The sequence below is a fragment of the Mesocricetus auratus genome, unplaced genomic scaffold (assembly GCF_017639785.1).
Source record: "Mesocricetus auratus isolate SY011 unplaced genomic scaffold, BCM_Maur_2.0 Super-Scaffold_6730, whole genome shotgun sequence".
In the NCBI taxonomy this organism is placed as follows: Eukaryota; Metazoa; Chordata; class Mammalia; order Rodentia; family Cricetidae; genus Mesocricetus; species Mesocricetus auratus.
The window spans coordinates 19,582,844-19,654,932 of NW_024429184.1; positions in this window are offsets into that span (position 1 = coordinate 19,582,844).

Consider the following 72,089-nt stretch of genomic DNA (forward strand, 5'->3'; position numbering starts at 1 on the left):
TAGACTCCAGACTGATGACTGAGAGACCAGCATGAGATTGATCCAGACATAGCCCCCTCCGAACCTGGGTGTCAGAGAAGAGACCTTGGCAATCTATGGGAGATTGGAGGGTAGATCAGTATTTATTCCTGGCATACAAATAGACTTTGGGAGCCCATTCCACATGGAGGGATGCTCACTCAGCCTGGATACATGGCAGAGGACCTAGGCCCTGCCAGGGATGATATGACAAACTCTGAAAATCCCTCATGGAAGCACTTACCCTCCCTGGGGAGAGGAGGGGGGATGGAATGGGGTGGGGATTGGGAGGATTCGGGGGGAGGAGTGGAGAGAAAAAGTTAAATTAAGAAAATTCACAATAGCTTTCAAGAATAAATTCAAAACAATACAATAATGATGTTTAATTATTCATAAATATTTTTCTGACTAAATAGTTTTAATGTTTTTAGTTAGAAGCATTCTGGCAAACAGTTCAACACTAAGTAAATAGTTTTATAACTAAAAATTCATTGACAAATTCAGAAATAAAGATTCCTATCTTATTGTTTTATTCATTTATATGCTCATAATCACAATTTCAGATAAGTTAAGTCAAATGAGTTCTTCTTTTTCTAGCATTCCATTTTTGTGTCAATGTATAAAAAATGTATATGATGTCATCAAATTCTTCTTGCATTCAGATTTTTAAAGCTTTCATAATATTCTTTTTACATTAGCAGATGAAGTTACTTAAAAATTTACAGTGTAAATGATTTAAATTTTTTTTTCAAAAAGCTGGGGCTGAAAGATTAGCAAATATATGAAGCAGATTCTTTTTTTCTTTTTTGGTTTTTCAAGACAAGGTTTTTCTATGGCTTTGGAAGCTTTCCTGGAACTAGCTCTTGTAGACCAGCAGGTCTCAAATTCACAGAGATCCACCTGTCTCTGCCTCCCGAGTGCTGGGGTTAAAGGCATGCCCCACCTCGTCTGGCTTTAAGCAGCTTCTTAAATGAGTATCTGCAAATGAAGATGCTGGGCATCAAGCTCTACATATTCATCTGTCTTTGCTTCCAATGCTGTGCTACTCTCAATGATGGGTAGCTCCTAGTGCTGGGTAACTTTCAGTGCCATGCAACTCTCTGTGTAGGATTACACCCAGGGCTGGGGTTGGGAGTTCACACAACTAGACATGACTTTTTCTGTGGTTGCTGGAAATTTGAACTGAAGCTGTCATGCCAGTAAGTGCAAGTATTCTTACCTATTACTCTCTCCCTATCCATCAAGAATTCTCTAGCACATAGAAGCATGTACATATTTTCATTTTATTTTGTCTTAAATACAATATAACAATTTCATCACATACATAAAGTACATTTAATCAATTTAAAGCTCAGTTTCCATTTTTGATAGACATGGTATTGAAATAATTTAAGAAAATGCTATTATTTATACAGAATTCATTTTTTGCCATGATCAAAACAGTCACTATTCTGTTATCTGTAAGTAAAATGCACAGTACCTATGATATGTGAAAGCACTGCTCAGTTTAATTAAATGACAGACAAGCAACTTTTGCTACTACTGTGAGATATTCTTCCACACAATGATCTAAGTGACCAACAATAGGACAATAGGAAGGATACTATAGAACCAAACACAAAGAACCATTATAAAACCTCAATATTAGTATAAAATAATAGTTTTTTGCAAACAATAATAAACTTTATATTAGAATTTTGTTAAAATACATAATGAAAATATAAAGTATACTTCAGAGTCATAAAAGTTACATAAATATGGAACACAATATCTAGAGTTTAAGTGGAAAGCCTCATATGTGGAAAACGGAAGGGGTCTTACAGGGAAAAACAGCGGCAGCAAGAGTGGCTATGGGGGAGGGGCTAAAGACAAATGGTGTAATGCCACACAGCGTCTGTTACATGTGAAACAAATTTATATTGTGTTTACAAATATACATATACATGCATAAATACATATACACACACACCTACCTTAGAACAGAAGCCGGGATCCTTTGTGAGGAGACAAGGGCTGTCAGGAGGTGAAGGAGCAAGCTAGCATGGCAGTGAGCAATATGAGTGAAGCAGTGATCTGCATGGAAATGTCATAATATCCAACTACATTTGAATTGTCTTTCAACAATTTTTCTAGAACGCTATAGAGCTACATCATATTTTAATTTTTCTAATGAGCCTATGTGATTAGTTGCTTCCTTGAATGGGGATTTTTTTATAAGTAGATTTTTCATAAACATTCTCAATATTATAAAAATATTAGCTCCTAATTGTGATCTCATCCTTCTGGAAGACTAGTGATCCTGAACTGGCTGTGGGAGGAGAAAGAAACATCTAAGTTTTCCCTCAAAAGAGCATATACAACTCTTGTTGAAGGCACTGTTGCTTTGCACTCTTCTGTCTTTAGGGTCTTGCCTTTAACGGTATTCTATGAACAAATCACAATGATGTAGTTATCACAAGAGGATTCCCACAACAAACATTCACACAGACTTGGTTCTGAAGCCCTATAGTCTCCAGGTGCTTGGTAAGATCTAGTGTCTTTCTATATTTCTCTTGAGGGGTAGGTCTAATAAACATTTGCTTATCCATGAGGGTATGCAATTATATCTGAGCTGTGTACTGATGCTGACCTTGGCAAGCTACTTTTCAGGAAATGGTGGCTCAACTGAACATGAATAGCTTCTGGAAATCCCCAGTTTGCTTGGTGACTGAGAGCTGGCATAACTAACCTTGAGGCCTGTCAGGATCTAGGTACAACTATTGACTGGGTTGGACATAACCCAAGGGGTGGCCCTGATAACTCATCTCTGTCATGGCATGGGATGAACTGGAGTGTATGCACCATAAACACAGGGAGAAATTCTTTTCCAAGTCAGTTTAACCTATGGGAATACAAGATCAACATTGCCCAATAATTTTTGCTTATCAAAAGAGGTTGAAATTTGAATGAATGGAATAAAGAAATTAAAAGACTTTCTACTTCCTATAGAAAAACTGTGTAACATTATGTCAGTAAGTTTGCTTTTGTGAGATAGATTACAAGACAAATAAAACTACCATATGTATACATCAACTGTGAAATATTAGTGAATCACAACAATAACATGTTTTAAATAATGATAAGCATACAACTAGCAAGATGTTATGTAGAGCAAGGCCAGTGTTTGATATGAAGCTGCCAAACAAGTGAAGCCATTTCTTCAGGACCCTTAAAACAAAGCAAAAGAGGGACTATTTTCCAATTAATTTTACCTGTCAACTTTATCCTAACTAAGAGAAGATGTAAGCAGTAAAAACATTTCTACAGTCCCAGTACTTGGGAGGAGTAGCCAGATAGATCATGAGTTTGAGATTTCTATGAAGTTCTCTGGCTCAAAGACCAATCAATCATTCAATCCAATAGGCAAAAATATGCGAAAAATAACAAGACCAGACAAACTATTATAAGAACAAATTACAAATGTATCAGTGCAGATATCCTCAACAACAATTTAAAAAGTTTAATTCATCAAGGTGTTAGGAAGTATGTACTATGACTAGTGAGATTATATGAAGGACAAAAAGGTTTTGAGGGGCAGAGACATGGCTCATCAGTTACAAGTACTTGCCATGTTTTCAAAAGATATAAGTTCAGTTCTGAGCACCTCCATTAGGGAGGTTGCAACTGCCAACAACTTCAGCTCCAGGGGATTGAAAGGCATGTTCTTGCTTCTACAACAGTGGAAAACCAGAAAATGGCTGCTATCTTTCTTTTAAATAATAACAATTCTTGAGAATTAGGAGAACATAGTGTAAATTAGAATTTGTGACATGTTACATATATCTCATGAATGAGATAAGAATCAATTTAAAGAAAAAGCCCTTGTACAACATTGAGATTTTGACAAGATATATAATTACAATTGAAGCTTTTATAAACATTTCATAGCTATCATGGTGCACTTACCTCCTGGGCTTCATAGACCCATAGATAAATAATTTTTAATGAAAACTAAATTACAAGCAGATGGCTAGTGTAGAAATGAATATCAATAAGTTTTGTAATGGTCTGAAATAAATTATAACTCCAAAATATCCCTGGTTAGAGAAGCAGAAGTAGAAGATAATAAGCATAGCTTCAAACAAATAGCTATCTACTTTCTTAGTTTCTTAATTAAATGTAAATTTTAATGCAAGTTTTCTTGCAGGACTGGAGATTTTAAAGGGCTTTGTACCTAAAAAGCAAGCGTATCTTTATTGTGATATCTTCTATACCTATTATTGTGTCTGTAACTATAGAACTACATCTCAGTTGTCTAGTTACCTTTTTGAGTCATGATCTCTCTAAGATACCTGCACTGGCTTTGAACACTGTGTAGTCCAATTAGGCCTTGAATTTGTAATTCTGTATCAGTCGCTCATATATTAAAGTTGCTGAACTGAGCCTATGTATATGATACAACATATATGTATGTGAATATTATGTATATGCTTTTATGTGTAATTCATGATACATGATATATGGTATAAGAATATGTATGTGTATATGTATACATATATGTATGTGTATGTGCATATGATGTATATGTACTTTTTTCCAGAAAAGGCTGTATACTACAGTCTAGATAAGTCTGGAACTCATATAGCCTAGGCTGAACTTAAAATTATAGTAATTCCCTGCTTCAGTATACCAAGTGCTAAGAATACAGCTGTAAGGAGAAGTTACAGCATTTTTTTCTTTTTATGCATAGTAATTTTTGTTTATTCCTTGAGAATTTCATATATATATATATGTATGTGTGTGTGTGTTTATCATATTAAACTCTTCACTTTATTTTTAACTGCTGCATGGTTCTTTCCCATACTCTGCCACAAACCACATGAACTCTTAGTTTTTTATAATACATTAAGTCCAGCTAGTGTTATCATGTTATCCATATACACATGACTATCAAGAAACCCCCCTGAGTTTGCTCAACTTATTAGGTATCATTCCAAAACAAAACTCATTTGCCAGCAGTAATCAACAGTAAATAGAACTGCAACTAAGATAAGGCCTCCTAGCTTCCTCTGTTATCTAGACTAGAATGGTGACTTGTTTGCTTTTGGGCAAGCCTCATTAGGCAACCACTGCTTTTATTAGTTCATAACGGCAATGCTCCTGTCATGTCCAAAGAAATGTGCTCAAGTATTCCCTGACCCTTGGATTTTATTGTATTTCTGCCCCAAATTTCACAATGTTCTCTGAGACTTCAAAGAAGGAAAATAAAATGGATATACACACTTTTTGGTTGAGCATGCTAGAAATTTATTTATTCCATGCCATTTGACTGCTTATTATAGTATAATGTCTACTCTATAAAGACTTTTTTCTTCTGAAGACTGACAGTTACACTAATCTGTGGGTGTAAAGTAAATATTTAGAAGAAAATTTGATATTGTTACCATTTAGCAAAATATAGTAGTTGTTCTTCCTGGGGACTATGAGTGCCTCAATTATGGCTATTTGGGCAGAGCTGAAGCACCAAGAATACATGTCTTCTTCAGGAGTGGTTACCCATAAAATACTTGTTAAACCTTTTCACCCATGAACATTTCTGCTGGGCCTGTCATTTTATTCTACAGGGTTCACATCCAGGTATGGCAAGACTGCATCCCAAGCTGGCTGTCAATTTTTGCAAAATATGAGTTACTCACACAGTACTGCTTTTGAAACCATGAACTACGTAACAATGAATGGTGATGGAGATGTCTACAGCTTGGTGCTGTGGATCAGGTTCAAAGATCCTGAAGTGAGGCCAGGAGAGAACAATTGTGAAGATGTGGCCTCAGGTACAGTGGAGTCTGCAAAGTATTTGAAATTACAGTACTGTGAGGTGTCCACAAATACAATGGCAGATATGAGGTAGAAGTACCCTGACCCTAGGAAGACATCTCTCTGTGTTACAGATGGCAGAGCTTGAAGACTGGGCTTCCTGGGCACCAAAAGATCATAAAAGGGATCTGGCAAATACTGGGCATTGAGCTCATTGGGCTATGGGATTTGACTTACACCACTGGATTTCTGGTTTCTCTTTGATCATTTTTTAATGTAGGAAATGAAAGGGCTAGGATCCCTTCCTGTATGGAATAAGAAATATTTATTTTCATTTGTTCTTTACAGGAACCCTCAAGTAAAGATTGTATTTTTAAATAGAATTAGTACTTTAAAGTGTTGAATTTTTTAAGATAATGAAATAATTAGAAGTTTGCTTTATTTTACATTATAAGATTCATAAAGTCCTTATAGGTTATGTCAAGGTGTAATGGAATGTCTTGGTTTATATTTATTGTCAACCTGGCAGAATCTTGAATCACTGGTTGAAGGAACTTAGTCGAAGAATTGCTTTTGTCAGATTGGTTCTTGGGCCTCTCTTGTTGTTAAATAATGAGAGAGAGCACAGTCCAGTATTGGTGGCACCATCCTTAAGTATGTAAGTATGCTATGTATGAAAGCTATCCTGTCTCTGTGGTTCCTCCTTGAGTTCCTTCCCTGACTTTTTTCCCTCTTGTATTATGACCTGGAAGTGTAAGTCAAGTAAATTCTTCTTCAAAGTTATTTTTGGTCAAAGTTTTAATCACAGCATTAGAAAACAAAATGAGACTTCAAGTAAACTATGAAACACATTAACACTCATCTTTGAATTTTAGAAAGATGCTCATATTAGGGAAATTCTTTATTACTGTATTTACAATTTTTTCTAACATTAGAAGCTGTACATCTGACTTTCTAAAATCATGTTTTAGGAACCATCTTATATGAACATTTCCTAGACGTGGTGGTACAACCATGAGGTGAAGGTACAGAGTCAGACATTCAAGATAGTATCCAGCTATACAGCAAGTTTGAGACTGGTTTGAACTTCATGAGACCTCTTAAAACATGAAAACAAAATAAAAGCCCTCTTAAAAGATGAGCAAGGCTGGCAACTTGAGTTGTAAATTTGTAGAACCCTCTTTATGGAAGATGTGTTATGTGCTGTACAAAGAATTCTGATGTAGTCATGTCATAAGCTCTATTGTGCACAAAAGATTGAGTTAATTATCACCATGAAAGTTTTCACAAAATTGTATTGTGCTTAAATATATCTAAAAACAAACTGTAATGATATATTGTTTATGATTTATTAAAGCTTGCCAGAGGATCCAGAAAGCTAAATCGGCCACAAGCCTTAGAAATGAGACACACAGCTTTAATCCCAGCAGTCAGAAACTAGGAGGTGGAGGTACAGACTGTTAATGCCAGAACTCAGGATTAAGAGGTAGAGATAACTCTCTGAGTTCTAGGCCATCTGGGGATGCACAAAATTGAATCAATCTAAATGGGTAACAGATCACACGCCTTTAATCCCAGCACTAGAGGGGTATAAAAGATACGAACCTTGTCTTCAGTATTTAGTAGGAGGCATTGATTCATCAGTCACACTGAAGACAGGAAGGCTCAGTAGAAAGCAAGATAGTAAGAGAGTGAAGTCTCAGGATTCTCCAGCCATGCTGAAGAGAGGCAGAAGAATCTGCTCATTCAACCTGAGGTAGTGGTAAGAGCTAGTGGCCTGCTACTTTGCTTTATTGACCTTCAGGAAAGCATTAAAATCATAAATAATATATCATCATACAAACTACTTTTTGTCAAACTGCCAAAGTTTGAACCAGCACAGGCTACTTAGGTTTGAACCAAACTACCTTCTTGCTTCCCATGAATTGCTACTCTGCTGGTCATGGTGGTAGCAGGGACCACCACATTGTAAAAAATAACAAGCATAGAAATCATGACAGGATGGAAACATTGTAGTGTTTCTCTAGAAATAAGTCAAGGCTATGAAGATTAAAATAGACGCAGGAATATATATTTGTTGAAAACACAAATTTGAAAATATATACTGAGTGCCAAAATCACAGTTTTGTTTTCTATAAGTAAATAGTGAGATGTAATATATTGAGAGGGATGTGGAGCTGATCTGATCATTAACTAAACCAGTTTTGAGATATTCATTGAAAGTTTTATAAAAGCCAGGTCGTAGACTAAATTCTGAAACACCATTTTGTAAGAACAGTTTTAACTTCACTGGATGGTAGAAAATTCTCAGTAGTAATATGTGTTTTAGCAAACACTATCAATGATTGCTTGATAAGGGACACAAAAGAGATGTAATACATAAAGAGGAATCAATGCACCTTTGATATTCATGGGCATTATATTTGTGTTGTGCCTCAAAGACGTGAAGCAAATGGATGTGTGAGAGATTTAAAAGTCATGGGAGATGGCTTAAAGAATTGAAAGAAGATGGAGAGTTTGCAGGATTATAACAATTTCGTACATCCTGAATGTGACAGTGATCGATGCCGTGAGAACAAGGCTTTCTTTTTGAAACTTAAATCGTTGGCTATATACTTTGAACCTATTACAAAACGATAACATATAAATTTGTTGTACATTGTCATTTATAAGCTAAGTATAACATATTATTTAATGCTATCAATTTATCAATTTTGTGAAGTAAATGTTCTTATATGGTTATTTTCCTAATGTTGAAAATCAATGAGCCACTAACTCTTAATTCCTTATATTACTTATGAAAGTAAAATAAATTAAATACAAAATACTTTAATGTGATATACTTCTTTCAATTACCACTCAGTTATACATTGTCATTTTTTGTCCATAGATAATTTGGAAGGAGTTCAGCTGCATTTTATTATTCAGGTAATCATTTTCTCATTGCTTTTTCAGTGACATCCCTTGTGTTTGACTAAGCCTTTATCCACCTTAAAGTTTACAATATACAGAGTCTAATTATTAAAAGTTAAGTTTTATTGTGCCTTTTCTTGTTATAAAATGTGGGAGATACTGTGATGGGGGGTACCTTGACTAATTAAAATTTTATTATTAACTTATATTGTAGCTTTCTTTGAAAACCTCTGCATTGCAATGAACCAGATGCAGTTGTCTGATTAGATACTAAGACATCTTAATCATCAACTATAGCAGCATTAACCTGCTTTCAAATAAAGTTTTCCATCTGCTTTCAGCATCTGTGCAGTTCTTCTTGTTTTGCCTTTTATTTGATTTCTCATTGATATTCTACATATATCAGGAGTTAAAGGAAATTTCAGCAGTGTACTTTATAGCCACACTGGATTGATCAGTAATTTTATTTTTCAAAATGATTTGTTTTTATTACTATTTTGAATTATGCATTTGTGGGGTTATGTACATGTGCACGCCCATGACTGCAGATGGCAGTAGTGTCAGCTTCTCTTGGAGCTGGAGTTAAAGCTCCAGGTTTGATTGCTGAGATCAGAATTTAGATCCTCCTCAAGAGCAGTGTGTACTCCTAAACACAGAGCTATTTCTCCAGCCCAGTATCTCTTCCCTTTAATGGATATATTTTTGATATTAAAACATTAGCAATACTTATGTTTCAATGTATCTTTTTATTTTTAATGCATTTATGTAGCGAAACAGTTGGGTTACAGTGTGGGGATACAACACTTTTCAATGATTGGGCCAAGGGCTAAGGATTTAAATGAAGACAAAGATAGCAGCCCATTCTTACAAGGAGAATGTCATTTATTGTAACAAGAGCAGAGCATTAAATACCAGTAGCAGGCACGGTGGAAAACTACCAAGGTCAGGAACTCATATCCCCAGGGCACTCCACCAAAGGATGGGCAGACAACAGGAATTAGCATTTAGGTGATAAAAATGGACAGAAAACTGGAACTTGCATACAGGCTTTACTGGGAGGAGGGGACAAGAGGTATTTTGTAGAAGCTCCTAGTCACAAGTTGGTCAGCAAATCCCATGGGGGAAGTGTGCAACAAATCCTCATTTTTTATATAAATAAAAATTAGCACCTGGCTTAGGTTGCCCAGGACATTAACATCTGTCTTACCCCTCATTGAGAAGCCTGCCCAGGCGTCACAGACCCTCTGTCTTAGGTTAATAGAAATCCCCTTAGTCTTACCTGCCTTTGATTGCTCATTTGTCTTGCTGGATCAACCAGGCCTGCACTGAGCGGTTATCTGCTGCCAAGGAATGCATGATCTGTTTCATATGAAATGGTGCTGTCTTGTGGCATTCCCATGTGGCAAAGGCAGACTAGGACTAAGATTGTGCTGCCCAGGGCCATAACCCTGAAGGCTATCGACCTACTCCATTTCTTAAGCAATAGACCTATCTGCTGCAGTCCTGTTAAGAGGGGTTCTCCCAAAAGGGGAGGCACCCTGGTCTCAGAATAACCAATTAAGTCATGTAATTTATGAAATTGCAATTTGTTAATTAAGATTTAAAGTGCCCAATTGTACTAGAGAATTAATATTATTTTGGGAACTTAAGGTAGAGGCAACCTCCACTGAGAGTTTATCAAACATGCCTGCCATGCAACTGGCCAAGAGATAGGGAAGACAGAAATTGCAGCCACTATGATGTCAATGACTCTCCTGTGTCATGTGAGGATGAGTTGTTTCTTTCCTGAGCATTCCACTGGAAAAGGCCTGACACCAGGAACATGGAACACCAAGGCTGATATAGCACCATTTCAACAGCTTCTCAAGCAGCATTGCTGGAGGAAATAATTAAATATTTCTCCCAAGAGGGTGTTATTGACTATAGTAAATGTCTAAGCAGGCAAAAGGTCTGAGAAGGGACACACCTGAGAAGACTGGCATGACCCAGATTCAAAGAGGATCAATTAAGCCGGTCCTGCCATCACCTAGGGTCAGGCAAAAGGCGGTGATCTAATGGCCAATAACAGAAGCAGTAGGAACAAAAAGCTAATAGACTTTCAGAATGTGATGACCATGTTCCACATAAGCCTCCCTTTGGGGATTGTAATGAATTCCAGTTTGGGGGGAAATATCAAAATCTAGACAAAAGTGATTGAAACCTCTGCTGACATAGGCAGGGCCCTTATTGGTCTTAATTTGTTTCAGGTCCCCCATGTAAGCAAAGACCTGTAAACAGTGGCCCTTAATATCTTTCCCTTTTTCACCAGAGTGGGCAGAGGCAAATATCAGGTGGGAAAAAGTATCTACAGAAACATGGACAAACTATAATTTACCAAAGGATGGCACATGCATTACATCCATTTGCCAAACGTGATTGGGCCAAAGTCTTCAGGCAGTAACTCCCAAGTGAGGCACAGGAAGAAATTCTACAAAAATAGGGCAATCCTTAACTATTTGAACAACCTGTTCTTTGGTAATCCCAGTATGAAAGCATAAGGACCCTGTGCTGAGATGAAAGCACTTATCCAAGAGTTGTGCTTTATTGAGCCCTTGTAAAACCACACCGGTTTGAGCATCCCTGTCAGTAATGCGATTTCCTTCACTAAACAGCCCAGGCACAAGGAGGTGGGTCCTAAGATGTCCCACAAATACAGGTTTGCTCCATTGCCATAGCAGACCTTGTACCTGTAATAAACTCTCTTGTATCCTAGAGATGGGAGCTACATAGGCAGCAGTGTCCAAGGATTGGATAATATGAGTAACATATTGACTACTGGTATACATGTTTAATACTTCTGTGGGGAAGATTTGTAGAGCCAAGATCAGAGCTGAATGTTTGGCCATTTGGGCAGAAGTTGTAGGAATTCTGGTTGTCTTAATGGTGAGATAAGATACAACTGTAGCTGTACCTTTAGAGGAACCATCTGTGAAAACCACATGCCCCTTTGAAATAGACTGAGAGACTACAATTTTTGGGAAAATCAAAGGATGCACTTTTAAAAAGAAAGCCAAAAATTATTGGATCAGTAATCCTAAGGTGGTATTAAGATCCCCAAATGTATGGCCAGCAGCCATTGAAGTCTGCGTACAAACAGTCGGGTCATAAAGAACCTGCTGGCCCGGAAGCTGCATTGGCCAACAAGCACCTTCAGATTCCAACAGCAGAAATCGGGAGCCATACTTCACCCTGCCATCTGGTCACACAGTTCCTGGCACTCATCCCTCCAAACAATATCATCCCCTGAAGAGGGATAGTACTAAGAAGAAGAAGCATTGGAAGCTTGAATTGATCTAACACTCTTAGTCTTGAGCCTCTGTGAAGGCATCTTTAGCTTTTTTGACCTGCTCTATTACTACTGTATTATCACTAATGAGCATGTCATTAATGAGACACCACAGAGAAAAGGTAACAATTGGTGTGGTGTTTGACCCTTCTTTATGTAAAGTTCTTTGCAGGTCCACTCTAACCCAGTTCCAATCGAAGAAATTAAGATCACCAGAGACCAAAAACCAAGGGCTGACTTTATGTATAGTTTTTAAGAAGTCTTTATCTGTCTTATGTCTGCTATTGGTGCCTTGACTTTTTAGTAATTGAATCAAATGGCTCTCCAAAAGAGGATAGCAACTAATAATGAGAATGCTGGCTGGCATTCTGTGGGGGCTGACTCTCAAGGAAAAATCCCTGACAATATTGACCTCAGCAGGTCAAGCAATGATTGGAGCCTTATTCAAAATCAGCCTTCTGTGGGTGCTGACCCTCCATTTGGGATCTGACTCAGTATCCCTACCTTGGTACACCTATCCAAATACACCCTCCTACCTTACTTGCTGGCCAGCATTCAAGTGTAACTCTTCAGCAGTTTCCCTTCTTTCCCGATCTCGGTGGGACCTCTATTTGTAGTGAAAGGTTTGGTTATGGGGCTACAACACTTCTCAATGATCCAGGCAAAGGGCAGAGGATACATATGAAGACAAAGACAGTGGCTCATTCTTGCAAGGAGAATGATATTTATTGTAACAAGAACGGAGCATTAAATACCAGTAGCAGCATGGTGGAAAACTACCAAGGTCAGGAGTTCAAGTTCCCAGGGCCCTCCGGCAGACAACAGGAATTAGCATTTAGATGATAAGGATAGACAGAAAACAGGAACTTGCACACAGGCTTCACTGGGAGGAGGGGACAATAGATACTTTGCTAGAAGCTTCTAGTCACAAGCTGGTCACCAGACCCCCATGAGGGAAGGGTGCAACACCTTTATAGTACATAACATTGCTTGAATTCTTATGAAGAATATAAAATTATTCATAAAAATTACAATTAACCTGAGGAAGCAGGGAATTAATCTTTCAAAGGAATGTCTTAAGCAAATGGCATTACCAAAATTTATTGAATTATAATTCAGTTGGCTTAAGAATGAAGTTAATAGAGTACATCCTTTATATACAATGTCCTTGACAACAGAGAACAGGTATCACCTCTACGATGCCTTTCACACATACTATCCATTCTCCATTTTGAAGCTTAACTCAGAATCACCTGCTCAATCAAAATTATTGTATTGATACCAACTCACAGGAACACCTCTGATAATTCCACTTCACTTTAATAAACTACTGACTTGAAAGTTAGCTTTAATAATTAAGATAGAATTTAGGTTATAGGATTACTGGTAGATCAAATTCAGTATTGCAGGCTTTGATATCAAAACCATTGCAAAGACCAATTTGTAACATATTATAAATCAAAGGATGGGTGCGCAGCATGGGAGGAAAAGAGGATGGGAGGAAGAGGGAACTGGGATTAATATATAAAATAAGATTATTTCTAATTTAAAGAAAAAACCTCAAGATATTTTTATTCATGTTATTTTTAACAAAGTTAAAACACATAATTAGCATGATGTACACAGGAACAAAGACACAAAAAAGTTTTTTTAATCAAACAAAAATGATATGTCAGTTATTACTTGTATGAGATTATGCTTTAACATGGGTTTTCTCAATGATCCATCCTTTCTTCTTATTGTGAGTATAAGACAAATAACCAAAAATTAATGGGCTTTAATCATGAAAGAATTTGTTTAAGATCTGTGCATTACCAAACTTAATTTGAGAACCTGAGTTTTGGACTTATGATTTTATCCTTCTGGCATTGCAAAATTATGATACATAGAATAAGGATAATAGTTACAGTTTCTCAGTTCTTTTCCTGTTGCTATGGCAAAGTACTATGATAAAAGAAAATAAAATTTTATTTTGTAGATCCATGTGCAGTCTATCATAGAGGGGAAGTCAAGGCATTGGATATTGAAACAACTGGTCACATCACATCTGCAGCAAGAAGAAAACAGCGGGTTTTCGAGGCTATATATGGAAAACAATATATTTATTTATCAGAGATAGAGTCGCACATACCAGGAGTTAGAAGCATGGCTGGCCCCGCCCTGTTGGGCGGATAGCTTTGTGGGGTTCACTCCTACAGTGGGTTCTTATTTTGATTCTTTTCCATTCTTATATAGTCCATGATTCCCTTGTAGGGAATAGTTCTATTACCATTAAGATTGGCTTTCCCACATTAATTAATGCAACCAAGGCAGTCCCTCACAGGTATTTACAAAGGCCTGTTTCTTCAGTGTTTAAGTTGACAGTCATCACTAACCACCACATGCTGTGTTTGGTCTATTGTGGAAAAACAGACAAGCAAAACACATAAATATATGTTCATACTTACACACATACACCTCACAAATAAATATACTAAGGTAACTATAATTAAAATTTAAAGTTGTTTACCAAACACTCCCACTAGATTTCTTTTTATTTTCAAATAAATAAAACTACGTCCTGAATATCTTCCTTTTACAGCAACCCATTTTGCACAAAGTATTATTCAGTGTGTTCTTGCCATTATCTTTCTTCTTCAAAAATTTGTGTTTATTTCTGAAAGTCCAGTAATAAAAAGCATTAAGCAACATTCCATTAAAATAATTAATTCAATAGAAGTAGTGGATGGGTGATTTCACAGTAAAATCTGAATATTTTACTGTCTCATCAACTTGTTCTATGAATGGAAATTCTGAGTCTCTATTGATGGCCTTTTCATCAATATTTTATGAAATGAAAGTTTTGTGATCATTTGAAAAAGCTAGATAGACTAGAGTATGAAACACTGCAATTCCTGATAATGAGTTCTTTAATCTGAAATAACTCTTGTTATTCTTAGGACTAAAACTACTATCTCTTTTTATTACATTTCAAGCAACAAAATGCAATTTGTAAACACAATTTCAAAAGGAGGCAATCTTAATACCAAAAGGTTACAAAGGAAACAAAATAAGAAATGTGTGATGTGCAAATACTGTAAGGAAAGATAACATACACATCCAGGCACACAGCAAATTAAATATCTTAATCATTTTAATTTTAAATTGTTATATTAAAATTTACTACAATGGAGTATTTCATACTATTGTTAATATATGTGAATAAACTACTCTTGATAGTTGCATAGTATCTTACAGATCCTACACTCTCACTAAAGAAGAGTTCATCAACCCTTTTGTACCATCATGGACCCAAAGTATGTGTCACATCCTTTACTAATTAATTTTTAGGAGACCTGGCAGGGGTTGGAAGCTTGCTATATTGTGCTGTAGCCTTGTTAGGCCAGGTATCCTCTACGAATTGGGTTACAGGAGGTTTATTTCCATTATATAGCATGCAATATGTGATTATGCAGCTTAAACACTTGAACATTTTGATTTCAATATTCAGGAAAACCATGTAAGACATTAAGAAAGACTGAAGCTGAGTCACCAAGTCTACCCTTTAAAATATTTATATAGCCTGACATTGTATCTTTCTCTAGGGAATCTTTCATGATGCCACTTTAAACACAAACTCACATTTATGTGTCAATATGTCAGTAGTTACATAATAAAGTATATCTCCTCTTCATTTACAACATACAAAGGAAGGTGTTCTACAAACTCTGTCACCAAGTGGTGATCTTGATCTGTGATATTCAAAAATCTTCTATTAGAAAATAAATGCATGTTTGTCATTGCTGTGTTATTAGCATTAAACTATATCCTAGCACTTTTATCATAATAGCTAAAATGTTATTTTTACTTTATAATTATTTTACCTGCATAACATTTTTAAAAAAGCTTACCAATAAATATTGTTGCCACACATTAATTTTTTTTGTCAGTTGACTAGAAGAATATTATTTTTAAATGTGAAGCGGAGTTTTTGAGTGGAAGAGAATGAGTATGTACTTTCCCTTGACTAAATACTAAGAATTTGAGGACATTCCAAGGAAGACATATAGATAATCTATGATTAGTGGTGAAGCCTGGTCTTTATGAGAGTGGACATAAAAATATACATGAAAGTTTGTAAGATAAATATCCAAATGTTGCAAATGTGAAAACGTATTTGACCATTAGAGATAATCGTAACTCAGAATAGATTTGTTGTTTGATAATGTGCTTAGATTTCTTTCCTGGGTAGTCATAGAAAACTCTCCAGGGGAGAATGAGTTACCAAAGCATGATCGTTGACCAGCATAATGAGTTGTGCCACAATAGATGCCAGACACTGGTTTACAAAGAACAAGAGAATGGAACCACATCTCTATGGACCCTTGAGTATTAGGGAACAATAAGTAATTCTTAAAGTATGTATAATTTCCTTGTCATATTCTACTTGCTCTTGATTGAGATAGTTGTACCTCTGACATGAGTTTCTCTACAACAGGAACAGAAAGTCCTAGCTGCATCTAGCCAATGAAGAGCTTCACCATGGTTAATACTCTGCTCTGATCCTTGGTGCAGTTATTGCATCAATTTCAAAACCGAGAGCTAAATAGAAAGTTGGCAACCTTAAAATCTTGTCAGGTTTTCTCTATCTGGTAAATAGTTTTCACATTATGTATTAGGACAAAGTGAACACACACACACACACACACACACACACACACACAAAGATGCCTACTTGATGGCTTGTTGGCAGGTCCGGTTTCCCTTGGGCACTGTGTGAACATCATGAAGTACTTCTCCAAGCCTGACTGAAGCAGGCAGAACAGATGTTGTACTCTCTCCCCACACATGTTTTTATAACTGTTTCTGGTTTTATATTGTCTTACTGAAAAACGGCAAACAAAATAACATTAATTATCCATATAAGAGAAGAAACTAAAAATTCAGGATTCCATAGAATACACTGCCTCACAAATGCCTGCATTTGCCCACCAACCTTTGTCACACATAGCCTTTAATAAAGGGACTTTGTAGGGATAAACCCAAGCCTTGTTAACCTGTTTTTTGAAAACAGAAGTTCTTTGTATTCTACGAACACAGATGTTTGTCAGAATAAAGAAGTATCTTTGTGGTTTTTTACATGTTTTAATTCCTAGACATTTTTTTGACATTTTCACATGCCATGAAGGCCCATTTTATACTTTTTCATTTTGATGCTGGTGTGACATCTCTCAGTATTTACCAAACTGGTAGATTTTGTAGAGAAAAGAACATATGTCCAAGCAACATTTTGCAAAACAAGCTACCCATTTGTTTGTATCTACTGTTTGCAATGCTTTTATAGCCAAGATCCTCTTGTGAAATTACAAATTCATAGCCAGATGACAGATAGATAGATGGACTAATGATTGAGAGTGGGCTTATTTTGTAATTTTATCTCAAGAAATTAACATGAATGACTGAGAATGCTGAAAGATATAAGGATAAAATATCAATATCAGAATACTTCAATATCAAGGGTTATCTCTACAGGCAACTTCAAACAACCATGTAAGGATCTTCTACGTACCTATAGAGGAGTTTACTCAAATCATGATGGGATCATAAAACGTGCAAATGGTTGCAAGGGTTGTACAAAGTAAAAGGTAGGCTTAAAAATATGAGATGCTGCACAAGACAGATCCAATACAATAGCTGAAATATTTTAATTAAAAGCTCTATAACATTTAATTAAATGACAACACAAATCCATTCCTCCCAACTCACACTCTACAACCTCTTATCTCCTCCAGATCTGCCTCTACTCCTTCCCCGCCCCCTGCAAAAACAGAGCAGGCCTCCCAGGAATATCAATCAAACATTGCATATAAAATTCCCATGAGACTAGGCACAAACCATCAAATCAAGGCCTGACAAGTTAACCCAGTAGGAGGAAGAAAAGGGTCCAAGAACAGACAAAAGTGTCACACCCACTGCACTCTCAATGTTAGGAGTCCCACAAGAACAACATGCTACACCACAACAATGTATATGCAGGGGGTTTAGCTCAGACCCCCACAGGAAACATGATCATTGCTTGAGTATTCCTGAGAGCCCTATGAGTCCTATTTATTTGATTCTGTGGGCCATATTCTCATGGTATCCTCATCCCTTTTGATTCCTATAACCAGCACCCCCTTTCTGTAGGATTCCACAGACTCCACCTACTGTTTGCCTCTGGGTCTCCCTATAGACTTTAATCAATTACTGGATGAACTCTGTGATGACAAATGAATTAAGCACTGATTTATAGTTATAGCAGAATATTATTAGGAATCATGTCATTGACCATTTCCTGGTAGTGTTTGATTTTATCCTGGGACTCTGGGCTGTCCAGACTCTGGTCCTGGTCATCCAGGAAGTGTCAGGCAAGGGCTCCCTCTTATGCCTTGAGCCTCAAGTTGGACCAGTGATTGATTGGCCACTATCACAAGATCTGTGTTACCATTATCCCAAGACATTGATTGTTGAAGGTTTTGTAGCTGGGTCGATGTCCCAGTTCCTCTGCAGAGAATCCTGCTTGGTTATACATGATGTCTAGTTCATATCTCATATCTCCCATTATTAGGTATCTTTGTTAGGATCACTCTCATAGATCTGAGGGAATTTCTACTGCAATATATTTCCACATTGCCCCCCAAAAGCTCCCTGCATTCTAGTTGTCTCTCTCAGTACTCTCTCTCTCCCCACTCCCCTTATGATCCGCACCTATACCCCACAATTCCGGCTGCAAAATCTGTTCTATTTCTCCTTCCTAAAGAGCTATATTCATGCCTCCTTCCCTGCCTTGAACCCTTCTTGTTACTTAGCTTCTCTTGGTCTGTGAATTGTAGCACAATTATCCTTTACTTAAATATATACAATGTAAAATTCCCAATAAACTCTAATACTTGTCTATGTGGTTCTTCTCTTCTATTTAATAATTTAACACAAGGTTAATAAAAGTAATATTCCAAATAACTAATGCAAATACTGTTAATTGGAGTGAAGCAATCAAAAATGAAGTCATACTGAGCCTTCCAATTACCTTTTAATGTTCTTCAGTGCTAATGAAAGGGACAAGACCCTTCTAATTGTGAGGGACTATTAGTACTGTAGTGTACTGGCTTCATTAAGTATATATGAAGCAGAAAGGGCATTTCTTAAACTAATATTAAGTTCTTAAAAATCACTTTTACAAGAAGAAGAAAGGATTTCATTGCTTTGGATCTGAGTATGTTTACTTTAGAAATTCAACAAAAAATACAGAGTGTATTTCACAATTCTCAGCAAGTTGACTCTCCATGATCATGTTATTCTTTCCTCATTTCTTGAAAAGAGAATTTAATCTATAGGTAATACTACTTCACATACTAATTATTTTGTCAATACCCCTTGGAATCTTTGTGCCTCTCTCAGCTCATACCACACATTTGCATTGAAAATACCATCTTTATCATGAAAAAAATAGACACTTACTTCAAATTTCAAAGTACGAACTAAATCTGGGCGTTGGTGGCACATGCCTTTAAGCCCAGCACTCAGGAGGCAGAAGCAGGCAGATCTACAGGAGCCAATTCCAGGACAGCCTCCAAAGCCACAGAGAAACCTTGCCTCGAAAAACCAAAACCAAACAAACAAACAAACAAAAAAATAATGGGAACTGTTAATTTTTAATTTTTATCATTCTAAATTTTCTTATAGTAATCTAGTATTAGAAATGCTACATAAAATTATGTATTTTGCCAATTGAATATTGTTTAGCACATAAGCACTTCAACAGTTTCTTCAATATTAATTAATTATAAACACAAATATTTAATACAAATATAAAAACAATTAGATGTTTCCAAATTCATCTGAGGCTTTTCTATCAATATAATATAGACATACATTTAAGACAGGCTAGCATCAATACCCAATTCCTTTGTCTGATGTGATGATCAAAATCTCATTCAAGTATATTGTAGAGATAATTTTCTACAATGGTTTCTGGTGTTCTCTGATAATCCATGGTGATATTGAAGATTACTAGTTTTTCTGTAAGATACAATATTTTTAACTAAATAAATCAATTTTGCATGAAGTCTGTCAAACAAAAATTGTTATCATAGTGTTGAAATGAAAGTATTTCGTTAATGTGTTTATTCTATTTTTACCTCTAATGTCATACAAAATTTAGGTAAAAAAAATATATAAAGTGTTTTCAGGAGTGAAGGGCTGTTAAAAGACTTTTCAAATATTTTTTCTGTGATGTAATAGCTAAGATAAAGGTATAATTTTATGGCCATGCATTATCTAAAAGCTTCCTCTAAATATTGTTTTATATATTAAATGTATTATTAAAATACTAATATAAATCATCAAATATAAATATAGTTTTAATGTCTAGATGTGGAGAAAATCATGATATTATTTTCTAAAAGAATTATTTCATGTTTGAGAAGTTTAAATAAACCTCAAAATATTTATATCAAAGTAATTAATTGAGTGAAGTAATGTTAAATAATATTCAATTTGTAACATTGAACTTTGTAAAATAACTAAAAATTTTTAACTTGTTTTACTGTCTCTTTCTTAAGAAATAGGCATGAATCTGTCACTTCAGAAAAAGAAATCTTCTGTAGGTACATGGAATTATTTCATTTCCTTGCATTTCACATTTGCTTTTACAATTCGAAGTCTTTAGTATTGAAATTAAAATTATCTTTCTGACTCATAATTTAAAAGGAGTTTATGTAATGCACATTTAAAACATCTGGATCTTGATACAGGCAATGATAGTGCACGCCTTTATCCCAGCACTCGGGAGGCAGAGATAGGTGGATCTCTGTGAGTTTGAGGCTAGCCTGGTCTACAGAGCGAGTTCCATGACAGTCAGAGCTATCTAGTGTGACCCTGTCTGGGAAAAAAACAAAACCAACCAAACAAACAAAAACCAAACAAAGAAACAAGAAAAACAATCTGAACCTCTTGAGGTGGGTAGATGACTCAGCAGTAAAGAGCACTGTCTCCTCTACTAAAAGTCCTAACTTGGAGTCCCAGCTCCTACATGGTGGATATAATCATCCATATCTTCAGTTATTAGGGATCCAAGTTACTCTTCTGGCCCCTGTAGCAAAAAGAGAAATATGTGGTACACACACATACTTGAAAACAAAATGTTGTTTGTATTAAAAATAAAATGAATAAATCTTAAAATTATATACTCAATAATGCATGTGACTGAACTAACAGTTTATAGAACAGGTGATTTATACACAACAGAATTCAGTTTTCATAGCTCTGGTGGCTGGGAGTTTGGGGCAAGGTATCAGTACCCTTGAGCTCACGAGAGACAAACAGGGTTACAGATTTCTGTAGTTTTCATGTATCTGAAGGGAAGACAGAGAGCAAGGCAGCTCTCTAATGTACCAGTTTGTGGCCCTAGTCTAATTCCTGGAGGCACCAGCCTTGAAACAAAATAACCTTATCAAATCTACACTGACTAATGTTATCAAACACTAAGTATCAAGGTATCATCATATACACCTGGGGAGAAACAAATATGTCTAAAGCAATACATTTAGCATTCTGATATATAATACTTTAATTAAGCCATGTTATTTAACATCAGGCTGCTGCAGGAAAACCATGGTGTGTATCTAAAAGTGGAAGACTAAAACTAAATCTCTATAAATCATCCTGTACAAAAATTAACCTAAAATGATTGAAAGAGCTGAATTAGAGACCTGAAATTTTGAAATAGAGGGAGGAAAACATCACGCAGGGGAGGGAGGAAGGGGGGCATTTCAAATTATAGGCATAAACAATGGTTTTCTGAATAATTGCAAAAAATTGTAAATAAATTTAAAAATGTAATAAAATGTAAAAATGGAGCAGTTGTAATCAAAGTGTATCAGATAGATGAATGAAAATGTTACAGTGAAGCCAATTACTATGCCCAATTATTGAACTATAAAATCTGGAGAAATGACAACTAAACATCTAAGTGTCTCATCCTGAGGAACCCTGCTGAGTAATAGTCTAAGGGTCTTTCCTGCATGATATAGTGTGAATCACTTAGCTGTCACAAATGTGTGTTTTGTTTTGTTATTTTTTCCTGAGAAATTATCTGTAGCACATTATTTTGAATTTTATTTGTAGGAGTTACCTGGAGGCTCTGAGCATTACTTTGGGAGTGAGCGCACACCAGTATTTATTTATTATAATTGTAGAAACTTTTTGTTAAATCTCCCCGATCCTACAGAAGTTTTCACAACTATTTGATTGAGAAAATAATATATATATATACATTTTATAGACATTTAAAAGACCATATAATAAAATTTGGGGGATTCTACATGCAAGAATGAACTTTGGCAGGGTAAAACACCACAAAGCCTCAAAGTTTTGCTAGCGCCTGCACAGTACTGTAGTCCTTCACCAAGAATCTATCTTTTTAAAAAGTGTGTTTAGAAGAGCTGCATATGCATATGGCTTATGTGTGTGTGTGCACATGTAGAGGTCACTGGTTGTATTTCTCAATCTGTTTCCACTATTTCTCTTAAAAAGAGAGCTCCTCACTAAAGCAGCAGTTCACTGTCTAGTGATATAACTCCTGGGATCTTACTGTTTCTGATCCCGTAAATATTAGTGTTACAGATATGTGTCACTGCGACATCTTGTGTGTTACACGAGGTCTACGGATCTGAGCCCAGCTCACATGCTTGAGTAGAGAGAGCTTTACAAACTGAGTCATTGCCCTGACCACATTAAACATCTCTAAGTTGAATGTATTTCTGCCAACACTTTGAACTCTACAAATAACTTCCCATTTTCCTCCTGTCTCCTCTCATCTGGCTCCATTTTCTTCTATCTGATTTTATTGTTTACCACACACTTTCCAATGTGTGTTCTCTAAAGTCAACTTTGTCCAAAAACACACAGAATTTGCCTTTTCCACATCAATGAATCTGAAGATGTTCCAGATCTTGGTCATTCATTTCCATTGCCCACAGGCAACAGAGTTTCTTTGAATAAAGATCTATCTTTTCATTTCATGTGCTTTCATGAGGTCTGGCTTCAGGAAATTGTGTATCTTTTTGCATCTTACTGCTGTATCGCGTAAAACCCTGCTTATACCATCTATTTAACTGAACTCTAATATTACAGACTCAGTAGACAGAAGACTGAGCAATGTCTTTAATCTGGTCACAGTTTCATAGCTATTTCACTAATATATCATATAGGCTATCAGCTTCCCTTTTGCAGCAAGCCCCTTGTAGATAGAGTTGAAAAGTAAGGAAGAATCCTTGAAACCCTTTGTAAGACTTGTCAGATAATTCCCTTTTGATCCATTGAAAGCAATCATTCCCTGAGTGTCCCAAAGTCTTCCCTGATTCAGGTAGCCTTTAACTCTGGATTTGGGGTGCCAGAAGTTCACAGCACAAAACATGCCAGAAGTGCACAGCCACACAACATTCCACTGAATCAGTGGTCCCAATTTCCTGTTTCAGGAGTGGATGTTAGAGACAAAGAGAAGATGAGTTTTGGAAATTACTGTGTTGTGTTACTGGTGGAAGTTCAAGGAAAAAAAGAGAAAACAGAACTGTTGTACAGCAGGACCAGGTGACCCAAAAGGGATCCTGTAATATTGTTGTTATATGGACATTTTATAGAAAACTGAGTAAGATGAAAGGATATGAGTTGGTCAAGTCTTTTAGTCCTTTAGGGTTCTGAAGGTGCCACTCAGTTGCAATCATATCCTCATTTGAAGTTTCTTTGCAGTGGTGCTCTTCCTGATGGTGCAAAAGAGAAGACAGATAAGGAGGAAGCAGGATTCCCATCTGGTATTCTTAATCTCTGGCCAAGACAAAATCAAACACATTTTTGGCCAAAGAAAATATACTTTCAAAATCTTTCCCTAAACTGTCCAGTCCATCACTTTTTCTCATTATGCATCCACCACTCTGAAGGGGAAACCATAAATGAGATGAGGGATGGGCTGTGATCTGCATGGTTTCTTTGAGCTCAGTGGAGTCATTCAGTGTGAAAATTGATGTATCCCCAAAGTGGTCCTATCTAAGGGATCATAAAAGTGCATTGGTGGTTCTATTTGAATAACATAAAAGTAAAGTGAAAAAAAATGACTTTGATTGCCACCTGCATAGAGACATGAGGGGAAAGGAGAAAAGGCAACGTAACAGTTAGGGAGGAGTGAAATTGGAGACTTTTGATCAAAGGAAATGATTTCACCACATCAGCTGCATACATGTATTCATACAAAAGCTTAGCATTAAACAAGCTAGGAAGAGGACCAGAAGAAAAAAGAACAAAGAATCACAGCCCAGTAGAATCCATTGATAGGGTCACAAAAGCATACATACATGTCTGGTTGGTCAGGTTTCCCTTTTACCCCCACTCTTTGTGCCTTTCAGGCTTCATCTGAATGGTGAACCAAAGGTTCATGTTAGGTATTTTGATAACTCTGAAGTTGGTAGAATCACTTTGTGAGGTCTCTTCAAGATGCATCTTAAAGAGGAAAAGAATTTATACTCCATGTAAGAAAAATGGTGGATTAGAAATAAAATGGACCTTGACTGCAGGTCCATGTGGGCAATGATATGTTGAAATTGAACCAAATCTGAGACATCTTGAATCAAGAAGATCCCTAGTGAGAAATAGTTGGCTATATAAAATCTCCTATGGATGCAATATGTGGGTAGGACAACTCTTTCCAGACTTCTCACCCTCCTGGCTGGTGGTTTAATCTCCAGCCCCAGAATCGGGGAGACACAGCAGGGGGGGACAGGAAGAAGCATCTAGCCATAGGGGGTGTCAAAGTCATGGTATTTCAGTGAGCAAGCCCTTATCTGAGCCCTATCAAGAGCTTTATAGCACTGAATTGTTTTCAGTAAACATTACACAGCTGCCTGCTCCCAGGCCGAAGGGGAAGTGGATTTCTGCTCATGGTCTGGTGTCCCCACAATGCATTCTGGTGTATTCTTTTATTTTTATTGAAAATAGGTATTTTTAGATTATATTCTGATTACAATTATTCTTTCTCCAAGTCTTCCTAGATCTTCACCACATCTCCATCTACCCAAGTCCCACAATTTCTTCCTATCTCTCATTAGAATACAAAAAGATCTAGAATAATTTTAATTAAAACAATAATATAAAATTAAATTAAAACAGAAGAAAAAGAGCCAAGGAAAAGCATAAGTGTAACACATGTAGATGTAGAGACACAAAGTTTAAAAAAATAGTAAAACTTAGACAACTATTATGAGAATGCGAATCTCCAAAACTGCCATTAACTTTATTTTGTGTTAGTCTTCTCCTGCTGGGCATGGAATCTGCCTTTATGTCTGGTTTGTATCCCCACTGAGATTCCACCCAAGAAAAGTAATTTGCATTTGTTGTGGTTATCTGGGTGAGGGATGGGAACTTGTATCCACTTCTCCCCTCAGTGCTGAGGCCCCATCTGCTATATAAACCCACATAGGCCTTGTTCATACTGTCACGGTCTATGTGAGTTCACAGGTGTGCCAGACCTGCTCTGCTTTGACAGCCTTGATTCCTTGGTGTCCTCCAGACTCTCTGACTCTTACAGCTTTTTTTCTTTTTCTCTTTAGGAGACTTCCTCAACTCTGAGGGGAGGAATTTGATGGAGACATACTGTTTAGGATTGAGTGTTCCAAAGTCTCTCACTCTCTGCACATTGTCCAGCTGTGACTCACTGGATTTGTTCTCATTTAATGTAGGAGTAAGTTTCTTCATCATGACATAGCAACATTAAAAAGTAAATTTATCAATGCAATTGGAGACTGTACCAAGAAAAAAATTTTTCCTTAAATTCTCTATAGTTTTGTTCAGACTAGTGGAATCATATATTGGGGAGAGTTATTGGAATGAGGGGAGAACAGTATTTTGTCTCCTTATAATGTTCAGAGATGGAATGCATGATTTTGAAGAGTCATCTACTAATTATCTTTTTATATGGTACATAAAAATCAGTATCTATGGTGTAATAAGATCAACCTGATGTGCATATCTGCAATAACCCATATTCAATTTGAAATCCTTTTGGAGTAGAGTAGGAGGCATCAGATATTTGAAGGACTGTGCCACAACCTATTAGCCTTCAACTGTAAGTGGAAACAGACAACCTTAAAAAGTTAGCAAGTCTACATCTTTCATCCTGCATAAAGATAATACTATAGTTGATATTTCCCTTCAGTGGCCATTTTTCTTTTTCATCTTCTAGTATAAATTTAAGCCAGACTAGAATACAGAAAATGTCAGGCGTTTCATTTTCAAGGTTTGTGGGCCAATTGAATGATGGAAGGTTATCTATCTGTAAGAGTAAGAGGAAATGTTATGTTTTCTAGTTTCTCTCTTTCCTCCTCATCAGGACGTCCTTGATGATTTTCTTGTCTCTTGTAACAAGTCTTTCTCAGTACTGCCAGTTCGCGGTAACAATGCGGAGACTTCTTTTTTTTTTTTTTTTTTTCACATCAGGAGGGCAGGATCAGTTAATACTGAATTCTACCACAGTTTAATGATACACCATCTTAAGTAATCAACTAAAGGTGAGGACAATGACAGAAGACATCTGTTATCATGTATCAAGGGCAAATAGCAATTACTTCCCTTAATCCTAAAGATACTCTATAGCTGCACTGGAGTGTAAACTTGCCCTGGCCCAAGTCTATTGTTACTTAGATAGGAGCCATTCACCACCGAGGCCAGGACATCCTGCAGCCATTAGCTGATATCTTAAAGACAATAGGAGTCGAGACTCTGGTGAACTTGTGGCAGGATGGAATAGATTTCCAATATACAGGGCCCCAACAGTGGACCACAGACACCAACATGGGTTCCTGTGCCAACATGGACCATGGTGGTCCTTCCAGGAGATTCAATCCTTTCCTCATCTCAGGCCTCGGTTGTTGCCCACAGTCAGTGAAATCCCACGAAGGAGCAGCTTTTCCTGGGGCTGAGTCTGCATCTGTATGAGCTCCAGGCTGTTGCACACCACCCTGTGGACCCTACTGGGCAATGGCAGCATGTCAATTTCAGCCCTCTCTCTCACCTGTCCCTGCCAGCACATCGCGGAGACTTCTTATTGATTATGAAAGTTTAGCTTATTGCATAGGTGTGTTCCCCACTGGCTCTTATAACTTAAATAGCCCGTTTATTGCAATCTATATTCTGTTGTATGGCTCACTGCTTCATCTTTCCATACTGCTCATGATACTTTATCCATGCCTAGCTACTCCTCCATTTTCTTCCCAGAGTTCTCTCTCTCCCCTGAAGTCCAGAATACGCCTCCTGCCTAGCTATCGCCCCTTTCAGCTTCTTATTACACCGATCACACCAATACATTTTCACACAGTGTACAGATGTTCCACAACATTTCAATGTACTGATATCATGACATATCTACTGCATGACCAATGAGTAATGTAGCTGTATACATTCCACTCTGCAATAGCAATTATGAGGAAAGGAAGGATTTGTTTTGTTTTGTTTTTGTTTTCAGTTGGGCTTGCAGCATGACCCAGACATCTGTGTTACCCTCTACATTATAATAATTTGCTCTTACCAAGTTGGTCTTGCCACACTACAGCCTTAATTAACTCTCTCTACAGTTTGCCTGGTTAATATTTTTTCTTTCTATAATGTAACCACTGTGGCAGTTTACATGATAATGGTCTCATAAGCTCATATATTTCAATGCTTCGGCTCCAGTTGGTAGAATTGTTTGGGAAGGATTAAGAGGTGTAGTGTTATTGGAAAAGATGTGACACTGCAGGTAAACTTCAAGGTTTCTGAAGCCCCTGCCATTCCCAATGATCACTCTCTGTTTCATTTCTATGGATCAGGATGTGAACTCTCAGCTACTACTCTAGTAGCCTGCCTGCCTGCTTGCTTTCATGAGCCCCAACCATGATAGTCATTAACTCCTACTCTCTGAAACTGTGAGTCTTAAATTAAATGTTTCCTTTTATTAGTTGCTTTGCATTTGAATTGTGGACTCACTACTGGTACCAACTTCTATCTTAGTTACTTTTCTATTGTCATGAAAAATACCACGGGGTCAGGCAGCCATGGGGAACAATCCTATTCAAACCATCACAGCCATTGTCAACTAACATCAATTGGAGTAAATATTGAGATTCATATGTCAAGGAATCCAGCCACTTCCTACTGATTGTATCAGTCATGGAGTCTCAGTATCCATGTGGGTTAAGCTTCTAATACTTTTTAGAAGTTTCCTCTGACTCACCACCATTTTTTAAAATTTTTGGGTTTTCAGGATACGTTTTTTTCTGTATAACAGCCATGGTTGTCCTGGAACTTGCTTTGTAGATCAGTCTGGCCTTGAACTTACAGAGATCTGCCTGAGTCTGCCTCCTAAGTGCTGTGATTAAAAATGTGCACCACCACTTGCCCTGTGTTTCCTTTTGAATTTATAATCTTCAAGCCCATATCACATTTCTCAACATGGATAAGGACAAGAATGTTAGTGCGCAAGATGAATGACAGTCAGCTGGATGGAGAGCAATGCTTTAATATTGCACATGCATCTTGGATTTAGCCTTATATTTGCAATTTAAAGAACACTAGAAAATAATTTAGTAGCTCAACATTGTGGAACCATTCTAAAAAAAAAGGGAAAGAGGTATTTATTTTGGCTAAGTGAGGCACATGACTTCAGTAGAGTTTCTAAATTTGTAAATAATAGAGTTTCTAAAAAGACCCCATGAAAGAGTACTAGTATTGACTCATTAGTCTGATATAAGAAATGAAATGACACTGGAGACCAAGGAACCCAGACAGTATTTTATGAGTGATAGACATTCCTGAAAAAAAACATTAAAACCTCTCAAGTTAGGATAGCATGGCTATAGGAGCTGGCAGAAGTACACTTAGAACAAAAGTGAGTAACATGAGGCATGCAGCTACACAAGCAGTTACTAGCACAGGAGCCCCTGAAAGAAGCAGGAGGAATAGAGAAACCTGTCCAGTGTCTACAGGAGCCATCTTTGCTTTGGAAATGCATGAGAAAAATGCAAGGACAATACATTTCATAGCGTGCCTTGAGAACAGATGACCTCCTGTGCTTTTCATGAAGTATGTTCAGGTATGTTCCTGTTAGCCCTGGTCTCTCCAGGACATTTATCTTAAAGGGGTGTTGTATTTTATCAAAGGCTTTTTCAGCATCAAGTGAGATGATATGTGATTTTCCCTTTGCAGTCTGTTTATATGGTGAATTACACTGATAGATTTTTGTATGCTGAACCATCCCTGCATCTCTGTGATGAAGCCTACTTGATCATAGTGGATGAGTTTGTGATGTGTTCTTGGATTCCATTTGCTAGTATTTTATTGAGTATTTTTGCTGTAGTTGTCTTTCTTAGTTGTGTCTTTGTGTGGCTTGGGTACGAAGGTAATTGTAGCCTCATAAAAAGAGTTTGGCAATGAACTTCCTGCTTGTATTGTATGGAACACTTTGAGGAGTATTGGAATTAGATCTTCTTTGAAGGAGGGGAAGGAGAGGGAGCTGGGATTGACAGAAGTTTGTTGCTTATTTAAATAAAAAATTATATATATATATATATATATACATATATACATACACATTTTGGCATAAAAATTTTTCGTGAACTCACCAAGTTACAAAAACAAACAACCCCCTAAATAAAAACATAAAACAAATGTTAAACCCATTTTAGAATGTCAGCAGCCGCGTGTGGAGCTTCCATCCATTGAGAAAAATACTTGATGTTGGACTTTTTGATCCTAGCCAGTACCAGGGCCTTCAGCTTGACTGGTTTCCTAAACTCTTAAACATGTAAAGCTTTTCTTTGCTTTTCTTCATTCTGCCAAATTTGAACACAAGTCTGTCTGGTTCTAATAGGATAGCAGTGTTAATGAAAAAAAAGTTCCAGTGCCTAGCAAGAAAAGTATGGAGTAGCTGGGCAGTGGTGGCACAGCCCTTTAATCCCAGCACTCGGGAGGCACAGGCAGGCAGATCTCTGTGAGTTCAAGGCCAGGCTGGACCGACAGCCTCCAAAACAATACAGAGAAACCCTGTCTCGTAAAAACCAAAAAAATTATAAAAAAAGAAAAAAAAAGAAAAGTATGGAGTTAAATGTATTTCTACAAATATCCCATCAAAGTCAGGCCATAGTGACGCAAGGCTTTAATCCCAGCAATTGGGATACAATGGCAGATGGATCTCTGTGAGTTCAAGGTCAGTCTGGTCTACAAAGCTACACAGAAAGACCCAGTCTCGAAAAACAACACACACACACACACACACACACACACACACACACACACACACACACACACGTGCGTGCACACACAGATCACGCATGCACACACACACACTCACACACATACACACACACACAATTTTCCCACTACGTAGGCATTGATCAACGACACATGGCAAAGGATTTATAAGAAAGAAAGACATTGAATGTACACTTCACATATTATCATCTCTTTGTGATGAAACAATTGGCTTATAGACATAATGCAAAGCAGAGGGATGAAAAACTGGAGACACCTGGAGACGTCTCGTCACCGAGACCCTGAGGAGTCCGCATTCCTGATGTGGATATGAGTACTTAGGCTATTTCAGAAACATAAATACACCAACATGGCCAAGCTGCTACTGTTGCTTTGGCTTTCCTGCCAACTGTGGTGTCAGTACAGGCTTACCAGGGAAATTTATGTGTCTCTCATATTCTGTTCTGGTCCGCATGAGCAAGAAATGGGGTCACAGAACATTTTTTTGGCTCCCAGACCTACAAAAATGAGCCATGGTTAAGAAAGGAATGAAGATGAAAGGCAGATTGAATCTGGTTGATGTATTGTCTCTGATGGAAATTTGCCCATCATGTCTAAATGCTAGAAGAAGTGAATGTTGCCTGATGGCAGGAAAAGTTAAAGGTGTGGGCATCAAGTAGCTTTTTCTTTCACATAAGCTGGGCTAACTTCCATTAAGCACCTGAGATTGGACTCCATGTGGTAAAGGTAATAGTAGTATAAGGACTTAGGGATAGAAGGGGTATGGAAAATAAGGAAGAAGAATGGGGGGATAGGAAATAGTACAGACCATACTTTTGCATAAGTCAGATCTTGGTGCACATGCTCATCTTCCTTCAGTTCTTGGTCATCATAATGTCATGGGACATAGGTGGACTGGATATGCCCCGTGTTACCTGGGCTTTAACTCATGATACTGGCTGCTAAAAGCTCATGGCCAAATAAAACTTCCACTGAGTAGGTGGCACTAGGTTCTGTCTCAGAAATTTGGTAAGGATTTCAGGGACACCTGGAGGGTGTGTTTAGGAAGGAGCTTAATTACAGGATCCTAGATGGGGCTGTAAGAAGGAAGGAGGGGCTAGGTATAGCATGTTGAATCCACTCTTTTGCTTCTGGGTATAGATCATGGATGGCTCAGATAAACAATTCTGATGGTAATGCTGAAATTGTATTTAAAGTCTGAACCACTACTGTGTCCAGGAAAGTAGAATATGCTTAGAAACTTTGCTCAGTTCACACAGACTATGGTGTTTGACTAGTCATTTTTATTGTTCAAATAGTAACAATATTGCTAACAAGAATCTCAATTTGAGATCAACACAGACACAAAGCAAATCAACAGATATATACTAGTATCTTTATAAATAACTGAACCCTATAGGTTTTTAAAATTCAAGGTCTTATTTTTCCATTGAAATTTAACTCCCAGTGGAAACTAAAAATACAACTACCTCTAGTAAGGATATGTTGTGAATATAGTATGTAACTTCTAAGAAAATAGATGTAAGTAAGGGGACTTCATGAATACCATGAATAGGGCATAAGAAAATAGATGTTTTGAAAGCCAAAATTACCTTGAATAATGGAAATTAAAATGACAGTTTTTCTTGGTACCAGATCTTTGAAATGTAAAATAAATGCATTTATAGCATAACAAGAAAAAGAGAAAAGGACTAAATGAGATTACAAAGTTTTCTAATGGCATTTGGGAAGTTATGGTTATTCTTAAAGAGGTCAGTACATGTTCAATTGTATAACTGCACTTGAGCACTTGGAAGAAAACACCACAAGGAAATCTGGGTCCTAAGATCTCAATCATCATGTTCAGAACTAGAAACATGAGCTAAAATGTATTCAAGTATGCTATTGTAGATATTAATATTTAGTGGTTATGTGAAAATTCAATGACAAAATGGAAATGAATTAATTTACCAAACAACCTCATACATAAATGGGTCCTCAAAAGCTAAGAGCAAGTTATTTAAATTTGCTGAATGCTATTTGTGTAAAAAGTGGAATTTTAAAAGGTTCAAGGAATTGCATGAGTGCACTATCTATCTTACTGCTTCTTTGTTTTCTGCCTTTAAAAAACAACTTATAAAGCTTCTTACATACTCCTGTAATTTCTATGGTATTACACAAGCCCCTGACATTCTAATACAGTGACATAAACATCTCACATGGTAGAGAGTCTCAGCTATCACAGGTCTTGACAGCAGAGCTAAATACTGGAGTCAGCACAGATTGTATTTTCAGATGATAACACACCCTGGCTTATCTGCCATAATGAAACCTTAGGGCTTATTTTTCATCTCAGAACATGTAGGGTTGTTTCAAGGGCTAAAAGGCTTCTGACAGTTTTATACTTCTACTCTTTTCACCAGGGGGAGAAAAAGATAGTCAGTGGCTATCCAGAATACTTGTCATCTCTCCGTGTCCCCGAATGTCACTGGAAGAATGCATGTGGTTGTCATAGAAGTCATACTTGTTTTTAAGATCAAGAAAGTGCCCTTTGGCTTATGTCTCCATAAGCCTTGAGTGCAATCTCTAAGGCCAGTTTTTCTCCCTGACATTTGAATTAACTGTCTACAGTCTGGTGTTTGTTTCTCTATTCACTCAATGGATTTTACCAAATGTTTACTATTTATCATAAGTAGTTTAATAACAGCTTAAGGAATGGCTGAGGAAAGCCCCAGTGCTAGCATTACTGGGTTTTCATATGCTTATGGCATCCTCCGTTTTCACCATTCTTTGTGTCATGTGTTAATAGCCTTAGAAATCTTATGGGCTTCCCTTGTAGTACATTTTCCATGAGATTATAACAAAGTTCTAAAGCAATCTTTCTATTTGTTTGAAAGTAATTAATGAACCTCATCCTTGCACAACTGTGTGAAGATGAGGGAGCTTATTTCTTACCCAAATCAAACTTGCTTTCTGTCTTGCTTTCTATTTTGTAATTGAAGTGACTCAGGGAATAAAGGATAATCTCTTTCTTTGCCCATACGATCAAGAAGAAGAATTAAAATAAGTAAAGAAAAAGGAAGCAAAAATGCAGAGTGGGAAACAGGCACAAAGCAAGACTTTATTATAAATGGGGTTGTAACTCACGTACAAGCAGATGCATGCCTGCCATGGGGTTTGAACTCATGTAGGTGTCTTCCTCCCTGAACTTAGCTGCTGAGACTCTAAGATACTCCTTTACTTGGTCTGTGATTTCTCTTATTCTAAATTTGTCTTCATATTGGTTAATTTAAGATACTGTATGTAGTTAGGATAATACTTTTCTTGTGGAATGTCTTAGGAATCAGGTTGGTAGTTTTTGAGAGGTTTGTTTTGGGGACAGAAATCACTGTGTATTCTAGGTGGGCTTCAAGCTCTCCATCCTTCCTAAGCCTTTGACAAGCTGAGTTAGAGGTTTGCAATACTATGTTCACCTATTATTTGGATTGCTTGTGGTTTTTGTTTTTGTTTGTTTACATGCTTGCCTGTTTTGCAGGTCTAAGGATTGAACTCAATGTCCTGTACATACAAGCCAAGAACTCTGTACTAAGATAAATCTCCAGTTCAGAACTGCTGAATTTTTAATAGTATTCTCTAAATCCTATACATAACCAGCTCACCAGAAAATTTTCATATGGTGGTACTTGTAACCATAATTTAAGCACATTTAAAATATATATATATATATATATATTGGCTTTTATTTATAGGTAGTTTCATCTTTAAACTTTGATGTAAGAAAAATATGATATTTCAGTTTAAGATATCTAATGTAAATCCTCTGAAGTCTTAAATAAAATATAGAATATGGAAGCCTTATTGACAGTCTCAATCCCACTAAGAAAAACAGAGTTTGGTTTTAACCTTCTACAAACACTCTTTAACCATTTTGGTACATGACTGTTTACCAAATCTTACAGTAAACATTCTGTGAGCAATTCAATCCTCCAATGATTTCAAAATAACACTATGCAATTCCCAGGTGTATGTGTTGTGGCAAAAGCAATTCTCACTGAGATCCCTCTTCCGTCACTCAGGGCTCTAAAACATTTAGAGTAAAGGCAATGGATATTTCATTTTCTGAGGGTCAACTTTGGAAGGTCATTGTTGCAAAACCTGTGGGAGGCTCATTTGGCAATATTTTCTTCTCTTTTCTTTTTATGTTAGAAAGCGCACATCAGAGCCACCTACACAATAGACTTGCTCAGAGTTCTGTGATGGTGATTCCTGATGTGAAAAAATGCACCAACTAACTATCTGTTGGAACAGATAAATCGTTCAGAAAGCTGTGGCCCAACCTGGCTCAGGAAACTGTCAGATAACATAAAGGAGAAAATCATTGTAAAAAGAAGAAATAAAGAATGAATAACTTACAAAATTCGTATGGAATGAATATCAATAGGAAGATCAGAATAACAAGATCTAAAGGCTGAAATCTAAGGTTGAGTTTGTTATGCTGTTCTGATGCTTATTTTCAATTTTGGTATAAGTCGTTGCTCTGTGCTCATATTAGTCAACAGATTAGAATGGCTCTTGTAGAATAATACTAATGTGCCTCAGACATGGAGAAACAGCACTTTGGGAGAAACTATGTGAGTACAAGGGGGTAGGAATTCATAGCTCGGTCCAACTATATAACTGAAGTACAATTTTGCATTATTAGCCTCTTTAACACTAAGTTAACAAAAAAAAACTTTAGAATGAATCCATACCATAATTGTTTCCAATTCCTGTGTGCATATACCCTCTATGCTCTGGCTAGTTGCAATTGTAAAATTTTGTTATATACACAAATACACATGTCTTAATCCTGTGTAATGAAAGGAGAGGAAAGTGGTGTACATGTGATTTTCATCTGTATCACTACTTACAGGAGAGATTAGATAGCATTGTTTTACTCATGATCCTCAGATCTCCATTTGAGAAGAATCCATATGTGTATTATGGAGACACACTTAAACTTGTTAATGGTCAAATCACGTTGGGATCAGCCGCTTCTTACTTCCAGTTAGTATGTGCATAAGTGTCTCACAATGCTTCACAAAGAAAGATCACACCAGGATACAGTGTTTCTTCCAAGATGCACAGTAACTTCCATTCTACTACCTTTTCTATTGCGTTCTTTTCTAATTATTGACATAACTCTTCTTAAATGGTAAGAACAACTTGTTCAATATCTTTAGCCATCAGAAAATTGCAAATCAAAACTACTTTGAGATTCTATCATACATTAGAATGGCTAAAATCAAAATCATAAATACTAGATCATGATGGCAATGACATGGAGCAAGGGGACGCTCGTCCGTTGCTGGTGGGAGGCTAACTAGTACAGCCAATATAGAAGTCAATATGGTAGTTGCTTACAAAATTGGGAATCACTATAACACTCCTGGGCATATACCCAAAGGATGCTCTATCTTACCAAAATGATACTTACTCAACTATGTTCACAGAAGCATTGTTCCTAATAGCGAGAAACAGTAAGCAAACTAGATGCCCCTCAGCGTAAGAAAGCATAAAGAAGATGTAGTACATTTATACAATGGACTATTACTTAGCTGTTAAAAAATTACATCATGAAATTTGCATGCAAATTGATGGAACTTGAAAAATATCATCCTGAGCAAGGTGACCCAGAGACAGACAGACAAATATGGTATGCTCTCACTTGTAAGTGAATACTTGTAAAATGAAGGGTAACCATTGAGAGACTCAGAGGTGACACCTAATTTGTGGGAGTAGTCAACCAGTGACTGATCCAACTTGCAGTCCATGCTAGGAGAGGAAGCCCATGTCTGACTCTGTCTTGTAGGTCAGGAAACAGATACTGCATAGTCTAGAGGCCTAAGACATGACTAACAAACAAAAGAATGAATAAAAAAGGCAATAAAATAATTTCTGAAGATTCTGCTATACTCGTAGATTGGTTATTACAATCAAGTTAGACTTTCTCCAGCAGCTTATTAAAGCAGATGCAGAAGTCCACAGGCAAACATTAGGGGACCCCATGGAAGATGGAAGATGGTGAGGAATGACTGTAGGAGCCAGAGGTGTTAAGGACACCAAGAGAACATAGCCCACAGGATCAGCAAAGCAAGACTCATAGGGGCTCTTGGAAACTGAAGCAATCAAGATTCCTACATGGGTCTGCACTGGACCATCTGTTTATGTAGTGTAATTGTTTAGCTTAGAGATTTTGTGGAACTCCTAACAGTGGGATTCAAGGTGTCTCTGATACTTTTGATTGCTCTTCTGATCCCTTTTCTCATACTGAGTCCAGCCAGCCTCATATAAAGTCTGGCTTTGATATGAAGGATTGTGCGATGTTATACTGTAATTTGTTATGCTGTGTTTGATTAATATCTCTTGGAGGCCTGCTCTTTTCTGAGGGAAAATTGAGGAGGAGCAGATCTGGGGGAAAGTGAAAGTGGGTGAGAGCTGGGAGGAGTGGAGGAGTGGGAAACTGTGGTTGGGGTGCAATATATGAAGGAATAATTCCAAAGCCACAGAGAAACCCTGTCTCTAAAAACCAAAACCAAAACCTAAAACAACACCCCCCAAAAAATGAAAACAGAACAAAACATTGGAAAAACAAAAAACACAAACAACAACAACAAAAAAAACCAACAAGGAACTATATGACCTTGCTTGAGATAGTTGACCTCTGAGTCAGGTTAATAGAGGCATGGCAAACCCTTAGGCTTCTTTCACCAAATAATGATTCTTCTCTTTATTTAGTTAGAGTCTGCTTATGATGGTTTTACCAGCACTCCTGTTATGAGGTCAACTTTGGACTTAACATTTTCAAATTTGTTGTATATGTATGTTCCTGTTGATGCATATGTGTATGTAGAGGACAGAAGTCACAATCCAGTGCTATTCCACAAGATCCAGTCACCATGTGTTATTGGAAGATTATCTTGCCCTACACTGGGCTTTGTGAATTATGTTAGCCTGGCTGGCAAGATATCCCAAAGGTTGCCTGTATCTACCTCCCTTGTACTAGAGAAATATGCCCCTGCGACCTCCAGTTTTTGTTGTTGTTCTGGGGATAAAATTTAGTTCACAACGCTTGTACAGCGAGATCTTTACAAAGTGAGCTCTTCACTCAGTCAGAACATTTTCATTTTTCAAGTTATGCATTTGCTATTGTTATGCACAATGAATAAGTACTGAAATTAGGTGAGTAGAGAAATACATTTTTTGTTGCTATACAGAAAACCTGTAAGCTTTCATCACAGGCAAACATAAATTCAGTGGTAACCAGTGAATCAGTTAATCTCTTGGTCATGTTCACTTGTGTGTGTGCGAAAATACCAGGCAATCTGATAGCCAGAAGAAAAATGTCAGGTGTGCTTTTTGGGTAGTAGTATGTTCACAAGGAAGCTACCAGTCCTTATGATCTCAAAATTCTAGATAAGCCCTGATATTCCCAGTAACCCAATATCTCCAATCTGCTCTGTAAAGACATCGAACTTAAAATATAGTTCTATATTCTCAGCAAAAGAAGTCAGAGAATCTTAGTTTCACTCTAACAATTAATCTTTGCTCTGCAGGTTCAGAAATGCCAAGTTTTAGCTTTGCTGTACCGGGTGTAAGACTTCTTCACCATGATCAAAAAGTTAGGATCATCAGGTGAAGGGACTTATTTATGTAGGACCATAAAATAAATATTTACTAACCTAATTTGACTCAAGATGTCTGGATCAAGATACAAATTCTTTATAAGCACTAGATGTTACATGCCCACATTCTCAAATAAAATATTTTGTTACTAAATGTGACTCCGAAGATATAACATAATTCTCTGTTTGTTGATAAGCTGTTAAATGGTACATCTTTGCTTTAACAGTTTTTTTCTAACGTTTATTTTTCACATACACAGTGTTCTGTCTACGTGCCAGAAGAGGGCACCAGATTGAGTTGTAGATGATTGTGAGCCACCATGTGGTTGCTGGGAATTGAACTTAGGACCCCTGGAAGAGCAGTCAGTGTTCTTAACCTCTGAGCCATCTCCCCAGCCCCTGCTTTAACAGATTTATATGATTCCCAAAACAAGATCAAATGAATATTTATTGCTCATTTGGCTACCTGATGAGACGCTTTGGGTTTTTCTGTTTTGTGTCTTTAGTTGCTATCTATAATCATATTATATTTTTCTCATCTTCTTTCTCTTTCTGAGACAATCATTGAATGGGCAAGTGAAATGTATAGAGAAAAACACAGATAAGTCATGTAACAAATGATCATAGTGCTAATTATGTTAGTTAATGTGGGTTTTTTTGAGATTATAGTATGATTACACCTTTTCCCCCTTCTCTTTCCTCTCTCCAACATCTTCCAGTTACCACTCCTTGCTCTCATTTAGATTCATGGCATTCATTTTCACTAATTGTTGTTAAATATTACATATCCACTCAATATCTCATAATAACAGTACTGACATTATGGAATCCACTCAGTCTATTAAGTCACATGAGTGGATATTTTACAAGAAAGACTATGTCTAAAAGCTTCCTAAATTCATGCATAAGTAAGCAGACAGAAAACAAATTGAACAATATTTTCATCTCTCAGACAGGCATAGATTTATATGTATCCTAAAGGTGAGAGTTGGGTGAAACAAGCAGACATTTTTAACTAGTATTGACCAGAATGTGAATGATTAAATCTGAAAAACATAATTAGAAGACATATTCTCACACTAACAAGTTCGTGTTGAAAGACCCCAGGCGGGGGACTTTCATGGGAGGGAGACCCGAACCCAAGGAACAACGAGACCACGATCTTGGATGCAACAGCAAGAGGCTTTATTGATAATACACGGGTACCCGGGGCATCTCAGTCTCGGGAACTGAGAGCCCCGAGCTGGGGACTCAGGGGTTCTTTTATAGCAAAAAGCGCAGTACAGAAGCGAGAAGCCTAGTTACAGGTCCCTGATTGGGCAATTTAAATGAGGCTGGGGCTCAGAACGAGGGCAATTAAGGTTTCTCTCGGAACTCAAGTCTCGGCCTTGGCCCTATCTGAGGAACAATAGGTCTCTGTGCTTGCCCAATCTTGCTGGGCTGGCCATCTGGTCACAGCAGACACCCAAAGCCCGTGTCCTTGGGCAGAGCTCCCTTCTGATAGCAAGGACTATTCAGCTGTGGGGGAAACGGAATTTTTCATAAGCCTCAGCTGCCTGCCTGTGTAGACTGGGCCGGGGTCTTTCAGTGTATGCTTTTGTAATGATCACACACACACACACAAACACACACACTTTACCAGGAGGTTGAATAGGCATCAACAATCTTACCTACCTATGAAGCCTATGAACATTAATGTCAAGCTACCAAGGAACAGGTGTTCACTGTAAGAACAGTGAAAAACATATGATGGTAACTAATCACTCTTTGGGTTTGAGTCCAACTCCATAGGAAGTAATTCATGCCTCATATTATGAACCCAATCAAAAGCCAGTGGCTGAGGACATGTTAGGCTACAATGAAAAAGCTATACCTGGATTGCTATAATTTGATAAATATTACATATAGTTATATGACATAAAAATATATATACGTACTTGTAATGAGCATTCTTCCTGCCAGTCTGGTCCCAGAACTGCTTTAGTCCCAAATAACACACAGAGACTCTATTAGTTACAATGCTGTCAGCCAATATCTGGGGCTTCTCATTGGCTAGTTCTGTCTTAAGTATTAACCCATGATACACAGACACAGACACAGACAAACACACACACACACACAAACACACACACACACACACACACACACACACACACACACACACACACACTTCTATAAGGACTTATCTTTCCAAGGACGTCAACCTGACATGTGCTCTCTTCTCGCGAACACAGACTCTCCATCCTTGACTACATTTCCCAGAATCCTCCTCAACTCACAGTCACAACTGTCTTGCTTCCCTATTGACCAACAGTGTTTTATTTATCAACCAATAATACAAACACATACACAGAAGGACATCCCCCATCACATACTGCTATCACTGTATGCGTAAACTTGTTTTTTGTTTGTTTGTTTGTTTCTTTTTTGTTTTTCAAGACAGTGTTTCTGTGTGGCATTGGAGGCTGGCCTTGAACTCACAGAGATCTGCCTGCCTCTGCCTCCCAAGTGCTGGAGTTAAAGGTGTGCACCACCACCACCCAGCTTGCCTAAACTTATTTGAACAATCTTCTAAAGGTCCAGTCTGCCCTGTTTCCCCCAAATGACTGCATGATAATTTTAACCTAACCTTTTAATAATTTTAACTGTATTTTAATGTACTTAGGACATTTTTCTTGCCAGCACTAGACACTGAATTTATCATGTAGATGACAATTTCAACTTCTGAAAACTGCAAGTTTTAGATTTTTTCTTTCCATTTTTTCTTTTTTCTCTGCTAATTAACCAGGTAGTTAGAAATATGTGATTTTTAAAAATATTTATAGATTAAAAATCTCAGGAAGAGAGAGAAATAGAGAGGAACAATAAGGATTTTAAGTAACTTAAGTGACTAAATGTATAAAAGAAACTAAGTAACCTCTCTCTCCCTCTCCTCCTCTTCCCACCCTCTGTGTGTGTGGGGGGGTGTGAATTTTAGTACAGGGTCAGTAAATAGTGAACAACAGCCTCCCTGCTATGGGAAAGAAGTACAGACACACACCAGAGATTCTGAATGCTGTATCTGGACCTGTGATCCTGAAATCTGATTCTGTTTCTTACCACTATTTAATTAATTAGTCTGTACATTCCTCTTCCAGTGATATTCCAATTTGGGTGAAGGGATATGAATGAATTAGTCTTTCCATATCCATGAAGATTTTGTTAGCCTACACAATTTTATTTTATTACTTCTGGCTATTAGTTTATTTATTAGTTTGCCTTTCCTATGTCTCCAGATCCACAACAATACAGTGTGATGAAGTTTTCAGATTTGAAGAATAGAAAACAGACAAGTAATTTAAAAAATGCTTTTCACTGTGTGTTAAATTTATAAAGTATTCATGGCATTATAATTTTTTAACATTCAAAATAAAATGCAACATTGAACCTAAATGATGAAAATATTTTTAAAAATTATGATTATACTCCATTGTTAATAGTCTGTGAATATTAAAAGTGACAGAAAGGTTTATTGATCATATAAAAAGGAGCATTGCCTTTACACACCTCAGAGTACTTACAATAATGATGTTTCATGGGCTACCTGAAAGCTGCAAGAGATATGCAGTAAAGTTAATCTATCATAATATTATTTATAGCGATAATGCATTAAATTGATTTAATGGTTTTGTAGATAATATTGAGATGCGTGCATATACAGATATCGTTATAATATTGAATCATTCAAATTAGATGATGATTGTCAAAGTAATTTAGTCAGTGTCATTATTCAATTTATATCGTATTATGTATATTCCATTATAGATATGTTATTGATATCAATTGAAGAAAATATCAGAAATTGTTGATAAAAATAAATACTTGATTAGAGATATTACAAAATTTTCTTACAGATTTGTTTTGAATGGACATCATGATTGAATCTACATCGATGTGACATATCAATAATATATATGATTATGATCAATTTATGTTTATCATAGTAGTACATCAAATGATGAGTTGTACATTCATATTTATTTAAAGATAACAAATATCACATCTTGTAAATAAAAGTAGTACATCATTGAATCAATACGATGATAATTGAAAGCGCCTCAAGTTGATTTATGAAACTATTTGTCATATTTAAGATAATATAGTGTGATTGCTATTTTCTTACAGAACATCTTCATTATCAGCACTCAAATATTAATTTGATGATTTTCATTAAAACCTTAAAGCCTTCACGAGTACTTTGTACTTTGAATGATATTAACGATACAAATAAATAATACAGATAGATATATTATAATAATAAGTATAATAATAGCCATATTGATTGTGTGTTGTACCATATTAAAACATCTTGAAAGCCAGTAGAACATAAATCAATCATTGTGTTAGATCTGATATCTGGAAATCAGTAGTAAATATTATTACAGTAGATCATTGTCAAATAACACATAAATCATCGTAGATTCACTTTCAGATCAATGATCGATGTAATAGGATACCATTTAGATGTAGAGTAGTATTGTATTCCTGTATTGGAGCATTACTTTGAAGAGCGTATAGTGACAATCTGGCGGATACTTAATTGCAAACTATCTGATGACATTGTCTGATACCATGTCTTGCAAGAATTTGGAAGCCAGGATAAGACAGATTGATCCTCCGAACATCATCAGATTCAGAAACCTCTTGGCCTCATGCATTACTCATCAAGAACTATTGGGACCATAATCATGTGATGAACTAAATAAGATTCAGTGCAAAGTAGGGATCACAGTGAATAGATTTGTTTCAAAACCTAATATTGTTTTACATGTCAATCCCAGTTCCCTCTCCCTCCTCTCCTCCCGCACCGCCCCCACCATCCCCCCATCCTCCCACCCTATTGCCAATTCCTTCCTCATAGCGGATATCTAGAGTCTATCATTTCATTCAGGGTAGGGTCCAGGTACTTCCCTAAGAGTCCAGGCAGAGAGAGCAACCCTCTTTCTGTTATGGACACACAATGTCTGTTAGTATTCGAGGGATAAACACTGATCCACTGCTCAAGACCCCATAGGTAGCCCAGGCTTCCTCATTGACTCATTGACTCTCACATTCAGGGGGTCTGGATCGGTCCCATGCTCTCCTCCCAGCTGTCGATCTGTGGTCCAAGAGCTCTCCCCTGTTCAGATCAGCTGTCTCTGCTGGTTTTGACAGCCCATTCTTTGCCAATTTGCTCTTCGCTCCTCTCTCTCTCTGTCACTGGGTTCCTTGGGTCCTGTTCAGTATTTAACTGTAGGTGTTTGCCTCTGCTTCCATCAGTCACTGGATGAAGGCTCCAGGACGGTTATAAACATCAAGTTCACTATCAGGAATGGGCATTCGAGGTGGTCTCTCCACTATTGCTTAGCTTGCCAATTGGTGTCATCCATTTAGATCACTCGAGGTCACAATGGTGCCTGATCTGTCTTCTAAGCTATGATTCCCTCTTCCCCCTATCCTACCCCCCCAGTCGACCTTCCTGTTCCTCCATGTCCTACTCTCTCTCTTCCACTTCTTCCCCCCTCTCTATTTCCCTGGTCCCCTCCCCCCACCCCTCGCCGTGTTCCCCATCTGTTCAGAGGCTCTTGCCTCATTTCTCTTCTCTTGGGTACCATGCATATCTTTTATGTTCTTTCCTGTTTCCCAGACTCTCTGTTAGTGGAAGTGCAGACTGGCACTCTCCTGATCCATGTTTAAAATCCATATATGAGTGAGTACATACCATGTTTGTCTTTTTGTGACTGGGTTACCTCACTCAGGATGGTTTCTTCCAGTGCTATCCATTTACCTGCAAATTTCAAGATTCCATTGTTTTTTTTTTTCTGCTGAGTAATACTCCATTGTGTAAATGTACCACATTTTCTCTATCCACTGTTCAGTTGAGGGGCATCTAGGTTGCTTCCAGGTTCTGGCTATTACAAATAATGCTGCTATGAACATAGTGGAACAGATGCCCTTGTTGTATGAATTTGCCTCCTTTGGATATATGCCTAAGAGTGGAATTGCTGGGTCTTGTGGTAGATTGATTCCCATTTTCCTGAGGAATCTCCATACTGCTTTCCAAAGTGGCTGTACGAGTTGGCACTCCCACCAGCAGTGGAGGAGTGTTCCCCTCTCTCCACATCCTCTCCAGCATAAATTGTCTTCTTCAGTGTTTTTGATTTTAGCCATTCTAACAGGATGGTATCTCAGAGTTGTTTTGATTTGCATTTTCCTGATGGCTAAGGATGTTGAGCACTTTCTTAAGTGTCTCCTGGCCATTTTAGCCTCCTCTATTGAGAATTCTCTGTTTAGTTCTTTACCCCACCTTTTGACTGGATCCTTTGGTGTTTTGGAGACTTGTTTCTTAAGTTATTAGAACTTAAGCATGGGTAATGCACTTAAGCGCTGAGGCTCATGCTTGCCTCACACAGCTTGGGGCTGATGGACCCCTTGGCACAAAAAATCTGGCAGGACATCACCAAACTTGCCCCGTGGTTTGAGGCCTCCAACCACTTTCCTCCCACACATGGGAGCGAGTGGACAAACTAGTGAGAGAAATGGAAAAATAACATTTTGGTATAGTCCCTCCCTTGGGTTTCTATCTGGTAATATCTGCCCTTAAGTCCACCTTTCACCTAGACTCACTTCCCACACCCCCTGGTGCATAAAAGACCCTGAGCACTCCCTAATCTTAAAGCAGATTCAGGCCTTGATAGATATAGCCTCCCTGCCCAGGAACTCAGATAAGCTTCCCCTAGAGCTCTGGGTGTTAAGGGCTCCTTCCTTCTTTACCACAGTCTTTATACAAAAAGGAAAACCTCTACAATGGCTCCATCCCTCTATAGGGGGAGCCCTGAAGGTCTATTCCATGGCTGATTGCATTGTCCTTGGGAGGCAGACCACCTATAGACATTGTGGCATAGACCCCATGTCCATCATCACAGCCCTCAGGCTAGAGTATATGGACTGGCTCCTCTGGAGCAACAGCCAGATGGCCATAGGCCTAGATGTGTTTATGGGAATCCTCTCTTGCCATTATGGACCTTCAAAATAGCACAAGCTGTGTTCTAGCCTGCCACAACAAATACCTGCCCTGATATCCTCTACCCTTCTTCCCCAAGCTGCCTTTGTATTTACTGATGGGGTAGACAAGGTGCAGCCTTTGTAGGCTTCTGAGAAGATCAGGAGTAGCCAATCTCAATGGGGTGTATGCCAGTTAAGGGCTAAGCACAGTTCAAAGAGCTTTTTGCTGTACATATGGCACTACAGCACCACCTTCACAACTGTAATTTGTTCACAGATAGTCAATATGTGACTGAGTTGATCCCTTACCTATATCAGGAATGGATAAGGATGGGTAGCAACCCCATTACTGCCCCAATGTTGTCCACATGGAACCTCCTGGAGGCCCGTGATAAGCCTCTCTTTGTATAATATATAAGAAGTCACACCTCTTTCCCTGGCTTCATAGTCAAGGGAAATGCCTGGGCCAACGAACTTGTCTCGAGCACCAGGGTACTTACCCTTCAGGAGGTCTCTAAACTTCATGGACTACCCCATATCACCTGGAGAGGCCTACAACATAAGTTTCCCACTATATCTATCTCAGACCTATAGAAAATAGTACATTTTTAGTAGCTAAGTGACAATTAATTACAAAAGAGTAAGAGGAAGGTCATGCTTGCTCAGTAGTGTTAGCTAGCTCTGTTAAGGTCATCCTGGCATCTGAGGATGGATGTGAGTGTTTACAGCTTTGTATCTCACAGATTGTTGTTGGCAGTCAGCAGAAAGTGACATAATGATGACACTTTATAAGATGGCAACGAACCTGATACTGGCAGGCAGAGAAGCATGCAAAGCCCGAGGATAAAATTCCTAGTCATTAAGGAGACAAGGCTGTCACCTCTCCCCCTACCTCTTCAATATTGTACTCAAAGTTCTAGCTAGAGCAATAAGACAACAACAGGAGATCAAGGGGATACAAATTGGAAAGGAAGAGGTAAAACTTCCACTATTTGCAGATGATATGATAGTTTAAATAAGTGACCCAAAGAACTCTACCAGGGAACTCTTACAGCTGATTAATACCTTCAACAAAGTGGCAGGATACAAGATCAACTCATCAAAATCAGTAGCCCTACTATATACAGATGATAAGAGGGCTGAGAAAGAAATCAGAGAAACATAACCCATTACAATTGCCACACGCAACATAAAATACCTTGGGGTAATGCTAACTAAACAATTGAAAGACCTGTATCTCAAGAACTTTGAGTCTTTAAAGAAAGAAATTAAAAAAGACACCAGAAAATGGAAAGATCTCCCATGCTTTTGGATAGCTTGGATAAATATAGTAAAAATGGCAATCTTGCCAAAAGCAATCTACAGACTCAATGCAATCCCCATCAAAATTCCAGCACAATTCTTCATAGACCTCGAAAGAACAATTCTTAACTTTATATGGAAAAACAAAAAACCCAGGATAGCCAAGACAAACCTGCTCAACAAAGCAGTATCTGGAGGCATCATCATTCCTGACTTCAAGCTCTGTTATAGAGGTACAGTCCTGAAAACATCTTGGGATTATCACAAAAATAGACAGGTAGACTAATGGAATTGAATTGAACACCTTGAGATTAATCCAACAACCTATGACCAGCTGATTTTCGACAAAGAAGCTAAAATTATACAATGGAAAATTGATAGTATCTTCAACAAATGGTGCTGGCATTACTGGATATTTGCATGTAGAAGACTGCAGATAGATGCATGTCTATCACCATGCACAAAACTTAAGGCCAAATGGATCAAAGACATCAACATAAATCCAGCCACACTGATCCTGTTAGAAGAGAAAGTGGGAGATACCTTTGAATGAATTGGCACAGGAAACCACTTCATGAGCATAACACCAGTAGCACAAACACCAAGATCTATAATTAATAAATGGGACCTCTGAAACTGAGGAGCTTCTGCAAGGCAAAGGACACAGTCCACAAGACAAAAAGGCAACCCACAGATTGGGAAAGATATTCACTAACCCCACATCTGACAGAGGACTGATCTCCAAAATTTACAAAGAACTCAAGAAGCTACTCTCCAAAACACTTAAGACCCATTTAAAAAGTGGGAGACTGAACTAAATAGAGAATTCTCAATAGAGGCATCTAAAATGACTGAGAGACACTTGAGAAAGAGCTCAAAATCCTTAGCCATTAGGGAAATGCAAATCAAAACAACCCTGAAATATCATCTTACTCCTGTCAGAATGGCTAAAATAAAAAACACCAATGACTGCTTATGCTCTAGAGGATGTGGAGAAAGGAGAACACTTGGCCATTGCTGGTGGGAGTGCAAACTTGTACAGTTACTTTGGAAATCAGTATGGAGATGCCTCAGGAAAATGGGACTCAATCTACCACAAGACCCAACAACTCCACTCTTAGGCATATACCCAAAAGATGCCCATTCATATAACGAGGATGTCTGCTCCACTATGTTCATAGCAGCATTATTTGTAATAGCTAGATCCTGGAAGGAACCTAGATGCCCCACAACTGAAGAGTGGATAGAGAAAATGTGGTACATTTACAAAATGGAGTACTACTCAGGGGAAAAAAAACAATGGAATCTTGAAATTTGCAGGCAAATGGATGGCACTAGAAGAAACCATCCTGAGTGAGGTAACCCAGGAACAAAAAGACAAATATGGTATTTACTCACACATACATGGTTTTAGACATGGATTGGGTGAGTGACAGCCTACAATCCCAGGGCCAGTGAGTCTGGGCAACAGGGAGGTTCCCAAGAGATATGCATGATACCACAGAGAAGTGGAATGAGGCAAGATCTCCCTAGCAGATTGGGAATTTGTGGGGAGGGAAGAGGGAACCAGAAAAAAGAGAGGGGGATAAGAGGAGGTGAGAGAAAGACATGGGGAGCAGGAAGGCTGTGTTTGGGTAACAATAGAGGAGAGCAGAATGAGAGATAGCATAATAGATGTAGTAATTGTAGCTTTGAGGAGACAGCTGACGCCAGTGAGATCTCCAGAGATCTACAAGGATAACACCAACTGGCAAACTAAGCAATAGCAGAGAGACTACATTAATAGCTCCTCCCTGATGATAAGGTTGATGGCTACCTTGTATGCCATCCTAGAACCTTCATCCAGTGACTGATAGAAGCAGAAAGAGATACCCACAACTAAACACTGAACTGCACCCCTGGAACCTAGTGACAGAGATAGAGGAGTGATGAGCAAAGGGGTCAAGGCTGTGCTGGTGAAACCCACAAAGTCAGCTGACCGGACAAGGGGGAGCTCTTGAACCCCAGACTGTTGGGGACTGATCCAGACTCCATGAATGTAGTGTCAGTGAGGAGGCCTCAGAAATCTCTGGTGCCTTGGGTAGTAGATTAGTGTTCACCATGGTGTATAAATAAACTTTGGGAGCCCATTCCACATGGAAGGATGCTCTCTCATCCTGGACACATGGGGAAGGGCCTAGGTCCTGCCCTGGATGAAATGACAGACTCTGGCTATCCCCCCAAGGAGGGCCTCACCCTCCCTAGGGAATGATGTGGGGATTGGGTTGGGGGTGGGGGCCTGGAGAAGGGACAAGGGAGGAGGGGTGGAAGAGGGAGCTAGGATTGAATTTGAAGAATGCATGTTTCTAATTTAAATAAAATCATAAAAAATTCTTAGCCATATCTGAAATTGACCTTTCATCAGAAATTTGAAGTTAAATTTAAAAAACCTTCAAAATAAGATGGTAAAGCTTGATTTAGACACTTTTCAATAACAATTAAACAAAGGTTTTTGCTGTCAATGATAATACTTTAAATCATATATTTTTTTTCATCTTTATGACAATTCTCTCCCAAACACATAAATTCATCATAGGACAAGGTTATTAATGTAAATAGTAGTATGTTAACATTTGTGATAATCTAGAATGCAATATAAAGCAACCACTTTAAAAATCATAGATTACAGTGATTAATGGAAAACAGGTGTCTAGAAGGGGTGAAATAAGAATTTTTATTCCAGATGTATTTTTTGGTGTCTTTTTCTCCAAGCTAAATGTTTTGCAGTTGAATTGAAAAAGACTAAGGAAATCATGCAAATTGGTTGTCAGGAAGGCAAAGACATTCCTCTTGAGCTGCAGTGAATCACTTCACAGGTGCCTGAGAAGATGATCTCATTGACAGCATATATCACCAGGACTAGTACACTCAGTTTTCTCAGCCAGGGGACCCAGAGGCAAACACGGCTCAGCAGAGCTATTGTGAGAGCCCTGATGTTTGTATTTTTGGTTTTTAAAATGAAGGCAACATGATATTAATAGGGGTAACATAGTTTCACATGAACCATTTAGACAGGGAAAAAAGATACTAGGCCAAAATAGAAGGTGGGACCAGATGAAGATGGAGAAAGGAGGGCTTTTCTTGAATCTCTAATGAAAGTAATTTACACTCAGATGATTCAGTTCTACAGACCTAATAGAATAGCAGTTCCAGATAGGAGGGCACAGAGGAACTGAAGGAGAAAGGGACAGAAGGACTGATGCATTAATGACAGAGAAGAGCCCCAGCAGGTTTTATGAGTCAGGTTGTAGAACTTGTGAACATGCCTGAAAGTGTATTTGTTTTCTTTAAATATATAAATCATAAAAATACTTTAAATGTAAAATATCAGTCCCTCGGTCCAATAAAGCTCTTCTAGAACTATGCTTCTTTGAGAAAAAGTATTATTTCTAGTGTCTCTGAAAATATTTCTTGTTTCTAAACAGTTCCCGTTGCTGTCTTCTGTTATGACTGTGTTTATGGATAGCCCTGTTAAATGCACATATTTTAATTTAACTTAGAATAATCTCCCCTGAATGTTCTATGCTTTTTCTGGGCCCCTGACCTGTGCATACCTCTACCAGGGTAAGCAAAGTGTTAGTCACCTGAGGATCAAGAAACAAGAAATGACAATTCCACTATAGGAAATAAAGGTTGGAATGTTATTTTTGTCTCTATTTACAACTATCCTAATACTTTATATAACAATATTCTCCACTTTCCAAAAGTTATGTATTTGGTTATTTGCAAGATGCTAGTCCTAGAAAATTCACAGAAAGCTTTATCATCAGGCTTTGGAATTCCTCCCCTAGGAGCTTGATCTCAAAACAAGCATCAGTTTGAAGGCAGAACGAACTCAAATTTCCTAAAGGATTTTTTTATAGTACTGAATTTAACAGATAGAGAATTTCATATTTCTTAAGAGTTATCATGAAGATTGACTTTATTTGGTCACCTGGCTGCCATATAAGTGAAATTATTTATTCATTCTACTTTTGTGTTATCAAGTGTTTGCCAAGGAATATCTTATGATAACATAATTAGTCTAATTTTATATGCCACTCCATACTGAAATGTAAACCCTGAGACAATCCACTGTAGAGTCAATCTGAACATTTATAAAGTTTGAGGAGTTGAATATTTTGATATATATATATAGTGCATATATATGTGTGTGTATGTGTACATACATATATCATCTTTATATTCTCTCTATTCAGGAAAATGGTTTCCTAAATATTTAATAGTAGCAGTCTGTGTTCATAATAGCTTATAGATAATATTTACATTAAACCAGACTAATAGAGTGAAATTGATATTGAATAATGGAGCCAAAAAATTCCTGGGAGCCTGGAAAGTTCAAATTTAACCAATCCCATAAAAGGAAGAAGAACTGACATGTTGGGAATGGATGAGAAGTTAGCATCTAACAGTAAGCTTTTATGCTCAGGAGACTGAGATCATGAAGCTATGGAACAAATGCAGATTTTTTTCAGTATTAATTCTGACTATTTAAATCAGATTATTGGAATGCCATTTTGGAATGTTCTTTATTGAAATGTCAATTGCTTTTCATGCATTTATGATCAAACAAGTGTTATAACCTCCTAATTTAACTTTTATTTAATAAATAAATGTAATACATGTCATTTGATCACCCGCTGTATTCAGAGGCAATAGCTACTATACAATATTGAGTGTATTAATATTCACTGAATTATAATTTCATAATATTTGATAAATTAAGACATAAGTTTAGCATTTTTTACCTTTCCATCTGTTATAATAGCAGACTTTGAAGAGTTGAGTCTGCCTGATGATATTAGAAAAGAACTGTGCTTTTCAAACATTCCTTCACGCATTTGCTATTTGAAAACCTGCTCCCTTGGCTAAATTATTAAAAACACATAGTTGCCAGGTGGTGGTGGCTCACACCTTTAATAACAGTACTTGGGAGGCAGAGGCAGGCAGATCTCTGTGAGTTCGAGATTAGCCTGTTCTACAACAGGTAGCTCCAGGAAAGCCTCCAAAGCCAAAGAGAAACCCTGTATCACCCCACCACCCTGCCCCAAACCCAGAAAACACCTAGCTTTCACTTACCTCAATAATATAAAACATGATTTTCTATAGTAACCTTTAATACAGAATTGTCAGAGCCCCGAGGTTTGTTTGTGAAAACAATAGGTGAATGTAAAAAAATAGTGGTATTATGGAGGTATACTGCAGTATTTGTAGGTAATCTGAATAAACTAATTAGATGGCATTAACAAGATGTTATGCAACTACATCTGGGAAAGAAATGGATTGTTACCTTCAAATGAAGTCCTGACATCTTATTAGAGCTTCAGAGTGCAAATCCAGCTGCTACTAACTCGCAATATCATGACACTGAACATTACCTGGATGTTTCCTGGGCCCTCTGTGACACTATTGCTATCATTTCCATCTTCATGTCACACATACAGACATTCTTGAAAAATGTGTTTCCTATTGGTGCTCTTCAGGTCTGTATGTCTCTCTCATGTTCTTAGAGATTATGAATCTCTCTCCTTTTCCATGTTTGTGATTCTTTTTTACATTTTCAGGATTATTTTGTTTTTATTATGTATTTCCAGTTTTTCTTTTTTTCCCTGTATGCATGTGTGTGCATCATATGGTGATACCTGTGGAAGGCATAAGAGAACATTGTATATCCTAGAGTGAAATCTGCCAATATGCTGGGAATGGAATTTAGTTTCTCTGTAAGAATAAATGCTCTTAACTAATGATCATTCTCTGGCCCCTCAATTCTTGTGCTTTTGATTCTAGGTATACCATCATTTGGATGTCTTCACAGACTAATTTCTGTGAAGAGACAAGCTTAGAAAAGTGGTACATTTATATACATTGGAGTACTATTCAGCGGGAAAAGATCAATGGAATCTTGAAATTCACAGGCAAGTAGATGGAACTAGTAGAACCATCCTGAGTTTGGTAACCCAGTCACAAAAACACAAACAGGATATGTACTCACTCATATATGGATTTTAGACATAGAGCAAAGGATTTCTAGTCTACAATCCACACTGCCAGAGAAGCTAGGAAATAAGGAGGACCCTAAAAGAGGCATACATGGTTCCCTGGAGAAGAGCAAAGGGAGAAGATCTCCCGTGTAAATTGGGAGAAGTGGGGGTTAGAAGAAAGAGAAAGGGAGAAGAGGAGGGAAGAGGAAAACATGAGAAAGTAAGAAGACCGAGTCAGTGGAAGAATAGAGGAGAGCAAGAAAGGAGATACCACAATAGAGGGAGCCATTATAGTTTTAAAGAAAAAAATCTGTCACTAGATAATGACTAGTGATATACAAGGATAATCCCAACTAACAATCTAAGCAATAATGGAGGGGCTACCTTAAATGATAATGAGATTGATGACTACCCTATAGACCATCCTAGAGCCTTCATACAGTAGCAGAAGCAGACATTCACAGCTAAACATTGCTGAACTCATGCTATCCAGTTGCTGAGAGGGAGGAGTGATGAGCAAGGGGTCAAGACAAGGCTGGAGAAACCCACAGAAACAATTGACCTAAACAAGGGGGAGCTCAAGGACCCCACACTGATGGCTGGGAAACCAGCATAAAACTGATTCAGACCCCCTGAATATGGGTGTCAGTTTGGAGGTCTGGTTAATCTGTGGGGACTCTGATAGTTGATCAGTATTTATCCCTGGTACACGAATGGACTTTGGGGCCCACTCCACATAGAGGGATACTCTCTCAGCCTAGACACAAGGGGGAGGGTGTAGGCTCTGCCTCAAGTTATATGACAGTTTCTGAAGATGCCCATGGAAGGACTCACCTTCCCTGGGGAGCAGAAATGGGATGGAATAGAGGATTGGTAGGGTTCAGGGTATGAGGGGAGGGAGAGGGAACTGGGATTGAATGTAAAACAAGCTTGTTCCTAATTTAAATTAGGAAAGAAATGTGATCAGATGTATGTCGTTCCAGAGAAAATAAGAGTAAGAGCAAATAGTCTCACATCAATATGAAAATTAGAGAAAAAGAGAACCAACTATATTTAATCAAATAAAGGCAAGACAAATGAAAAGGAAATTTTATGGCATAACTGTGAAAGGGTTAATTTTATTGGTAAATAAATGCTATCATCACGTCAGATCATTAATTCAACTTATTGACATCCTTAATACATGGTTTTAAATGTATGTTGTTTTACCATCTCACTTCTTACAAATTCTAGTAAAACCTCACTACGAACAATAAATATTTATACATGCTAATCAACTCTCCATTTAAGATTTGAGTCTGTTCTATCTCCATATATTATGCCACAACTTGAAAGAACTCTTATTACCAATATGTGCTTTGTCTATTTTCTTTGCCCTTTTATGGAACGCTTTTTAGGTCTATAGGCACTGCTATTCTCAGAACTGTCTAGGTAGCTTCACCATCTTATCTCTTAGTCAACACACAAAGATAGCTCGAATGAATCTAGAGAATGATAAACATTCTCCAGTTGATTAATTATTCTTCTAAACCTATCAGAGAGACTAAGATTAAATGTCTGTACAAAGAGGCTGAAGAATAAAAGCTTTCTCCACTCTTATGTAGTAGTTACTTCATCCTCGTTTTTGTAAATGAATTTATTTTTCATGCAATGGACATTTATGTGTGCTTATTAGAAGAAAAAATGCAATCTATCATGTACTGAGAAAATCTCAAATGCAAATTATGTATCTCTAAATAAAGTTACAGATATAATAAAAATGCAAACTGGTTAAAATTCAATTTTTCATCATATATGTTAACTTTTCTGTTTCACATTGATGTTCTATATTAATGAAAGAAGAATTTAAAAAATATTAAAAATGTATACTCATTTCTATTTAGCATTTTGTAGTTGAGAAGAGTATTTGGAGAGATGCCAGTTTATTTTTTTCCATTTAAAGTCAGTTTTAATTTGCAAAGTGTCCCTAATATCCATATAGCTTTCTTGGTTTTCTTCTTTGAGAATAAAACGATGGAGTTTTGTTACTAGAGCACCCTTCTCTTTCTCTAAGCGTTGCCCATAGCTCATTCTTATAACTGGTCCAGAGATGTCACTTTCAAACGAAGTCTATCATACAGTTGTGTCCTTGCTTGCATGTACAAAGCCATCGGTTCTATCCCTGTCATCTCATAAACCAGGCACTGTAGCAGACACTTGTAACCTGAGCACTCAGAATTGGAGACAAGATAATAAGTCCATGGTCTGTTAATGTTTAGGAGTCTCTGTGACCTCACTGCACAGCAGCTCCAAAGGAAAGAACCCATGACTGGTACAAGGGTTTTCTCTCTTAGTTTGTGGTGTGCAGCAAGGGGCATTTTTGCTCCATTGTACTGTTGTTCCATTTCTGCTATTAGCTTTTACACTTTTTAAATAATTCTTTTTATATATGTGCACATAAACATACAGTAGTGACATAAAGGTATACATTAGATGACTTTTTCAAGCATCTTTAGTACTAGTGTTGCTTCAGATATTCCTTCCTCTACATTGTCCTTTCATCCTATCCTCCATCCTAACTTAATATTCTGTCATTATTCTCCTTTAGGTCTTTATACAATTGTGGGTTTTTTCCCTTCCTGTGAAAGTGATCTACTGCAAATGTCGTGATGTCATTTTTCTTCACACCTGAATAGTCTTGTAGGACGTGCATCTTTAGTGCAGGGAACATCACAAAAGAGGGAGCAGAATAATTCCAAGAGTGAAAAGACCAGGAAGTCTGCTGGGAAAGTTTTTCTTAGAAAAAGCTGCATACATGTCAATTAGGAAGGCTGGGAATTTTACAGGTTCCCACATGTAGACAAAGAACTAAAGAAACTAATGTGTACGGAGAGAACAACAGTTAGCCTTTCTCAGGGTTAAGCCCTCTTATTGATTGTTTAATGCAGGGTAGTCAACTTTATACACAGAAACAAAAAAAAAGACAGTGTGTGTGTGTGTGTGTGTGTGTGTGTGTGCATGTGTGTGTGTGTTATAATTAAGAAAAAATCGCTGTCAACTCGAAAGTGGCGGAAGGATTTGGGAGGATTTCAAGTGAGGGTAGCTTGGAAGGGCTCCGTGTAGACAAACAAGGAAAGAGGTATTATAATTCTTTTTCAATTAAAACATATTAAAAAGAAACATAGACTTCCATGTTCCCTTACTAATTTCTTAACTTCTATGGGTATCCCAAATGAAATAGACACATTTGAAGATTCAGTGCTAACATTCACATACCAATATTCCTGATCCATTAATCAGTTGGTGGATATCTGGACTGTTCATTTTCTACATATTTGGAATAAAAAACAATGGCTCTGGATAATCAGTATTTCTTTAATAGAATTGGTTAACCTTGAAAGCTTCATGATGAGACTCTATTGCTAAAGATACCATGTATGTGAGTCTTAGAACATGGAAATGTCACACTAGTGCTGACTTTGGAGCTTCACCCCTGTTGTTTAGTGCTCATAGTGTTGGAAAATGCTGAGCATGCTACCAGAGGGGAAAAGTAATCATCAGTAGTACACAGCTGTGAACCCCATGAGTTGTAGAAATGACCTACCAGTAAGACATGGTCACTCATACAAGAGTGGTACAAATATCATGGGAATATAAAAAATACTTTCTGATTGCATTTCAGTCTTGTTCCATACCTGACACTATTTTTGAGTCAATTACCTGTGACAAAATGGGATATAGGTCCTTGGGGTGTTTACTAATATTGCTCCTGCTCCTTCTCCTTGCCAACTTCTTTCATAACCTCTAAATATTGTACCAGATCCTCTAGCCACTATGAGTTATAGTAAGGAATACATGCAATTTAAATAATTTTCCTATTAAATTAGGAAACTGCATTGTTTCAAACATTTTCTCCTTAATTCTTTAGATTTTTTATTACTTTAATTTTTAAATAGCTTGCTTCACATGTCAATCCCAGTTCCCTCTCCCTCCTCTCCTCCCTCACCTTCCCGCCATCATTCCCCCAGACTCCCACCCTCTTCCGACTTCCTTCCATAAACGGGATATCCAGACTCTGTCATTTCCCTCAGGGCAGGGTCCAGGCACTCCCCTAAGAGTCCAGGCTGAGAGATCATACCTCTTTGTGTTATGGGCACACGAGGTATGTTTGTATGCCAGGGCTAAATACGGATCTACTGCCCAGGGCCCCAGAGGTTGTCCAGGCCTCCTCACTGACTCCCAAATTCAGGGGGTCTGGATCAGTCCCATGCTGGCCTGCCAGCTGTCAGTCTGGGGTCCAAGAACTCCATTTTGTTCAGATCAGCTGTCTCTGCTGGTTTCGCCAGCCCAATCTTTGCCCATTTGCTCATCGCTCCTCTCTCTCTGTCATTAGGTTCCATGGGTCCAGTTCAATGTTTAATCGTGGGTGTTTGACTCGACTTCCATCAGTCATTGGATGAAAGTTCTAGGATGACATATGCACGTCAAGTTCATTATCAGGAACGGGCATTCAAGGTGGTAACTCCACTATTGCTAAGCTAGCCAGTTGGTGTTATCTTTTTAGATCGTTAGAGGTCTCACTGGTGCCAGATGTCTCTTCAAACCTATGGCTTCTTCTATACAGTATTTCTCAACATGTTCTCCCCCTTTTCAACCGCCCACTCAATCTTCCTGCTACCCCATGACCTACTCTGTCCTCCTCTGCTCCCCCTCTCTTCTTTCCAGCTCCCACTCACTCCACACACACTTCCTGCTGTGTTCCCAATCTGCTCAGGAGATCTTGCCTCATTCTTCTTCTCTGGGGTAGCATGCATATCTCTCTTAGGTTCTTTCCTGTGTTCCAGACTCTTGGTGAGTGACATTGCAGACTGGAACTATCCTGATCCACGTCTAAAATCTATATATGAGTGAGTACATACCATATTTGTATTTTTGTGACTGAGTTACCTCACTCAGGATGGTTTCTTCTAGTGCCATCCATTTGCCTGCAAATTTCAAGATTCCACTGTTTTTTTTCCACTGAATAGTACTCCATTGTGTAAATGTGCCACATTTTCTCTATCCACTCTTCAGTTGAGGGGCAACTAGGTTTGCTTCCAAGTTCTTGCTATTGCAACTAATGCTGCTATGGACATAGAGGAACAGATGTCCTTGTTGTATGAATTTGCATCTTTCAGATATATGCCTAAGAGTGGAATTGCTGGGTCTTGTGGTAGACTGATTCCCATTTTCCTGAGCAATCTCCATACTGATTTCCAAATTGGCTATACAAGTTGTCACTCCTGCCAGCAGTGGAGGAGTGTTCTCTCTCCACATCCTTCCCAGTGTTAATTGTCTTTGGTGTTTTTGATTTTAGCCATTCTGACAGGAGTAAGATGGTATCTCAGAGTTGTTTTGATTTGCATTTCTCTGATGATTAAGGATGTTGAGCACTTTTTAAAGTGTCTTTCAGCTATTTTAGACTCCCCTATTGAGAATTCTCTATTTAGTTCTGTACCCCACTTAATTGCATCCTTTGATGTTTTGGAGAATTGCTTCTTGGGTTCTATGTAAATTTTGGAGATCAACCCTATGTCAAATGTGAGTTTAGTGAATATCTTTCCCATTCTGTGGGCTGCCGTTTTTGTCTTGTTGGCTATGTCCTTTGCCTTCAGAAGCTTCTTAGTCTGAGGAGGTCCCATTTGTTAATTGTCGATCTCAGTGTCTATGCTACTGGTGTTATGTTGAGGAAGTGGTTTCCTGTACCAATTCATTGAAGAATATCTCCCACTTTCTCTTCTAAGAGTTTCAGTGTGGTTGGATTTATTTTGATGTCTTTGATCCATTTGGACTTAAGTTTTGTGCATGGCGATAGACACGGATCTGTCTGCAGTCTTCTGCATGCCAATATCCAGTTACGCCAGCACCATTTGTTGAAGATGCTTTCTTTTTTCCATTGTATGATTTTAGCTTCTTTGTCAAAAATCAAGTGTTCGTAGGTATGTGAATTGATAGCAAGGTCTTCAATTCGATTCCATTGGTCTACCTGTCTGTTTTTGTGCCAATACCAAGATGTTTTCTGGACTATAGCTCTGTAACAGAGCTTGAAGTCAGGTATGGTGATTTTGATTTTTTTAAGATTTTCATGTTTGGTTATCATGTGTTATCATTTATTTCTCTGAGTTTATCTTTTTTTTGCAAAAATTTCATCTTGTTGACGTATATGCACATATGTAATCAAGATCCATGGATATGTATTTTGCCATATTTACCGTGTTATATCCATTTTCTTGAGTATCTTCCATACTTCATAAAATTTATTGGTGGAGATGTTAGATCAATTTTAGTATCACAGGTCTCTCAAATTATTGCTTTTTTCTAGTTTCTTGTCTCTCTTCTGTTAACACTGGTAATACTTATTCTTCTGTCTTAGGGTTTAGTGATAAGAATGTTATACCTCCTCACAGATGTACTTAATGAAGATTGCTTAAAAATTTCTGTCAAGTAATTGTGACTTTCTGTCATCTCAATGTTTGCTGTCTTTGCTTCATTACTATTAGAATCACCTTGAGGTTTAAAGTCTGTATGATGACCTGGATGCTTTTATATTTACAATAACTTCCTCTAAATCTCTTATTAGATGAGAGTCATTACACTGCATATAATGTGAAGTTCATTCTCTCTATTCAGCCCTCTCACTGAAGCTGATATCATTGGAACTTCCAGGAGCCACACACAGGTTGGAGCTAGTTACCAGCTGAAGAAAGGTAAGGTCTGACTCCTTCACTCATGATGTACTGACAAACCTAGCAATTCTGAACATCTCCAATGAATATTCTGTTGTCTGTCTTTGGTGGCATGGTTGTGTCTTTGGACAGTCGTTTGATTTAGTTCCTGCTTTTCATTGTTGTCTGGTAAGGAAGGTTTGGAAGCAGACTTTATGTGTCTCTCTTGTTTTTATGTTCCTCTTCAGTATTTGTCTGACATAATGACCAAAGAGGATACCCACGAACCTATTTAATACGCTCTTTCTTGTGCCATGAGTTCTATAGACCATTTTATTACTCTTGTATATGTTTTAGTTTTATTTGTTGTATCAGGAATTATACATATTTTGAGTGTAAATAATGGGAAATAAATTATCTACTTTATGTTCTTTAAAATAAACTATTTTTAAAATTGTAAGTGATAGCACATTTACTTCAAAAAATAAATTTATTTAAAATATGTGAGGTATTATACTTTCCAGTAATCCTTTATAACACTATGTTCTGTTTCCCTTTCCTTGGAATACCTTTCTCCCCCCAAGTTCCTTTGTAGATAAATAACATTAGTGGTTATTCTGATTGAAACTCCCATAGCTAAAGTTTAATAGCTAACATCTGCATATAAGAGAAATGTGATATTTGTCTTTTGGGGTTTGGATTACCTCACCCAGGATAATTGAAAAAGGAAAAAGAATATGATCAAATATATCAAATATATATAAACTTTTTAAAATAAATATTAAACATATAAATCATTACAAAGAAAAATATGCACAATGACTTTTGACATATATTTTAAGTTAAAATTTTATGGAATTCACAATAATGAAACAAAATACACTGGGTGTTATATAACTCATAACAATGATACAAAGTTGATTGTTATGTGATTTAGCATAATATGCATTGAACTATTACTCCTCCTTTGTATCTACATTTTGCCAGAATAAATGAAATTTAATTGACTACATTCACATACTTCTAGTCTAAGTGCAATGACTCTTGTTAAACTCAGTCTCTGTCATTCTGTCAGTGTGAGGACCTCCAGATCCTATGAAAAAACATAGGAACAACAAAGGGCTTTTAGTTTAATTCCAAGTTGATATAAGTCCACATTTTCAGTCGTTTCTATGTCCATCATAAAGTCTGTGAACATTCAGGATGTCTTGAAAAAATAACTACTGGGCCTGAAAGCCAATTATAAAGCATGCATTTTATTTTACACAGCTTAAAATAGCATTTAAATCTGTTACCAGGATTCTAAAGCTATAGAGCTCTCTGTGCTATGGCAGCCTCCTGTTTGACCTGTCTTCTGAGCAGCAGGTAACCTTTATTTGCAATTCTAACTTGAGTGTTTAATCATAACATCGGTTCGAAGAAGCTTGGGAGCTGTACAGTAAACAGAAAACTTCTTTAAAATTTGAAAGTCTGTTATTTCTGCTGATACAAGTGCAGAAAAGACTAAAATAGTATAGAGTGGGAAGTTAAACATGAAGTACATCAAGTGAATACATATGCATTTAAAACTATTTCTACTGCTGTTACATAGCATTTCTGTTAATTTTATGAGAAGGGAGGGCACTGGGAAGAATTGCATACATGAATTTAAAATGGAAGAGAATTCATCATGATGATAATAGTTGATGCCACTAGTATTGAAAATATTCATATTTGGTAGCACTATTTGGACCATCAAATTAATATCTATTATTACTCTACTGATTTATTTAGTCCATCTAGCACACACAATCCCTTATAAAATTCTAAGTTCAATTATTCTTATTGTAAACTTTCTAGTAAGAGAAACTTCAAAATGTAGACTTTTAGGAAGATAGTCTTCTTTTTTCCGTTAGTTTATATTGACTATCCATAATAATGTGTTTCATTTTGACATTTTCATATGTAGTCATACTTCATTTCAGTCATGTTTAATATACCAAAACTCTTTTGTTACCCTTTCACCATTGCCAATCTCCTTCTTCAAAAATAGCCCTCCAAATCTCATGTCTCCTTCTCCCTTCTGCTTCATCCTCCTCATTATCCTCTTCCTCCTCAGCATCCTTTTACACTTCTTCCTCCCTGTGACCCATGCAGTTTCATTGGGTCTGCTTATGAGATCTTATGTAAGGGGTTATTTACAGGAGCATAGGAACCATACCAGTGGATATACTGCTACACAAAATCTTTCCCTCCCCCACTAACTATCAACTACATATAAATCCTCCCAAAAGGTGAGGCAACATGAAGCACTCTCCCATTCATGACAGGGTATTGATTGGCCCAGTGTTGTGCAGATCTTGTCGTGATAACCATAGCTTTTGTGATTTCAGTAGTATAATGTCCAGGTCATGCCTGAAATTCATCATCATTTCACACTGCTTCCCTCAAGTCCTTCAGTTCACATAGTCTTCTTGATTCTGAGATGCTTGGTGAACCTTGAAAATGGTGACATATATGTCTCATTTATAGCTAGATGGCAACAATCACTCATTTTTTGCACACTAGCCAGTTGTGAATATCTGCAGTCAGTAGTCACCAATGCAAAAAGAAGTGTATTTTACTAAAACAGATGTAGCACTAGTCTATAGACACAAACATAGTTATGTAGAAGAGAACTTGGCAGGCTCATTACATCCATTTGGCAAAAACAACATACAGCAAAACAGTAGCTTCCCTACTAGGACCCTTGCCTTCCCCGTCATGGGTTTCTGATCAGGTTTATAGTACCAGGTATGAGTTTCCTCCTTTGGAATTGGCATAAAATTCAGCCAGAAAACAGTCAGTTACTTTTATAACACAGTTGACATTATTTATTGCATCAGTGGGAACATCTTGTCTGGCTTCAAGGCCCTATCTTAAGTATTTCCAAGTGCTTTTTGCTCAGTATCCACTAGAACCTTAGGGAGAAGAAATATTATGTGTATTAAAGTGAAATGTTATTCTCTGTTTTATGCCCATATGCTACTTATTTTGGTAAAATAACCATAACTAAATTCTCTACCATTAAGTGTACAACTTAGTGGTATTAAATTTTAGCACAATGTTGTGCAACCACCACCTTCCTATTTCCAGGACTTATTCATCATTAAATAAAAATTTCCTATTCTTTCATCCACTAAACCCAGGGAGGCACTCTAATTGTCCTAATTTTTGGGAGTGGTCAAGGAAAGTTTGGTTTACTTTGAGACCCATGCCATGAGAGTAAGTTCATTCCCTACAACACCTGGATGGCAAGAAAATAGACTGAATGTCCCAGTGACATAGTGTAGAACAAAGCACAACTGGCAAAAGGAAAGAAAAAAAATCAATGACATGGTTCCTAATGATATTCTGCTCTACTCATAGTTTGGTGCCTTTTTCAGTTAACAGAGATGCTCCCCTGGCAGCATTTAGGAGTAAGTGCAGAGTCCCAGAGCTACAAATTATGTAAAAGAAAGTCTAAATTGGAGGTCTTCATCAGGTTCCTCCACTAGGAAATTGAGGAACCCCGAAAGTGGAGGGGGGTGTAAGAGTCAGAGGTGGTGTGTGCATCAGATTCACACATACTTGTTATGAATGTTAGCTTGGTGGTTTAGTGAGACTTGTAGTAGTGCGAACATGTGGTTTCTGATTCCTTTCCCTGTTCAGACCCTTTTCCTCCTATTGGTTGTCATGTCCACCCTTGATGTGAGGGCTTTTGCCTTGTCTTACTGAACTTGATCTTGCTTTGTCCTGTCTATTTTTTAGTTGTTGTATTTTTTGTTGGCCTGCTCTTTTTTGAAAAGTATATAGAGGAAGAAAGGATCTGAGGGAGAAGGAAGGTGGGGGAGATTGGAGTGAAGAGAGGGAAAACTGTTTCAGGAGTGAATTGTATGAGAGAATAATCTATTTTCAATAATGAGAGAGAGAGGGGAAAGAGAGAGAGAGAGAGAGAGAGAGAGAGAGAGAGAGAGAGAGAGAGAGAGAGAGAGAGAGAGAGAGAGAGAGAGAGCAAGCAAACCATGATGGACTTAAAGGGGGAAAGAGATCCCCATGCAGGCACAGGCATCGTGCCCTGGGCTTCAAGGAGAAAGCAGCAGGCCTGCCTGTACCTTGTGGCACAGGAAAGACAGGCACTATTATGATGAACAAATATAGGGTGTGGTGTGGAAGTGAGAGAGGGAGAAATATTGATTCATTTCCTATGGACAGAGGCAGATCTGAAGAGGTTAATGTTGAGGAGCATGCTGAAGTGGGTGGTTTCATTGCCACTCAGGGTCATGGTAATTTCTGTGTCTGGACTACTGCTGGATCTCATGTCTGGGTTCATGGCGCTAATGCAGCTGTGGTCTGTGTTGATGTCCAATGCTCCTGATACCACTGAAGGCTGAAAGGATAGGGTTATACATAGTTGTTACTACCCTTCATGGGGTGCAACGCTAGGAAGAACTTGTCCTGAGTACTTCAGCCAGTGAAGTACTCATGAGAGAGAGTCCCTGGGCAACAGCAGGGAAACAGGAAGATGCATCTAGCCGTAGGGGGGTGTGAAAGTCATGGTATCTCAGTGAGCAAGCCCTTATCTGCGCCCTATCAAGAGCTTTATAGCACTGAATTGTTTTCAGTAAACATTATCTCACAGCTGCCTGCTCCCAGGCCGAAGGGGAAGTGGGTTTCTGGTCAAGGTCTGGTGTCCCCACAATTCGCCCCTTTTTATTTTTAAATGAGGCACTCCTGGCTTAGGTCAAGTAGGGTCACCCTCCCTGGCCTGTCTTTGGGGGACCTTGAACCCCTGTTTTAGGTGGGAGGGGGTCTTCCCCACAGGTTGCCCGTCGACAGAGAGACCCCAACCTTAGAATCATCTGTAATAAGGCTTTATGGCTATCGGGATTGCCATAGGCTAAGGCACTTTGAACTCAGCATGAAGTCAGAATGCCTACTGCCACTGTTACCATTCCTAGGACCCCCACTGACATAGCACCTCTCTGTCACCTGTCCATCCCACCCCCCCATCCCCCCCACCCCCCCATCCCCCCCACCCCCCCCATCTGGGCCTTAGCATTCTACCACCAGCCTTTCTTTGCTACAAGGGTGATTTATAGTTACAATTTGACGGTCAAAACAGTGATAAAGTTTACAATCATTTTAAGATCTACTTAGGAAAGCATTAGAGAGTGCACTTGCACAGATACATTAGGTACAATCATTGATGTTACACATGTAGCATTATAAAAAATATGAAGAAGAGGCTTGTTGCACTATTTACAGAGTACCAATTTGTTTCTGTGGTGATGTAGTCTGTCGATTTAATGTCAGTAGTATCAGCAGAACATGTAACCCGAGTCAAAGTCTTTTTGTCGCACCAGGACAAACTACATTTCTCCAGAAAAACACACTGGCATAGGTGTGATTCCAGAAACAGGAACTACCAAGTCTGATATTTCAAGTGACCATGTCCTGTTCAAATACTGAAAAAAGGCTTTTGCCACTCATCACAGTCCATACCAATGTCCAAATGTTTTAAATGGGTCCTTTTTCCCCCAAAGGGAAAAGCTGGCAAAATGAATTCTGTTGTTTTAAGGTGTATCAAAGGCTAGCTGCTAATCTTCCAGTTTTGTTGGCTTTGGGATGAAAACTCATGGGTCCAGGAGGTTGATGTAGCAAGCCTGATGAGAAACTGGAAATCTCGAACTGACTGTTTTATTTCTTTCTCGGGCTGTAGATTTGATGACATCAAGGGTCAGGAACACCGACTTAGGAGATCTCGAACTGGCTTGAGCAGGTTCCCACAGTCTCAGGTCCAGTTTTCTCTGCTCCATGCATCTCACCAAATGTTGTGACAGCTACTGAAGCTTTATTCTTTTCCTGTAAGAAAACATAAACATGCCCTCGACCCCAAATTAGGGTCTTCTCTACTGTCTAGTGTATGGATGCTTCCATTTAACATGAGTAATAATTGTTTAACTTTCATTATGTTAGAATCTGTCTGAAGCAGATTCCTCACTGGCATTTACATTTTAAAAATTTTTAAATGAGGAGTGGATTATTTAATGAATCATGTGGGGACTGGGGACATTACTCCCCCTTTTATTTTTAAATTTTGTTTGAACTGTTGAAGTTGGACCATAACAGTAGAAGGATTTGTCTACCCTCCTTAGTCAACTATCTAGGTGAATTGGGATCACTATTTAAATTATTAGTAGATGTCCTTTAAAAGGGACATAACCATTAAGTACCTTTGAGAATCATTTAAGGATTGTAAACTATACTATGTCCCAAATAGTCCCTTTTTTTTTTTTAACCTGTAGGTCTCACTAGCTGACAAGGCCTCGTTTGCATCTGAATTGACAAGGCCTAATTTGCATCTACACAGACACCTTTGGGGGTGGGGGCCTGCCAAAGCAGCAGGGCAGTTCCCTGAAAAAACCTCTCTCTCTCTCTCTCTCTCTCTCTCTCTCTCTCTCTCTCTCTCTCTCTCTCTCTCTCTCTCTCTGACTGGCTCTGAGGGCTTAACTTGAATTTTTTGTTAAGATATTAACCGACTGACTGGATGTTTCTTTTGGCTATATCTAAATCGATTTAGGTAGTTTTTAACTGTTTGAAGGGATTTAAGTATCCCTTTAATCATATCCAAGGCAGTTAGAACAGTTGCTTTTGTCAACATTCACGCATTTACATTTCACACTTCATACATACTGACCTGGCCACGTCCATACACACAGACCATGCATACATATCTCTCCTTTTGCCTAGGTTATGATTAGTTTGTTGAACTGAAACTTCTTTAACAGAACAATTCCAGTTAATCTTTGAATTAGAACAAAAGGTTGAAAAAGTCCTGTATTTCCCTCATCATTTCTTTATTAGAGAAGTTTTGAGCTACACTCAGGGGCTACAGCCATACCCACTCCTTGTAATTCTGTAGATGTAAAGTGGAAAGGCCAGGCTTTTGCCAAAAGTTTTTAGAGATGACTCACAAAATTCAATAACCTACCCTATATAAATGTAACCAAACATTTTTATTTTATATACCTTTGTCTTTTTTTCTTTACTGAATACTAATACCTCATTTATTAACTGTTACCAGTTTATTTAATTTACCCATCTTTAATCTATCTTCCCATTGAGGATGATCCTCCAATCTACCCTCCAACTGAGGGCAATTTCTTATCTTAGGTTCCCTTTCTTTTTTGACCTTCGTTAGGTGAGGGCCTAGACATTTAATCCAATCCACCCTTTAACTGAGGGTTTAATCATGGAGATATTAAATATTTTTAATAAAGCAGAGATTCCCCTTTTAGGAAGGGGAAACTCAGACTCTGGTGTTGGCAGCAGCCACTCCCAATGTATTTATTAGTGTTATAAAGGCGATGAATGGGGAGCTGCAGTGACTAACTAGCATCAAAACGGTGGGAGGGGTTTTCCTCACCAGTGCCCATACTTCCCTTACCTGAGTTTGGCAATGTTTGGATCATTTTTATCATGGCGAGCATTCCTAGTGTCAGGAGCAGAGTCGGGGTCAACATGCCTGATGCACCATTCAGGGACCCAAATAGGCTTCTCACTTCCTGGAGGGAAAACACAAACAGCCCCTCGGACCCTAGCTAGTAGGGGAGTGGGTGGCTGCAATTTTCCTGTAATCAAATCCTTCCATCTGACCCATCCCAAAGACTCGGAGGGTTTGTTCCAATGTCTCTCCATAGCAGACAAATTATTACTGTCTATGGTCAAAAAATTTAAAATATAAAGTATGGTGGATAACTGAATATTGGGGGAGGTGACATATTCCCCCTTTTTTATTTTTTTAAAATACTGTTTGAGAGTGGCATGGGTGCGCTCCACAATGGCCTGTCCGGTGGGGTTGTGAGGAATACCAAAAGAATGGACAATGTGATGTTCCCTGCAAAAGGCAGTAAAGCGATTGCTGGCATAGGCAGGGTCATTGTCCGTTTTTAGGGCATCAGGAATGCCCATGTAGGCAAAGGCCTGCAGGCAATGAGAAATAACATCTTTAATCTTCTCTCCTGAGTGGAGAGAGGCAAAAATCAGTTTAGAATACGTATCCACTGAAACATGCATGTATTTCAATTTCCCTGCCTGTGGCAGGTGAGTTATATCCATTTGCCAAAGATGGTTGGCCCTGAGGCCCCGGGGATTTACCCCCTCATTGGGAGAATTATGATAAGGGGCACAGTCAGGGCACTGAGAGGTAATCTGTGTAGCCATGGATAGGGGGCACCCAGTATGAAATTTAATGGAGCGAGCATTTAGATGATATCGCTCATGGAACTGGTGGGCAAGCTGCTCCTGAGTGTATAAGACCCTAGGGCGGGTCAAGGAGTCAGCAAATTGATTGCCCTGGGCAAGGGGTCCTGGAAGGTTAGTATGTGCACGAATAAATCCCACATAAGCAGGGTAGATGCGCTGCCAAATAAGATGTTGGAGCTGAACTAATAAGGAACGAATCTGAGAGGTTGGAAGAACGTATGGAGAGGTTTCTAAAGGTCTGACATTGTTGGCAACATAGACACTATCAGTATATAAATTAAAGGGCTCCCCCTCAAACATTTGGAAGGCCATCAAACAGGCAAACAACTCTGCAGCTTGTGCTGACATTTGCCCTATGGGTACCCTCTTCTGCACCTGAGAAGAAACCACCACCGTGAAACCTTTGGAGGAACCATCTGTAAAGACTGAGCGAGCTCCAACTAGGGGGCTCTCCTTTAAAACCTTGGGAAAAATCACAGGATATTGTTTAAAAAAAAGACATCAAGGGGCTATTGGGATAAAGGTTGTCCCCTGTTTGATGTAGCCTAGGAGAACAGGAGAACAGGTGCTGAGGGCATGAGAATGGAAGTGCAGGTCGTACCACTCTTGTCTGTTATGTGCTTGTGTGTATGAATGAAAGATATCCTCCTCCCTTTACCCCTTCACCTGTAGCAGGTGGGGGATAATATCCAACCCCTCATCAGCTGCAGGATTCAGGAGAAGAGACCCTGTGCCTTTCCTGGGAAGTACAGTAGGGTTTACCCAATAGACAGTGACATAGTCGAATCAGGCCTGAGAGCATGAGAGGAGCATAGCTGGTACAGCCTGCCTCATCTGTGGTGTGGTGGGGGAGAGGAAGATGCCCTCGGTGCTTGCACCTACCACCTCCAGCAGGCAAGGGAGACTTTCTGCTTTAACAGCTGCAGCACTCAGGAAAGCAGGCCTTGCACCTTGTCTGGGCAGCACAGCTGAGCTGATCTTGATGACAGGGGAAGGGGACAGGTGAATCAGACCCAGGAATGTGAGTGTGGGAGACCTAGCCCTGCCACACATCTGCCATATGGTGGCCTGGGCTGGGAAGAGATGCCCTCACCTGTGACCTACTTCTCTACATCTGAGGCAGGTGGGACAGCTGCCCCTACTCCTCACCACCTGCAACCCTCAGGAGAACAGGCTTTTCACCTTGCTTTGGCAGCACAATAGAGCCAATTCTGTTGGCAGAGGTGTGAGTAAGCCAGTCCCTAAGTAAGCATGGGGGAAGTGTTACACTACTAGTCTGGCATGTAGTGCTATGAGTGACGGAGGTGCCTTCACCTATCTCTTGTTCCTCACTGCCTGTGATAGACTAGGGAGCAGCACTCAGGAAGGTGGACCCTGCACCTTGCCTGGGCAGCTGCTCCTTCCCCCTCCCTGCCCATGGCATGTGGAGGATCAGGCCATGCCATCATAAGAGGGGGAAGAACTGTCCATGCCCCTTACCAGCTACAGCACTAGAGAGAGTGAACCCTACACCATGCCTGGGCAACACAGTAGAGATGGCCCTGAAGTTGTAGATGTAGGAGAGCAGACTGTGAGGCCTTCAAAGGAGAACTGGCCCAGCCTCTTGCTCATTGCTGCAAGAAGTGAACTAGGAGGACAATGCTGGAGAGCTCATTCTGGAAGTGAGGATAGGCGAGCTAGTGGATTGACCAACCCTGCAAATGCACAGGCACAGAACCAGAGCTATGATTTGGCCCACCCCAACATCTACTCTATCTATGATGTGCTGGAGAACATGAAGGGGAAGGACCTAAAGACCCATAGATGCAGGACCTCCATGACACAGGGCAACAACAGGATATCCAGGAGTCCCAGCAAGGGCTCAGCATAAATAGTGCAGCAGAAACCAAATGCCTTGACCAATGAATCAATGAACACTTATATGTAAAGATATATGGATAAAAGTGCCTTGACCAATGAATCAATGAACACTTATATGTAAAGATATATGGATAAAAGAATTTACTGATTACTCACTATGTCATACTAAAGCTTCCATGATGTTATTTTCTTGGAATTTTATTTTTTTTTATTTTGGGGGGAGGTTGCAAGGGCAGAGGTTGGGTACAAAGGTACGGAAAGTGAATGGGATCGAGGTGCATGCTGTGAAAGACACAAAGAAAAATAAAAAGATAGTTAAAATATAAATTTAGAACTATGAAATGTAATAATAATATATAAAATATTTACTTATTTTGTTGAAGCACTGAGCTATAATCCTAACAGTGATACCTTGTAGTTTACACTGTATAAGTATATAGTTAGTTAATCTAAAATAATTCTTTGTAATTTTCTTTCACAACATTGCAAATTGTTAAAAAAAATAAAACTTTTGTTACACAATATGAATATCTCTTAATTATCAAAAAAAGAAAAAAGTTAAAAAGGACAAACATGTGAGTCTATATAAGGAAGTTACAAGATAGTGGTCTTATTTTATTTGCTTTGTTTTTTTCAAGACAAGAGTTTTTCTTTGTAGCTTTGGTGTCCTGGAACTCTCCTTAGACCAGGTTGTCCTGAAACTCACTCTGTGAACCATGCTGACCTCCAACTCAGAGATCTACCTGCCTCTGCCTCCTGAGTTCTGGGATTAAAGGCATGTACTACCACCACCATGTTCAATATAGTGTTCTTAATCAGTTAATTATGTTAGAAATTAATATTTTGGAGGAATATTACATAAAGCTGAGGTTGTACACTCAAAAAATAAGAAACTAAAAGTCCATAAAATTATCCTTAAGACTAAGTCATAAGGAATAGTTCATTTTATGAAAAAAAGCCAGATATCTAATGCATATACCCCACTGAAGAAGATAAACAAATGAGAACTAAACACCTATAAAGATATTTAGAATTATTTTTTGACAAGGAAGTAGACTGTTACAGCATAAGAGAATGCGATAGATGGGAATCATTTTAAAATTAATAAATCTGATATTATCAGTTATTGGTGAAGATACAGCAGAGCAGGAATGTAAAAATCCTATGTTTTTAAAAATGCAAACAAACAGCCAGTTTTCAAAATAAGAAGGCATCTTGTCAACATAATCATGTAGTATACTGCTTGATGTTCTAACAAGTTGGTTTGAAACTATGGCTTACTTAAACATATATTCACAGGGCAATCATTTTAACAACCCTATCTATAACTACCTAAACATGAAGCAAAAATACCTTTCTTTTACACAAATAAACAATTCAATGAATCAATTAATAGACATTCGGCTATGAAAATGAATGAATGGATCATGAATTAAAAGAGCAAAAAGAGGCTGTGGAAGAGTTTGGAGAGTTCATATACAAGGTGAAATTGTGTGATCCTGGTATAATCTCACAAATAAAAGAAGTAATAAAATATACAGTTGAGGCCTTCACAGGAAAGATGCCAGTCCTTCCAGACCCTTTCCCCAGTGGCACAACCAGCTACAGGTGAGCTTAGATCCTCCTAGGAACCCCTTCCCTGCCCATCACCCATTCCCTCAATCTTCCAGTGACTGATTCAGGCATTGAAAGGACCCCCCCCACAGGAAAGACTTGAGCCCTTCCAGATCCTACCCCTGGTGTGCCCAGTCTCAGGAAAGAAGGAGACCAGTAGAGACAGAGAGACCCCAACTCCACCCCCTGGAAGAAGAGATGGGAAGAAGACAGAATAAGAACACATTTAGTAATAGAAAGACCAATATGTCTCCACATGAATCTAGAGAACCTATGCCAGCAAGACCTGTAAAGCACAACATAGATGAAACTGAAGAGACAGACCTTAAAAATTATTTTATGAAGATGATAGAGATCCTCAAAGACGAAATGAGGAAATACCTTATAGAAATAAGAGAAAAAACAAACAAAAAATACATGAAATGGAGGAAAAGTTGAACCAAAAAATTCAAAAAATAAACATGTCTCTTAAAGAATCTAAAGAGTACCAAGAAAAAACAACCAATCAAATGAAGGAAACAATTCAAAGAGTTGAAGGATTTAAAGCTGAAATAGAAAAATAAAGAAAACACAAAATGAGGGGATGTTGGAAATAGAAAAGCTGGGTAAATGATCAGGAACTACAGATGCAAGTATAACCAATATAATACAAGAGATGGAAGAGAGAATCTCAGGTGTTAAATACTCATTAGAGGATATACAGTCATCAACCAAAGAAAATCTCAAATCCAACAAATCCCTAACACAAAATATCCAGGAAATATGGGACACCGTGAAGAAGCCAAACCTGAGAATAATAGGTATAGAAGAAGGTAAAGGAATGCAGCTCAAAAGTACAGAAAACATATTCAACAAAATCATAGAAGAAAACTTCCCTAACCTAAAGAAGGATATGCCTATGAAAATACAAGAATCTTATAGGACACCAAATAGACTGGGCCAGAAAAAGAAGTTCCCTCGTCACATAATAATCAAAACATCAAAACTACAGAATAAAGAGAAAATATTAAGAGCAGCTAAAGAAGAAGGCCAAGTAACATATGAAGGTAGACCTATCTGAATGACACCTGACTTCTCAATGGAAACTATGAAAGCCAGAACATCCTGGAGAGATGTCCTACAAATGCTAAGGGAACAAGGATGCCAGCCCAGACTACTGTATCCAGCAAAGCTTCCAATTACCATAGAAGGAGAAAACAAAATATTCCAAAACAAAGCCAGATTTAAACAATACATATCCATGAATCCAGCCCTACAGAAAAGACTGGTAGGAAAACTTCGACCAAAGGAAAATACTACACTCACAAATACATAGGCAATA